At 44.5% G+C, this 60,257-nt stretch overlaps 1 protein-coding gene across 2 annotated transcripts; it reads right to left on the minus strand.

The window, feature by feature from the left end:
• Positions 1-10,572: 10,572 nt before the first annotated feature.
• Positions 10,573-57,106, minus strand: LOC138307123 (uncharacterized). 2 transcript variants are annotated; one of them, XM_069247757.1, is made up of 6 exons: positions 56,944-57,106; positions 45,825-45,875; positions 28,900-28,978; positions 12,537-12,709; positions 12,193-12,328; positions 10,573-11,955 (listed from the first exon to the last, which is right to left on the minus strand). In XM_069247757.1, exons 2-6 carry the CDS (start codon positions 45,853-45,855, stop codon positions 10,959-10,961), a joined length of 1,416 nt encoding a protein of 471 aa, XP_069103858.1. In that variant the 5' UTR covers positions 45,856-45,875; positions 56,944-57,106; the 3' UTR covers positions 10,573-10,958. The 2 variants fall into 2 exon arrangements, with proteins under 2 accessions (XP_069103858.1, XP_069103865.1); XM_069247764.1 differs by lacking the exon at positions 28,900-28,978.
• Between the last annotated feature and the right edge of the window lie 3,151 nt (positions 57,107-60,257).

Consider the following 60,257-nt stretch of genomic DNA (forward strand, 5'->3'; position numbering starts at 1 on the left):
CTTGATAGGTTTCTGGGTAAATGAATGGTTTTATGGGTTACTGATTTGTTCTGGGTAAATGATTGGTTCTGGGTACCTGATGGGGGGGTTCTGGGTACTGATAGGTTCTGGTACTGAATTGGTTCTGGTAATGATTGGTTCTGGGTAATGAATTGGTTCTGAAATAATGATTGGTTTTGAATACTGGAGTAGGTTCTGGGTAATGATTGTTTCTGGAATACTGATTGGTTCTGTCTGGGTTTGGATGGTTAGTGTTCTGGATACTGATGGGTTCTCTGGGTGAATGATTGGTTCTGAATGGTTATTGGCTCTTGGATTCATGATTGGTTCTGGGTAACTGATTGGTTCTGGGTAATTGATTGGTGTTCTGGGTAATGATTGGTTCTGGTACTGATATGTTCTGGGTATGATTGGTTCAGGAATACAGATCCGCGCTCTGGGTAATGATTGGGTTCTGGGTAACAGATAGGATCTGGGTAATGATAGGTTCTGAATACTGATAGGTTGCTGGCTTGTATCCCCGGTTTAGTGTGCAGGTCTCAACAGACATTATATCCCCGGTAGTGTGCAGTCTCAACAAACATTATATCCCCGGTAGTGTGCAGTCTCAACAGACATTATATCCCCGGTAGTGATGCAGTCTCAACAGACATTATATCCCCGGTAGTGTGCAGTCTCAACAGACATTATATCCCCGGTAGTGTGCAGTCTCTCAACAGACATTATATCCCCGGTAGTGTGCAGTCTCAACAGACATTATATCCCCCGGTAGTAGTGTGCAGTCTCAACATACATTATATCCCCGGTGTGTGCAGTCTCAACAGACATTATATCCCCGGTAGTGTGTAGTCTCAACAGACATTATATCCCCGGTAGTGTGCAGTCTCAACAGACATTATATCCCCGGTAGTGTGCAGTCTCAACAGACATTATATCCCCGGTAGTGTGCAGTCCTCAACAGACATTATATCCCCGGTAGTGTGCAGTCTCAACAGACATTATATCCCCGGTAGTGTGCAGTCTCAACAGACATTATATCCCCGGTAGTGTGCAGTCTCAACAGACATTATATCCCCGGTAGTGTGCAGTCTCAACAGACATTATATCCCCGGTAGTGTGTGCAGTCTCAACAGACATTATATCCCGGTAGTGTGCAGTCTCAACAGACATTATATCCCCGGTAGTGTGCAGTCTCAACAGACATTATATCCCCGGTAGTGGGCAGTCTCAACAGACATTATATCCCCGGTAGTGGGCATGCGCAGTCTCAACAGACATTATATCCCCGGTAGTGTGCAGTCTCAACAGACATTATATCCCCGGTAGTGTGCAGTCTCAACAGACATTATATCCCCGGTAGTGTGCAGTCTCAACAGACATTATATCCCGGTAGTGTGCAGTCTCAACAGACATTATATCCCCGGTAGTGTGCAGTCTCAACAGACATTATATCCCCGGTAGTGTGCAGTCTCAACAGACATTATATCCCCGGTAGTGTGCAGTCTCAACAGACATTATATCCCCGGTAGTGTGCAGTCTCAACAGACATTATATCCCCGGTAGTGTGCAGTCTCAACAGACATTATATCCCCGGTAGTGTGCAGTCTCAACAGACATTATATCCCCGGTAGTGTGCAGTCTCAACAGACATTATATCCCCGGTAGTGCATGCAGTCTCAACAGACATTATATCCCCGGTAGTGTGCAGTCTCAACAGACATTATATCCCCGGTAGTGGGCAGTCTCAACAGACATTATATCCCCGGTAGTGGGCATGCGCAGTCTCAACAGACATTATATCCCCGGTAGTATGCAGTCTCAACAGACATTATATCCCCGGTAGTGTGCAGTCTCAACAGACATTATATCCCCGGTAGTGTGCAGTCTCAACAGACATTATATCCCCGGTAGTATGCAGTCTCAACAGACATTATATCCCCGGTAGTGTGCAGTCTCAACAGACATTATATCCCCGGTAGTGTGCAGTCTCAACAGACATTATATCCCCGGTAGTGTGCAGTCTCAACAGACATTATATCCCCGGTAGTGTGCAGTCTCAACAGACATTATATCCCCGGTAGTGTGCAGTCTCAACAGACATTATATCCCCGGTAGTGTGCAGTCTCAACAGACATTATATCCCCGGTAGTGTGCAGTCTCAACAGACATTATATCCCCGGTAGTGTGCAGTCTCAACAGACATTATATCCCCGGTAGTGTGCAGTCTCAACAGACATTATATCCCCGGTAGTGTGCAGTCTCAACAGACATTATATGGCAACATTTATATCCCCGGTAGTGTGCAGTCTCAACAGACATTATATCCCCGGTAGTGTGCAGTCTCAACAGACATTATATCCCCGGTAGTGTGCAGTCTCAACAGACATTATATCCCCGGTAGTGTGCAGTCTCAACAGACATTATATCCCCGGTAGTGTGCAGTCTCAACAAACATTATATCCCCGGTAGTGTGTAGTCTCAACAGACATTATATCCCCGGTAGTGTGCAGTCTCAACAGACATTATATCCCCGGTAGTGTGCAGTCTCAACAGACATTATATCCCCGGTAGTGTGCAGTCTCAACAGACATTATATCCCCGGTAGTGTGCAGTCTCAACAGACATTATATCCCCGGTAGTGTGCAGTCTCAACAGACATTATATCCCCGGTAGTTATATCCCCGGTAGTGTGCAGTCTCAACAGACATTATATCCCCGGTAGTGTGCAGTCTCAACAGACATTATATCCCCGGTAGTGTGCAGTCTCAACAGACATTATATCCCCGGTAGTGTGCAGTCTCAACAGACATTATATCCCCGGTAGTGTGCAGTCTCAACAGACATTATATCAACAGTCCTCAACAGACATTATATCCCCGGTAGTGTGCAGTCTCAACAGACATTATATCCCCGGTAGTGTGCAGTCTCAACAGACATTATATCCCCGGTAGTGTGCAGTCTCAACAGACATTATATCCCCGGTAGTGTGCAGTCTCAACAGACATTATATCCCCGGTAGTGTGCAGTCTCAACAGACATTATATCCCCGGTAGTGTGCAGTCTCAACAGACATTATATCCCCGGTAGTGTGCAGTCTCAACAGACATTATATCCCCGGTAGTGTGCAGTCTCAACAGACATTATATCCCCGGTAGTGTGCAGTCTCAACAGACATTATATCCCCGGTAGTGTGTAGTCTCAACAGACATTATATCCCCGGTAGTGTGCAGTCTCAACAGACATTATATCCCCGGTAGTGTGCAGTCTCAACAGACATTATATCCCCGGTAGTGTGCAGTCTCAACAGACATTATATCCCCGGTGTAGTGTGCAGTCTCAACAGACATTATATCCCCGGTAGTGTGCAGTCTCAACAGACATTATATCCCCGGTAGTGTGCAGTCTCAACAGACATTATATCCCCGGTAGTGTGCAGTCTCAACAGACATTATATCCCCGGTAGTGTGCAGTCTCAACAGACATTATATCCCCGGTAGTGTGCAGTCTCAACAGACATTATATCCCCGGTAGTGTGCAGTCTCAACAGACATTATATCCCCGGTAGTGTGCAGTCTCAACAGACATTATATCCCCGGTAGTGTGCAGTCTCAACAGACATTATATCCCCGGTAGTGTGCAGTCTCAACAGACATTATATCCCCGGTAGTGTGCAGTCTCAACAGACATTATATCCCCGGTAGTGTGCAGTCTCAACAGACATTATATCCCCGGTAGTGTGCAGTCAACAACAATCCCCGGTTGAGTCACAGACATTATATCCCCGGTAGTGTGCAGTCTCAACAGACATTATATCCCCGGTAGTGTGCAGTCTCAACAGACATTATATCCCCGGTAGTGTGCAGTCTCAACAGACATTATATCCCCGGTAGTGTGCAGTCTCAACAGACATTATATCCCCGGTAGTATGCAGTCTCAACAGACATTATATCCCCGGTAGTGTGCAGTCTCAACAGACATTATATCCCATTATATCCCCGGTAGTGTGCAGTCTCAACAGACATTATATCCCCGGTAGTGTGCAGTCTCAACAGACATTATATCCCCGGTAGTGTGCAGTCTCAACAGACATTATATCCCGGTAGTGTGTGCAGTCTCAACAGACATTATATCCCCGGTAGTGTGCAGTCTCAACAGACATTATATCCCCGGTAGTGTGCAGTCTCAACAGACATTATATCCCCGGTAGTGTGCAGTCTCAACAGACATTATATCCCCGGTAGTGTGCAGTCTCAACAGACATTATATCCCCGGTAGTGTGCAGTCTCAACAGACATTATATCCCCGGTAGTGTGCAGTCTCAACAGACATTATATCCCCGGTAGTGTGCAGTCTCAACAGACATTATATCCCCGGTAGTGTGCAGTCTCAACAGACATTATATCCCCGGTAGTGTGCAGTCTCAACAGACATTATATCCCCGGTAGTGTGCAGTCTCAACAGACATTATATCCCCGGTAGTGTGCAGTCTCAACAGACATTATATCCCCGGTAGTGTGCAGTCTCAACAGACATTATATCCCCGGTAGTGTGCAGTCTCAACAGACATTATATCCCCGGTAGTGTGCAGTCTCAACAGACATTATATCCCCGGTAGTGTGCAGTCTCAACAGACATTATATCCCCGGTAGTGTGCAGTCTCAACAGACATTATATCCCCGGTAGTGTGCAGTCTCAACAGACATTATATCCCCGGTAGTGTGCAGTCTCAACAGACATTATATCCCCGGTAGTGTGCAGTCTCAACAGACATTATATCCCCGGTAGTGTGCAGTCTCAACAGACATTATATCCCCGGTAGTGTGCAGTCTCAACAGACATTATATCCCCGGTAGTGTGTGCAGTCTCAACAGACATTATATCCCCGGTAGTGTGCAGTCTCAACAGACATTATATCCCCGGTAGTGTGCAGTCTCAACAGACATTATATCCCCGGTAGTGTGCAGTCTCAACAGACATTATATCCCCGGTAGTGTGCAGTCTCAACAGACATTATATCCCCGGTAGTGTGCAGTCTCAACAGACATTATATCCCCGGTAGTGTGCAGTCTCAACAGACATTATATCCCCGGTAGTGTGTAGTCTCAACAGACATTATATCCCCGGTAGTGTGCAGTCTCAACAGACATTATATCCCCGGTAGTGTGCAGTCTCAACAGACATTATATCCCCGGTAGTGTGCAGTCTCAACAGACATTATATCCCCGGTAGTGTGCAGTCTCAACAGACATTATATCCCCGGTAGTGTGGCAGTCTCAACAGACATTATATCCCCGGTAGTGTGCAGTCTCAACAGACATTATATCCCCGGTAGTGTGCAGTCTCAACAGACATTATATCCCCGGTAGTGTGCAGTCTCAACAGACATTATATCCCCGGTAGTGTGCAGTCTCAACAGACATTATATCCCCGGGTGTGTGCAGTCTCAACAGACATTATATCCCCGGTAGTGTGCAGTCTCAACAGACATTATATCCCCGGTAGTGTGCAGTCTAGTCTCAACAGACATTATATCCCCGGTAGTGTGCAGTCTCAACAGACATTATATCCCCGGTAGTGTGCAGTCTCAACAGACATTATATCCCCGGTAGTGTGCAGTCTCAACAGACATTATATCCCCGGTAGTGTGCAGTCTCAACAGACATTATATCCCCGGTAGTGTGCAGTCTCAACAGACATTATATCCCCGGTAGTGTGTGCAGTCTCAACAGACATTATATCCCCGGTAGTGTGCAGTCCTCAACAGACATTATATCCCCGGTAGTGTGCAGTCTCAACAGACATTATATCCCCGGTAGTGTGCAGTCTCAACAGACATTATATCCCCGGTAGTGTGCAGTCTCAACAGACATTATATCCCCGGTAGTGTGCAGTCTCAACAGACATTATATCCCCGGTAGTGTGCAGTCTCAACAGACATTATATCCCCGGTAGTGTGCAGTCTCAACAGACATTATATCCCCGGTAGTGTGCAGTCTCAACAGACACATTATATCCCCGGTAGTGTGCAGTCTCAACAGACATTATATCCCCGGTAGTGTGCAGTCTCAACAGACATTATATCCCGGTAGTGTGCAGTCTCAACAGACATTATATCCCCGGTAGTGTGCTAGTCTCAACAGACATTATATCCCCGGTAGTGAGCAGTCTCAACAGACATTATATCCCCGGTAGTGTGCAGTCTCAACAGACATTATATCCCCGGTAGTGGGCAGTCTCAACAGACATTATATCCCCGGTAGTGGGCATGCGCAGTCTCAACAGACATTATATCCCCGGTAGTATGCAGTCTCAACAGACATTATATCCCCGGTAGTGGGCATGCGCAGTCTCAACAGACATTATATCCCCGGTAGTGTGCAGTCTCAACAGACATTATATCCCCGGTAGTGTGCAGTCTCAACAGACATTATATCCCCGGTAGTGTGCAGTCTCAACAGACATTATATCCCCGGTAGTGTGCAGTCTCAACAGACATTATATCCCCGGTAGTGTGCAGTCTCAACAGACATTATATCCCCGGTAGTGTGCAGTCTCAACAGACATTATATCCCCGGTAGTGTGCAGTCTCAACAGACATTATATCCCCGGTAGTGTGCAGTCTCAACAGACATTATATCCCCGGTAGTGTGCAGTCTCAACAGACATTATATCCCCGGTAGTGTGTGCAGTCTCAACAGACATTATATCCCCGGTAGTGTGCAGTCTCAACAGACATTATATCCCCGGTAGTGTGCAGTCTCAACAGACATTATATCCCCGGTAGTGTGCAGTCTCAACAGACATTATATCCCCGGTAGTGTGCAGTCTCAACAGACATTATATCCCCGGTAGTGTGCAGTCTCAACAGACATTATATCCCCGGTAGAGTGTGCAGTCTCAACAGACATTATATCCCCGGTAGTGTGCAGTCTCAACAGACATTATATCCCCGGTAGTGTGCAGTCTCAACAGACATTATATCCCCGGTAGTGTGCAGTCTCAACAGACATTATATCCCCGGTAGTGTGCAGTCTCAACAGACATTATATCCCCGGTAGTGTGCAGTCTCAACAGACATTATATCCCCGGTAGTGTGCAGTCTCAACAGACATTATATCCCCGGTAGTGTGCAGTCTCAACAGACATTATATCCCCGGTAGTGTGCAGTCTCAACAGACATTATATCCCCGGTAGTGTGCAGTCTCAACAGACATTATATCCCCGGTAGTGTGCAGTCTCAACAGACATTATATCCCCGGTAGTGTGCAGTCTCAACAGACATTATATCCCCGGTAGTGTGCAGTCTCAACAGACATTATATCCCCGGTAGTGTGCAGTCTCAACAGACATTATATCCCCGGTAGTGTGCAGTCTCAACAGACATTATATCCCCGGTAGTGTGCAGTCTCAACAGACATTATATCCCCGGTAGTGTGCAGTCTCAACAGACATTATATCCCCGGTAGTGTGCAGTCTCAACAGACATTATATCCCCGGTAGTGTGCAGTCTCAACAGACATTATATCCCCGGTAGTGTGCAGTCTCAACAGACATTATATCCCCGGTAGTGTGCAGTCTCAACAGACATTATATCCCCGGTAGTGTGCAGTCTCAACAGACATTATATCCCCGGTAGTATATCCCCGGTAGTGTGCAGTCTCAACAGACATTATATCCCCGGTAGTGTGCAGTCTCAACAGACATTATATCCCCGGTAGTGTGCAGTCTCAACAGACATTATATCCCCGGTAGTGGGCAGTCTCAACAGACATTATATCCCCGGTAGTGGGCATGCGCAGTCTCAACAGACATTATATCCCCGGTAGTATGCAGTCTCAACAGACATTATATCCCCGGTAGTGTGCAGTCTCAACAAACATTATATCCCCGGTAGTGTGCAGTCTCAACAGACATTATATCCCCGGTAGTGTGCAGTCTCAACAGACATTATATCCCCGGTAGTGTGCAGTCTCAACAGACATTATATCCCCGGTAGTGTGCAGTCTCAACAGACATTATATCCCCGGTAGTGTGCAGTCTCAACAGACATTATATCCCCGGTAGTGTGCAGTCTCAACAGACATTATATCCCCGGTAGTGTGCAGTCTCAACAGACATTATATCCCCGGTAGTGTGCAGTCTCAACAGACATTATATCCCCGGTAGTGTGCAGTCTCAACAGACATTATATCCCCGGTAGTGTGCAGTCTCAACAGACATTATATCCCCGGTAGTGGGCAGTCTCAACAGACATTATATCCCCGGTAGTGGGCATGCGCAGTCTCAACAGACATTATATCCCCGGTAGTGTGCAGTCTCAACAGACATTATATCCCCGGTAGTGTGCAGTCTCAACAGACATTATATCCCGGTAGTGTGCAGTCTCAACAGACATTATATCCCCGGTAGTGTGTAGTCTCAACAGACATTATATCCCCGGTAGTGTGCAGTCAACAGTCAATTATATACCCGGTAGTGTGAAGTGTCTGTTTAGCAGTTTCATCATGTATTATATCCCCGGTAGTGTGCAGTCTCAACAGACATTATATCCCCGGTACTCATGTAGCAGTGTCTCAACAGACATTATATCCCCGGTAGTGTGCAGTCTCAACAGACATTATATCGCGGTAGTGTGCAGTCTCAACAGACATATATCCCCGGTAGTGTGCAGGTTCAAGGAAGAATTTATATCCCCGAGGAGTGTGCTATATAATATTTTGTCTCAACAGACAATTATATACCCGGTAGTGTCAGTCTCTTATTTTGTACGACTTCACAGACATTATATCCCCGGTAGTGTGACCATGTTCTATAATCTTATTTTGTACGACTTCACAGACGAACAATCTTATATCCCTAGGTAGTGTGTCCATGTTCTATATCTTATTTTGTACGACTTCACAGACGAACAATCTCTATACAAGGAGACCATGTTCTATATCTTATTTTGTACGACTTCACAGACGAACAATCTCCATACTAGGAGTCCATGTTCTATATCTTATTTTGTACGACTTCAGAGACGAACAATCTCCATACTAGGAGTCCATGTTCTATATCTTATTTTGTACGACTTCACAGACGAACAATCTCCATACTAGGAGTCCATGTTCTATATCTTATTTTGTACGACTTCACAGACGAACAATCTCCATACTAGGAGACCATGTTCTATATCTTATTTTGTACGACTTCACAGACGAACAATCTCTATACAAGGAGACCATGTTCTATATCTTATTTTGTACGACTTCACAGACGAACAATCTCTATACAAGGAGACCATGTTCTATATCTTATTTTGTACGACTTCACAGACGAACAATCTCTATACTAGTGATTTCATGTTCTATATCTTATTTTGTACGACTTCACAGACGAACAATCTCCATACTAGGAGTCCATGTTCTATATCTTATTTTGTACGACTTCACAGACGAACAATCTCTTTACTAGGAGACCATGTTCTATATCTTATTTTGTACGACTTCACAGACGAACAATCTCCATACTAGGAGTCCATGTTCTATATCTTATTTTGTACGACTTCACAGACGAACAATCTCTATACTAGGAGACCATGTTCTATATCTTATTTTGTACGACTTCACAGACGAACAATCTCTATACAAGGAGACCATGTTCTATATCTTATTTTGTACGACTTCACAGACGAACAATCTCCATACTAGGAGTCCATGTTCTATATCTTATTTTGTACGACTTCACAGACGAACAATCTCCATACTAGGAGTCCATGTTCTATATCTTATTTTGTACGACTTCACAGACGAACAATCTCCATACTAGGAGTCCATGTTCTATATCTTATTTTGTACGACTTCACAGACGAACAATCTCTATACAAGGAGACCATGTTCTATATCTTATTTTGTACGACTTCACAGACGAACAATCTCTATACTAGGAGTCCATGTTCTATATCTTATTTTGTACGACTTCACAGACGAACAATCTCTATACTAGGAGTCCATGTTCTATATCTTATTTTGTACGACTTCACAGACGAACAATCTCCATACTAGGAGTCCATGTTCTATATCTTATTTTGTACGACTTCACAGACGAACAATCTCTATACTAGGAGTCCATGTTCTATATCTTATTTTGTACGACTTCACAGACGAACAATCTCCATACTAGGAGTCCATGTTCTATATCTTATTTTGTACGACTTCACAGACGAACAATCTCTATACAAGGAGACCATGTTCTATATCTTATTTTGTACGACTTCACAGACGAACAATCTCCATACTAGGAGTCCATGTTCTATATCTTATTTTTACGACTTCACTGACGAACAATCTCTATACTAGGGGTCCATGTTCTATATCTTATTTTTACGACTTCACTGACGAACAATCTCTATACTAGGAGTCCATGTTCTATATCTTATTTTGTACGACTTCTCAGACGAACAATCTCTATACTAGGAGTCCATGTTCTATATCTTATTTTGTACGACTTCACAGACGAACAATCTCTATACTAGGAGTCCATGTTCTATATAATATTGTGTACGACTTCACAGACGAACAATCTATATACTAGGAGTCCATGATTTATAACTTATTTTTAAGCAACATCGCATGTGAGCAATACGAGGAGTCCATGTACTATACTCTATTTTGTACAACTTGATCCCGAGGAGTCCATGTTCTGTATCCTATTTTATATAATTGTCAGGTTGCACGTGATTGTTTTCCTGAATTGTTCTCATGTTTTGTAAATTGACTTTATCGACACGAGATCTACATTATTGTTTTAAAATATGAAAGATTATGTTTTGTGTCATGATTTCACTCTGAACAGCAGTCACAATGTCTCAGTAATCCACAAAAGGCCCGATAGTAACCACTAGAAGTCATCGGCTAGATTCAGCCTGCTGATAGCTGCCACACACGTAAAATGTGCCATTCTTTTCATGTGGGCAGTCAGCAATTGGAACTATATCCATCCAAAGGTGGATAGTTCGCGTAATCGGGATTCGTAGAACTTTCGCATCTGCGCGGAGATGGAACTTCCGTAATTGGCACTTTATGTGACGAGCTTTCACGTCTGCGCGGAAGTGTATAGTCATTGACCGGCACGTAGTCCTCCTGGTCGTCCTTCTTCAGGTGTGAACAGTTGTAATAACTCTTGTTTGTAGCAGTTCTCTTTGTCATTTTTAAATAATCTTCATCTTCTATGTATTCATACTCATTGTCGCTGGGCTCATCGCCGGTATCCTCACCTTTAAGGCTTTCCGTACATTGTTCAGTGGAGTCCGATGCCATCGAGAGTTGTGTGTCTACCACACTTGATGTTGTTTCAGCACATTCTACACTTGATTTCACTGAATCATGCCTTTGTTGTCGTGATAATAAATAAGAATAACTATCTTGATTTAATGGTATGTAATCATCCCGGTCTTCTGAAGAAACAATTTGATCACCAATTGGAATATAATCATCAGAATCTGCAATATTTGACATTGGTAGATAATCCTCACCGTTGTTACCATCCATTGGTACATAGTCTTCACTATTGGTATCTTGGTCACCCACAAGTGATTCCGCCATTGCATTAACGTTTTCACAAATGTCTACTTTTACATTTGCGTCATATGCAGTTTCAACGGGAGTTTGGATCTGTTCTCTATTGTTAACTGTCTTGCATGTGGCATCTGTAATCTCCTCTAAAGACATTGTCTCACACAACCCGTTTTTGTGAAGAAAACAGCGGACCTCCGGGGTAAGTCTAAGCGCCAGAACAAAGCTATCGTTTGCTACCTCGGTTTGGCGCGTATCAGAACGAGTCCAGCCACCCGTGTTTTGGTTCGTTATGGCAGCAGGCAGTACCTGCCACGTGCTGAACGCGGCCCTCACATGGCGTCTGTATGCTGAATAAGACAAAGAATCCGTAGGTTCTGACAACGTCACTGACGAGTTGCTACAGATAAACCAAAAACAAAATTACAAACAAACAAACAAAGATACTGCTTGTACAAACTCGAAATCCTATGAAGCAGTGAGATTGATGATGTCCAGTAGGAATGCCACTGTGATCGGTTAAATCATTGACTTTCCTCACAAAATCAGACAAAGTACATCGAATCTAAAGCAACATCGAATTCAAAAGACAAGTAGTAGCAGTTGTAAGATACAACAGGAAAGACTGAATAATTACCATGGCGACGGAAGAGTGTGCGCACTAATGATGTCACATTGGACAGCCTGTTCGAATTTGACCAGATATACGTAATCAGTATCCTCTTTTTCTTCGCCCGCCTGAATAGCAGCATCCTTTGTCTCTACAGGAATGTCTGTAAAAGGAGACAAACAGGATACGATTGCATGTGTAATTAACACAAGAAATAGCTTCACATATGAACCAACTTCGTTGCTAATAGAAAGATATTATTGTTTGAAGAAGCAAATTTGTTGAAGAAGTGGTGAGGAGGTGAAAAGAAATTCACTCGCCTTTCGCATACGGTGGTAATTATATTGCTGTACTAAATAAAAACTACTTACCAAACTTGGAGATTCTACAGTAGTCTCCACTCTTCCTATTACACATGCACGAGGTAGGCGTTGACTCGGATATATCCGGAGGTCTGGTGTTCAGGTTGTCCACTCTGTAGTGGTACTCTCGTGGACGAGGAACTGGAGGGGGTGGGGGACCGATCTCCGCGTCATTGGTATCACTGTTAAAAGTAAACATCGTAATCAGATCAGGAGGGGTGGGGGACCGATCTCCGCGTCATTGGTATCCTTGTAATAACTACTGGGACTGAGGAGACATGGAAACACAACAACAGAGACTGAGGAGACACTGAAACACAACAACAGAGACTGAGGAGACACTGAAACACAACAACAGAGACTGAGAAAACATGAAAACACAACAACAGGGACTGAAGAGACATGGAAACACAACAACAGAGACTGAGGAGACATGGAAACACCACAACAGGGACTGAAGAGACATGGACACACAACAACAGAGACTGAAGAGACATGGAAACACAACAACAGAGACTCAGGAGACATGGAAACACAACAACAGAGACAGAGGAGACATGAAAACACAACAACAGAGACTCAGGAGACATGGAAACACAACAACAGAGACAGAAGAGACATGGAAAAACAACAACAGCGACAGAGGAGACATGGAAACACAACAACAGAGACAGAAGAGACATGGAAAAACAACAACATAGACAGAGGAGACATGGAAACACAACAACAGAGACTGAGGAGACATGGAAACACAACAACAGAGACTGAGGAGACATGGACACACAACAACAGAGACTGAGGAGACATGGAAACACAACAACAGAGACTGAGGAGACATGGAAACACAACAACAGAGACTGAGGAGACATGGACACACAACAACAGAGACTGAGGAGACACGGAAACACAACAACAGAGACTGAGGAGACATGGAAACACAACAACAGAGACTGAAGAGACATGGACACACAACAACAGAGACTGAGGAGACATGGACACACAACAACAGAGACTGAGGAGACATGGAAACACAACAACAGAGACTGAAGAGACATGGAAACACAACAACAGAGACTGAGGAGACATGGACACACAACAACAGAGACTGAGGAGACATGGAAACACAACAACAGAGACTGAGGAGACATGGAAACACAACAACAGAGACTGAGGAGACATGGAAAACACAAACACAACAAGAGACATGAAAAAACAACGAGACTGAGGAGACATGGAAACACAACAACAGAGACTGAGGAGACATGGAAACACAACAACAGAGACTGAGGAGACATGGAAACACAACAACAGAGACTGAGGAGACATGGAAACACAACAACAGAGACTGAGGAGACATGGAAACACAACAACAGAGACTGAGGAGACATGGAAACACAACAACAGAGACTGAGGAGACATGGAAACACAACAACAGAGACTGAGGAGACATGGAAACACAACAACAGAGACTGAGGAGACATGGAAACACAACAACAGAGACTGAGGAGACATGGAAACACAACAACAGAGACTGAGGAGACATGGAAACACAACAACAGAGACTGAGGAGACATGGACACACAACAACAGAGACTGAGGAGACATGGACACACAACAACAGAGACTGAGGAGACATGGAAACACAACAAGACAGAGACTGAGGAGACATGGAAACACAACAACAGAGACTGAGGAGACATGGAAACACAACAACAGAGACTGAGGAGACATGGAAACACAACAACAGAGACTGAAGAGACATGGAAACACAACAACAGAGACTGAGGAGACATGGACACACAACAACAGAGACTGAGGAGACATGGAAACACAACAACAGAGACTGAAGAGACATGGAAACACAACAACAGAGACTGAGGAGACATGGAAACACAACAACAGAGACAGAGGAGACATGGAAACACAACAACAGAGACAGAGGAGACATGGAAACACAACAACAGAGACTGAGAGACATGGAAACACACAACAACAGAGACTGAGGAGACATGGAAACACAACAACAGAGACTGAGGAGACATGGAAACACAACAACAGAGACTGAGGAGACATGGAAACACAACAACAGAGACTGAGGAGACATGGAAACACAACAACAGAGACTGAAGAGACATGGAAACACAACAACAGAGACTGAGGAGACATGGAAACACAACAACAGAGACTGAGGAGACATGGAAACACAACAACAGAGACTGAGGAGACATGGAAACACAACAACAGAGACTGAGGAGACATGAACACACAACAACAGAGACTGAGAGACATGGAAACACAACAACAGAGACTGAGGAGACATGAACACACAACAACAGAGACTGAGGAGACATGGAAACACAACAACAGAGACTGAGGAGACATGGAAACACAACAACAGAGATGAGGAGACATGGAAACACAACAACAAGAGACGAGAGACATGGAAACACAACAACAGAGACTGAGGAGACATGGAAACACAACAACAGAGACTGAGGAGACATGGAAACACAACAACAGAGACTGAGGAGACATGGAAACACAACAACAGAGACTGAGGAGACATGGAAACACAACAACAGAGACTGAGGAGACATGGACACACAACAACAGAGACTGAGGAGACATGGAAACACAACAAGAGGGATGGACTGAGGAGACATGGAAACACAACAACAGAGACTGAGGAGACATGGAAACACAACAACAGAGACTGAGGAGACATGGACACACAACAACAGAGACTGAGGAGACATGGACACACAACAACAGAGACTGAGGAGACATGGAAACACAACAACAGAGACTGAGAGACGGATGAGAACACACAACAACAGAGACTGAGGAGACATGGAACACACAACAACAGAGACTGAGGAGACATGGAAACACAACAACAGAGACTGAGGAGACATGGAAACACAACAACAGAGACTGAGGAGACATGGAAACACAACAACAGAGACTGAGGAGACATGGAAACACAACAACAGAGACTGAGGAGACATGGAAACACAACAACAGAGACTGAGGAGACATGGAAACACAACAACAGAGACTGAGGAGACATGGAAACACAACAACAGAGACTGAGGAGACATGGAAACACAACAACAGAGACTGAGGAGACATGGAAACACAACAAGAGGGATGGACTGAGGAGACATGAGACATGGAAACACAACAACAGAGACTGAGGAGACATGGACACACAACAACAGAGACTGAGGAGACATGGAAACACAACAACAGAGACTGAGGAGACATGGAAACACAACAACAGAGACTGAGGAGACATGGAAACACAACAACAGAGACTGAGGAGACATGGACACACAACAACAGAGACTGAGGAGACACGGAAACACAACAAGAGGGATGGACTGAGGAGACATGGAAACACAACAAGAGGGATGGACTGAGGAGACATGGAAACACAACAACAGAGACTGAGGAGACATGGAAACACAACAACAGGGACTGAGGAAACACGGAAACACAACAAGAGGGATGGACTGAGGAGACATGAAAACACAACAACAGGGACTGAGGAGACATGGAAACAGGAATTGAGGAGACATGAGGAGACATGGACACACAACAACAGAGACTGAGGAGACACGGAAACACAACAAGAGGGATGGACTGAGGAGACATGCAAACACAACAACAGAGACAGAGGAGACATGGAAACACAACAACAGAGACTGAGGAGACATGGAAACACAACAACAGAGACTGAGGAGACATGGAAAACACAAACGACGAGGAGAGGACTGAGGAGACATGGAAACACAACAACAGAGACTGAGGAGACATGGAAACACAACAACAGGACTGAGGAGACATGGAAACACAACAACAGAGACTGAGGAGACATGGAAACACAACAACAGAGACTGAGGAGACATGGAAACACAACAACAGAGACTGAGGAGACATGGAAACACAACAACAGAGACTGAGGAGACATGGAAACACAACAACAGAGACTGAGGAGACATGGAAAACACAACAACAGAGACTGAGGAGACATGGAAACACAACAACAGAGACTGAGGAGACATGGAAACACAACAACAGAGACTGAGGAGACATGGAAACACAACAACAGAGACTGAGGAGACATGGAAACACAACAACAGAGACTGAGGAGACATGGAAACACAACAACAGAGACTGAGGAGACATGGAAACACAACAACAGAGACTGAGGAGACATGGAAACACAACAACAGAGACTGAGGAGACATGGAAACACAACAACAGAGACTGAGGAGACATGGAAACACAACAACAGAGACTGAGGAGACATGGAAACACAACAACAGAGACTGAGGAGACATGGAAACACAACAACAGAGATGGAGGAGGAGACATGGAAACACAACAACAGAGACTGAGGAGACATGGAAACACAACAACAGAGACTGAGGAGACATGGAAACACAACAACAGAGACTGAGGAGACATGGAAACACAACAACAGAGACTGAGGAGACATGGAAACACAACAACAGAGACTGAGGAGACATGGAAACACAACAACAACAGAGACTGAGGAGACATGGAAACACAACAACAGAGACTGAGGAGACATGGAAAACACAACAACAGAGACTGAGGAGACATGGAAACACAACAACAGAGACTGAGGAGACATGGAAACACAACAACAGAGACTGAGGAGACATGGAAACACAACAACAGAGACTGAGGAGACATGGAAACACAACAACAGAGACTGAGGAGACATGGAAACACAACAACAGAGACTGAGGAGACATGGAACACAACAACAGAGACTGAGGAGACATGGAAACACAACAACAGAGACTGAGGAGACATGGAAACACAACAACAGAGACTGAGGAGACATGGAAACACAACAACAGAGACTGAGGAGACATGGAAACACAACAACAGAGACTGAGGAGACATGGAAACACAACAACAGAGACTGAGGAGACATGGAAACACAACAACAGAGACTGAGGAGACATGGAAACACAACAACGAGAGACTGAGGAGACATGGAAACACAACAACAGAGACTGAGAGACATGGAAACACAACAACAGGACTGAGGAGACATGGAAACACAACAACAGAGACTGAGGAGACATGGAAACACAACAACAGAGACTGAGGAGACATGGAAACACAACAACAGAGACTGAGAGACATGGAAACACAACAACAGAGACTGAGGAGACATGGAAACACAACAACAGAGACTGAGGAGACATGGAAACACAACAACAGAGACTGAGGAGACATGGACACACAACAACACAGAGACTGAGGAGACATGGAAACACAACAACAGAGACTGAGGAGACATGGAAACACAACAACAGAGACTGAGGAGACATGGAAACACACAACAACAGAGACTGAGGAGACATGGAAACACAACAACAGACAGAGACTGAGGAGACATGGAAACACAACAACAGAGACTGAGGAGACATGGAAACACAACAACAGAGACTGAGGAGACATGGAAACACAACAACAGAGACTGAGGAGACATGGAAACACAACAACAGAGACTGAGGAGACATGGAAACACAACAACAGAGACTGAGAGACATGGAAACACAACAACAGAGACTGAGGAGACATGGAAACACAACAACAGAGACTGAGGAGACATGGAAACACAACAACAGAGACTGAGGAGACATGAAAACACAACAACAGAGACTGAGGAGACATGGAAACACAACAACAGAGACTGAGGAGACATGGAAACACAACAACAGAGACTGAGGAGACATGGAAACACAACAACAGAGACTGAGGAGACATGGAAACACAACAACAGAGACTGAGGAGACATGGAAACACAACAACAGAGACTGAGGAGACATGGAAACACAACAACAGAGACTGAGGAGACATGGAAACACAACAACAGAGACTGAGGAGACATGGAAACACAACAACAGAGACTGAGGAGACATGGAAACACAACAACAGAGACTGAGGAGACATGGAAACACAACAACAGAGACTGAGGAGACATGGAAACACAACAACAGAGACTGAGGAGACATGGAAACACAACAACAGAGACTGAGGAGACATGGAAACACAACAACAGAGACTGAGGAGACATGGAAACACAACAACAGAGACTGAGGAGACATGGAAACACAACAACAGAGACTGAGGAGACATGGAAACACAACAACAGAGACTGAGGAGACATGGAAACACAACAACAGAGACTGAGGAGACATGGAAACACAACAACAGAGACTGAGGAGACATGGAAACACAACAACAGAGACTGAGGAGACATGGAAACACACAACAACAGAGACTGAGGAGACATGGAAACACAACAACAGAGACTGAGGAGACATGGAAAACACAACAACAGAGACTGAGGAGACATGGAAACACAACAACAGAGACTGAGGAGACATGGAAACACAACAACAGAGACTGAGGAGACATGGAAACACAACAACAGAGACTGAGGAGACATGGAAACACAACAACAGAGATGAGGAGACATGGAAACACAACAACAGAGACTGAGGAGACATGGAAACACAACAACAGAGACTGAGGAGACATGGAAACACAACAACAGAGACTGAGGAGACATGGAAACACAACAACAGAGACTGAGGAGACATGGAAACACAACAACAGAGACTGAGGAGACATGGAAACACAACAACAGAGACTGAGGAGACATGGAAACACAACAACAGAGACTGAGGAGACATGGAAACACAACAACAGAGACTGAGGAGACATGGAAACACAACAACAGAGACTGAGGAGACATGGAAACACAACAACAGAGACTGAGGAGACATGGAAACACAACAACAGAGACTGAGGAGACATGGAAACACAACAACAGAGACTGAGGAGACATGGAAACACACAACAACAGAGACTGAGGAGACATGGAAACACACAACAACAGAGACTGAGGAGACATGGAAACACAACAACAGAGACTGAGGAGACATGGAAAACACAACAACAGAGACTGAGGAGACATGGAAACACAACAACAGAGACTGAGGAGACATGGAAACACAACAACAGAGACTGAGGAGACATGGAAACACAACAACAGAGACTGAGGAGACATGGAAACACAACAACAGAGACTGAGGAGACATGAAAACACAACAACAGAGACTGAGGAGACATGGAAACACAACAACAGAGACTGAGGAGACATGGAAACACAACAACAGAGACTGAGGAGACATGGAAACACAACAACAGAGACTGAGGAGACATGGAAACACAACAACAGAGACTGAGGAGACATGGAAACACAACAACAGAGACTGAGGAGACATGGAAAACACAACAACAGAGACTGAGGAGACATGGAAACACAACAACAGAGACTGAGGAGACATGGAAACACAACAACAGAGACTGAGGAGACATGGAAACACAACAACAGAGACTGAGGAGACATGGAAACACAACAACAGAGACTGAGGAGACATGGAAACACAACAACAGAGACTGAGGAGACATGGAAACACAACAACAGAGACTGAGGAGACATGGAAACACAACAACAGAGACTGAGGAGACATGGAAACACAACAACAGAGACTGAGGAGACATGGAAACACAACAACAACAGAGACTGAGGAGACATGGAAACACAACAACAGAGACTGAGGAGACATGGAAACACAACAACAGAGACTGAGGAGACATGGAAACACAACAACAGAGGACTGAGGAGACATGGAAACACAACAACAGAGACTGAGGAGACATGGAAACACAACAACAGAGACTGAGGAGACATGGAAACACAACAACAGAGACTGAGGAGACATGAAACACAACAACAGAGACTGAGGAGACATGGAAACACAACAACAGAGACTGAGGAGACATGGAAACACAACAACAGAGACTGAGGAGACATGGAAACACAACAACAGAGACTGAGGAGACATGGAAACACAACAACAGAGACTGAGGAGACATGAAACACACAACAACAGAGACTGAGGAGACATGGAAACACAACAACAGAGACTGAGGAGACATGGAAACACAACAACAGAGACTGAGGAGACATGGAAACACAACAACAGAGACTGAGGAGACATGGAAACACAACAACAGAGACTGAGGAGACATGGAAACACAACAACAGAGACTGAGGAGACATGGAAACACACAACACAGAGACTGAGGAGACATGGAAACACAACAACAGAGACTGAGGAGACATGGAAACACAACAACAGAGACTGAGGAGACATGGAAACACAACAACAGAGACTGAGGAGACATGGAAACACAACAACAGAGACTGAGGAGACATGGAAACACACAACAACAGAGACTGAGGAGACATGGAAACACAACAACAGAGACTGAGGAGACATGGAAACACAACAACAGAGACTGAGGAGACATGGAAACACAACAACAGAGACAGAGGAGACATGGAAACACAACAACAGAGACTGAGGAGACATGGAAACACAACAACAGAGACTGAGGAGACATGGAAACACAACAACAGAGACTGAGGAGACATGGAAACACAACAACAGGGACTGAGGAGACATGGAAACACAACAACAGAGACTGAGGAGACATGGAAACACAACAACAGAGACAAAGGAGACATGGAAACACAACAACAGAGACTGAGGAGACATGGAAACACAACAACAGGGACTGAGGAGACATGGAAACACAACAACAGAGACTGAGGAGACATGGAAACACAACAACAGAGACTGAGGAGACATGGAAACACAACAACAGAACTGAGGAGACATGGAAACACAACAACAGAGACTGAGGAGACATGGAAACACAACAACAGAGACTGAGGAGACATGGAAACACAACAACAGAGACTGAGGAGACATGGAAACACAACAACAGAGACTGAGGAGACATGGAAACACAACAACAGAGACTGAGGAGACATGGAAACACAACAACAGAGACTGAGGAGACATGGAAACACAACAACAGAGACTGAGGAGACATGGAAACACAACAACAGAGACTGAGGAGACACGGAAACACAACAAGAGGGATGGACTGAGGAGACATGGAAACACAACAACAGAGACTGAGGAGACATGGAAACACAACAACAGAGACTGAGGAGACATGGAAACACAACAACAGAGACTGAGGAGACACGGAAACACAACAAGAGGGATGGACTGAGGAGACATGGAAACACAACAACAGAGACTGAGGAGACATGGAAACACAACAACAAAGAGACTGAGGAGACATGGAAACACAACAACAGAGACTGAGGAGACATGGAAACACAACAACAGAGACTGAGGAGACATGGAAACACAACAACAGAGACTGAGGAGACATGGAAACACACAACAACAGAGACTGAGGAGACATGGAAACACAACAACAGAGACTGAGGAGACATGGAAACACAACAACAGAGACTGAGGAGACATGGAAACACAACAACAGAGACTGAGGAGACATGGAAACACAACAACAGAGACTGAGGAGACATGGAAACACAACAACAGAGACTGAGGAGACATGGAAACACAACAACAGAGACTGAGGAGACATGGAAACACAACAACAGAGACTGAGGAGACATGGAAACACAACAACAGAGACTGAGGAGACATGGAAACACAACAACAGAGACTGAGGAGACATGGAAACACAACAACAGAGACTGAGGAGACATGGAAACACAACAACAGACAGAGGAGACATGGAAACACAACAACAGAGACTGAGGAGACATGGAAACACAACAACAAGAGACAGAGGAGACATGGAAACACAACAACAGAGACTGAGGAGACATGGAAACACAACAACAGAGACTGAGGAGACATGGAAACACACACAACAACAGAGACTGAGGAGACATGGAAACACAACAACAGAGACTGAGGAGACATGGAAACACAACAACAGAGACTGAGGAGACATGGAAACACAACAACAGAGACTGAGGAGACATGGAAACACAACAACAGAGACTGAGGAGACATGGAAACACAACAACAGAGACTGAGGAGACATGGAAACACAACAACAGAGACTGAGGAGACATGGAAACACAACAACAGAGACTGAGGAGACATGGACACACAACAACAGAGACTGAGGAGACATGGAAACACAACAACAGAGACTGAGGAGACATGGAAACACAACAACAGAGACTGAGGAGACATGAAAACACAACAACAGAGACTGAGGAGACATGGAAACACAACAACAGAGACTGAGGAGACATGGACACACAACAACAGAGACTGAGGAGACATGGAAACACAACAACAGAGACTGAGGAGACATGGAAACACAACAACAGAGACTGAGGAGACATGGAAACACAACAACAGAGACTGAGGAGACATGGAAACACAACAACAGAGACTGAGGAGACATGGAAACACAACAACAGAGACTGAGGAGACATGGGAAACACAACAACAGAGACTGAGGAGACATGGAAACACAACAACAGAGACTGAGGAGACATGGAAACACAACAACAGAGACTGAGGAGACATGGAAACACAACAACAGAGACTGAGGAGACATGGAAACACAACAACAGAGACAGAGGAGACATGGACACACAACAACAGAGACTGAGGAGACACGAAAACACAACAACAGAGACTGAGGAGACATGGAAACACAACAACAGAGACTGAGGAGACATGGAAACACAACAACAGAGACTGAGGAGACATGGAAACACAACAACAGAGACTGAGGAGACATGGAAACACAACAACAGAGACTGAGGAGACATGGAAACACAACAACAGAGACTGAGGAGACATGGAAAACACAACAACAGAGACTGAGGAGACATGGAAACACAACAACAGAGACTGAGGAGACATGGAAACACAACAACAGAGACTGAGGAGACATGGAAACACAACAACAGAGACTGAGGAGACATGAAACACAACAACAGAGACTGAGGAGACATGAAAACACAACAACAGAGACTGAGGAGACATGGAAACACAACAACAGAGACTGAGGAGACATGGAAACACAACAACAGAGACTGAGGAGACATGGAAACACAACAACAGGGACTGAGGAGACATGGAAACACAACAACAGAGACTGAGGAGACATGGAAACACAACAACAGAGACTGAGGAGACATGGAAACACAACAACAGAGACTGAGGAGACATGAAAACACAACAACAGAGACTGAGGAGACATGAAAACACAACAACAGAGACTGAGGAGACATGGAAAAACACAACAACAGAGACTGAGGAGACATGGAAACACAACAACAGAGACTGAGGAGACATGGAAAACACAACAACAGAGACTGAGGAGACATGGAAACACAACAACAGAGACTGAGGAGACATGGAAACACAACAACAGAGACTGAGGAGACATGGACACACAACAACAGAGACTGAGGAGACATGGAAACACAACAACAGAGACTGAGGAGACATGGAAACACAACAACAGAGACTGAGGAGACATGGAAACACAACAACAGAGACTGAGGAGACATGGAAACACAACAACAGAGACTGAGGAGACATGCACAACAAATGAGAGACAGAACACAACAACAGAGACTGAGGAGACATGGAAACACAACAACAGGGATTGAGGAGACGTGAAAATACAACAACAGAGACTGAGGAGACATGGAAACACAACAACAGAGACTGAGGAGACATGGAAACACAACAACAGAGACTGAGGAGACATGGAAACACAACAACAGAGACTGAGGAGACATGGAAACACAACAACAGAGACTGAGGAGACATGGAAACACAACAACAGAGACTGAGGAGACATGGAAACACAACAACAGAGACTGAGGAGACATGGAAACACAACAACAGAGACTGAGGAGACATGGAAACACAACAACAGAGACTGAGGAGACATGAAAACACAACAACAGAGACTGAGGAGACATGGAAACACAACAACAGAGACTGAGGAGACATGGAAACACAACAACAGAGACTGAGGAGACATGGAAACACAACAACAGAGACTGAGGAGACATGGAAACACAACAACAGAGACTGAAGAGACATGGAAACACAACAACAGAGACTGAGGAGACATGGAAACACAACAACAGAGACTGAGGAGACATGGAAACACAACAACAGAGACTGAGGAGACATGGAAACACAACAACAGAGACTGAGGAGACATGGAAACACAACAACAGAGACTGAGGAGACATGGACACACAACAACAGAGACTGAGGAGACATGGAAAACACAACAACAGAGACTGAGGAGACATGGAAACACAACAACAGAGACTGAGGAGACATGGAAACACAACAACAGAGACTGAGGAGACATGAACACACAACAACAGAGACTGAGGAGACATGGACACACAACAACAGAGACAGAGGAGACATGGAAACACAACAACAGAGACTGAGGAGACATGGAAACACAACAACAGAGACTGAGGAGACATGGACACACAACAACAGAGACTGAGGAGACATGGAAACACAACAACAGAGACTGAGGAGACATGGAAACACAACAACAGAGACTGAGGAGACATGGAAACACAACAACAGAGACTGAGGAGACATGGAAACACAACAACAGAGACTGAGGAGACATGAAAACACAACAACAGAGACTGAGGAGACATGGAAACACAACAACAGAGACTGAGGAGACATGGAAACACAACAACAGAGACTGAGGAGACATGGAAACACAACAACAGAGACTGAGGAGACATGGAAACACAACAACAGAGACTGAGGAGACATGGAAACACAACAACAGAGACTGAGGAGACATGGAAACACAACAACAACAGAGACTGAGGAGACATGGAAAACACAACAACAGAGACTGAGGAGACATGGAAACACAACAACAGAGACTGAGGAGACATGGAAACACAACAACAGAGACTGAGGAGACATGGAAACACAACAACAGAGACTGAGGAGACATGGAAAACACAACAAGAGGGATGGACTGAGGAGACATGGAAACACAACAACAGAGACTGAGGAGACATGGAAACACAACAACAGAGACTGAGGAGACATGGAAACACAACAACAGAGACTGAGGAGACATGGAAACACAACAACAGAGACTGAGAGACATGGAGGAGACAGAGACAAACACAACAACAGAGACTGAGGAGACATGGAAACACAACAACAGAGACTGAGGAGACATGGAAACACAACAACAGAGACTGAGGAGACATGGAAACACAACAACAGAGACTGAGGAGACATGGAAACACAACAACAGAGACTGAGGAGACATGGAAACACAACAACAGAGACTGAGGAGACATGGAAACACAACAACAGAGACTGAGGAGACATGGAAACACAACAACAGAGACTGAGGAGACATGGAAACACAACAACAGAGACTGAGGAGACACGGAAACACAACAAGAGGGATGGACTGAGGAGACATGGAAACACAACAACAGAGACTGAGGAGACATGGAAACACAACAACAGAGACTGAGGAGACATGGAAACACAACAACAGAGACTGAGGAGACATGGAAACACAACAACAGAGACTGAGGAGACATGGAAACACAACAACAGAGACAGAGGAGACATGGAAACACAACAACAGAGACTGAGGAGACATGGACACACAACAACAGAGACTGAGGAGACATGGAAACACAACAACAGAGACTGAGGAGACATGGAAACACAACAACAGAGACTGAGGAGACATGGAAACACAACAACAGAGACTGAGGAGACACGGAAACACAACAAGAGGGATGGACTGAGGAGACATGGAAACACAACAACAGAGACTGAGGAGACATGGAAACACAACAACAGAGACTGAGGAGACATGGAAACACAACAACAGAGACTGAGGAGACATGAAAACACAACAACAGAGACTGAGGAGACATGGAAACACAACAACAGAGACTGAGGAGACATGGAAACACAACAACAGAGACTGAGGAGACATGGAAACACAACAACAGAGACTGAAGAGACATGGACACACATCAACAGAGACTGAGGAGACATGGAAACACAACAACAGAGACTGAGGAGACATGGAAACACAACAACAGAGACTGAGGAGACATGGAAACACAACAACAGAGACTGAGGAGACATGGAAACACAACAACAGAGACTGAGGAGACATGGAAACACAACAACAGAGACTGAGGAGACATGGAAACACAACAACAGAGACTGAGGAGACATGGAAACACAACAACAGAGACTGAGGAGACATGGAAACACAACAACAGAGACTGAGGAGACATGGAAACACACAACAACGAGGAGACATGAAGACAGACATGGACAACACACAACAACAGAGACTGAGGAGACATGGAAACACAACAACAGAGACTGAGGAGACATGGAAACACAACAACAGAGACTGAGAGACATGGAAACACAACAACAGAGACTGAGGAGACATGGAAACACAACAACAGAGACTGAGGAGACATGGAAACACAACAACAGAGACTGAGGAGACATGGAAACACAACAACAGAGACTGAGGAGACATGGACACACAACAACAGAGACTGAGGAGACATGGAACACACAACAACAGAGACTGAGAGACATGGAAACACAACAACAGAGACTGAGGAGACATGGAAACACAACAACAGAGACTGAGGAGACATGGAAACACAACAACAGAGACTGAGGAGACATGGAAACACAACAACAGAGACTGAGGAGACATGGAAAACACAACAACAGAGACTGAGGAGACATGGAAACACAACAACAGAGACTGAGGAGACATGGAAAACACAACAACAGAGACTGAGGAGACATGGAAACACAACAACAGAGACTGAGGAGACATGGAAACACAACAACAGAGACTGAGGAGACATGGAAACACAACAACAGAGACTGAGGAGACATGGAAACACAACAACAGAGACTGAGGAGACATGGAAACACAACAACAGAGACTGAGGAGACATGGAAACACAACAACAGAGACTGAAGAGACATGGAAACACAACAACAGAGACTGAGGAGACATGGAAACACAACAACAGAGACTGAGGAGACATGGACACACAACAACAGAGACTGAGGAGACATGGACACACAACAACAGAGACTGAGGAGACATGGACACACAACAACAGAGACTGAGGAGACATGGAAACACAACAACAGGGACTGAGGAGACGTGAAAACACAACAACACAGACTGAGGAGACATGGAAACACAACAACAGAGACCGAGGAGACATGGAAACACAACAACAGAGACTGAGGAGACATGGAAACACAACAACAGAGACTGAGGAGACATGGAAACACAACAACAGAGACTGAGGAGACATGGAAACACAACAACAGAGACTGAGGAGACATGGAAACACAACAACAGAGACAGAAGGAGACATGGACACACAACAACAGAGACAGAGGAGACATGGAAACACAACAACAGAGACTGAGGAGACATGGAAACACAACAACAGAGACTGAGGAGACATGGAAACACAACAACAGAGACTGAGGAGACATGGAAACACAACAACAGAGACTGAGGAGACATGGAAACACAACAACAGAGACTGAAGGAGACATGGAAACACAACAACAGAGACTGAGGAGACATGGACACACAACAACAGAGAAGAGACTGACAGAGACAGAGACAAACACAACAACAGAGACTGAGGAGACATGGAAACACAACAACAGAGACTGAGGAGACATGGAAACACAACAACAGAGACTGAGGAGACATGGAAACACAACAACAGAGACTGAGGAGACATGGACACACAACAACAGAGACTGAGGAGACATGAAACACAACAACAGAGACTGAGAGACATGGAAACACAACAACAGAGACTTGAGGAGACATGGAAACACAACAACAGAGACTGAGGAGACATGGAAACACAACAACAGAGACTGAGGAGACATGGAAACACAACAACAGAGACTGAGGAGACATGGAAACACAACAACAGAGACTGAGGAGACATGGAAACACAACAACAGAGACTGAGGAGACATGGAAACACAACAACAGGGACTGAGAGAACAGACATGGAACATGGTCACACAACAACAGAGACAGAGGAGACATGGAAACACAACAACAGGGACTGAGGAGACATGTTCACACAGCAACAGAGACCGTTGAGACATGGAAACACAACAAAAGGGACTAATGAGACATGGAAAAACAACAACAGAGACTGAGGAGACATGGAAACAAAGAAGGAAATTAAAGGTGACATAAAAATAAGGAGACACCAAAACAAGAATGATGGAAGGAATGCATATAAAGGTCATTTACATACCTTTGTGTGCGACAACTTTTGTAAACAAACATGATGAGAAGTCCGGAAATAAGGCCCATGACACCTGCCCCCGTGGAACCTGAAATGTACGTCTTTTAATGTTCAGTGAAAGACTCCAAACCGAAATAAAACGTACATGATACTTCCTACTTCACACCTATTTAATCTCTTCTTCATTTAAGGTGGTAGTCTCACATTCCCCAAAATTTTTCTGTAGTTCAACATTTTTCATATTTGATTTATGAAGTAAATATGTTGTAATGCATCTTCTGTCAAAGTTTCAAAGAAATTGAACCATCTATTTTTTCTAAATAAATATTCAAATTTGCCATTTTTGAGTAGATTCTGCACATGAAAAAACAGCATTAGTCTGTACTAAATCCGCCCTGTAAATGAAAATAATTAACAAAATGTTCTACAATATATATATTGTTTAATTCACGTGATATATATCAATCCTTTTTTTTTTAAAAAAATGCTTTACTTCTCATTATAATTAATTTCTAGTGATCATTTTTGGAGGAAATTAGGTAAAAAAGACGCAAGTAAATTACCTAAAACATTCTCACCAAAATGAAAATAAATCAAAATTGTGAAGTTCAATTCTTATAGAAAATTAACAGACTAAAAAGTGACAAAGTTGCTTTTAATCAGTCAATTTTCAAGAAAATTGAACCACAATTTGTCAAGATAGAGCATTTTTAGCACCAAAAAACCTTCATTTTTCATTGAAAAAGACGGGATTCACAATAGAGTTATCTCCCCTATTATATATACTTTTTATACATTCACTGCAGAATTTTCTGCTACAATATAGCCTAGATGTCAATAGTTTTAGTTTTAAAATAATTAACAATGTTTAATCAATACATATTTACCATAAAATAGGAATTTAAGATTGATAGGATTATTTGTGTTGTTATTTTTAAAACTAATAAAATAATTTATTCATAAATTCAAACTTCAGAAAAGGGGGTGTTAATCAAATCGCGGTCATTCAAGTGCTTGAAGAGCTTGGGTCACTGTCATAACTCAAGCGTCTGTATGAAAAAATCATGACCTGTCTCCCTTAGCATGAGACTACATTCTTAAATCCAGCTTGATTTAGGTTTATTCTGTATTTCAAAACAAGAGATCCCAGAGGGATCCTGGCGCCCACCAAAGAATGATCTATATCTGACAAAGGAAAGATGGATCTTTTCTCTACTTTTTAAACTTTTTCAAACATACTACATACAAAATTTAAGACAGATCCCTTCAGTACCTTTTGAGAAATAGCGGTAACAAACTTCAACTATCAAAATCCAAGATGACTCCTTGGCGGCCATCTTGTTGATCAATCGGTCCCAAATCACAATATGCACAACTAGGGCCCTCGGGGAACCTACATGTGAAATTTGAGAAAGATCCATTCAATACTTTCTGAGAAATAGCGATAACAAACTTTGAATATAAAAATCCAAGATGGCTGCCTGGCAGCAATTTTGTTGACCGATCGGTCCCAAATCACAATATGCACAACTAGGGCCCTAGGGGAACCTACATATGAATTTTGAGACAGATCCCTTTAGTACTTTCTGAGAAATAGCGATAACAAACTTTGAATAACAAAATCCAAGATGGCTGCTTGGCGGCCATCTTGTTAACCGGTCGGTCCCAAAATGCAATATGCACAACTAGGTCCCTAAGGGAACCTACAGATAAAATTTGAGACAGATCCCTTCAGTACTATCTGAGAAATAGCCATAACAAACTTTAACTATCAAAATCCAAGATGGCGGCCTGGCGGCCATCTTGTTCACCGATTGGTCCAAAAATGCAATTAGCACAACAAGGGCCCTAGGGGAACCTACATATTAAATTTGAGAAAGATCCCTTCAGCACTTTTTGAGAAATGGGGATATCAAACCTTAACTATCAAAATCCAAGATGGCCGCCTGGCGGCCATCTTGTTTTTCCTATCAGACTCAAAATCTGTATGGCACAACTAGGGACCAAGGGTAACCTCCATGTGAAGTAAATCCCTTCAGTAGTTCTCAAGAAATATCGATAACAAACTTCAACTGCCAAAATGAAAGATGGCTGCCTGGCGGCCATCTTGTTTTTCCGATCAGCCTCAAAATCTGTATGGCACAACTAGGGACCAAGGGTAACCTCCATGTGAAGTTTGAACAAAATCCCTTCAGTAGTTCTCAAGAAATATCGATAACAAACTTCAACTGCCAAAATCAAAGATGGCTGCCTGGCGGCCATCTTGTTTTTCCGATCAGCCCCAAAAATTGTATGGCACAAATATGGACCAAGGGGACCCTCCATGTGAAGTTTGAACAAAATCCCTGCAGCAGTTTTTAAGAAATAGTGATAACAAGCATTGTTTACGGACGGACGACGGACGGCGGACCACGGACGCAGGGCGATTTGAATAGCCCACCATCTGATGATGTTGGGCTAAAAATACAACACATAGCATCCCTTCTCTTGTGGCGCGATGATAAAGTAAAATTGGCGCCTGTTGAGTCCAAAAATCTAAAGCTATATACCGGGAAATTGGTGCGGTACCACCTAACCCCGTGATAGTAAAGCTAAATACTAGGTGGTTGGTTCGATACCGCCTTCACTCCGTTATAGTAAAGCTATATTCCGAGCAGTTGGTGTGGTACCACCTCACCCTGTGAAAGTAATGCTATATACCAGGTGATTGGTGCTGAACTGCCTTCATTCCGTGATAGTAAAGCTATATACTGGGTGGTTGGTTCGATACCCCCTTCACTCCGTGATAATAAAGCGATATACCGAGTGATTGGTGCGGTACTGCCTTCATCCTGTGATAGTAAAGCTATATACCGGGTGATTGGTGTGGTACTACCTTCACACTGTGATAGTAAAGCTATATACTGGGTGATTGGTGGATACCACCTCACCCTGTGATAGTAAAGCTAGATACCGGGTGATCGGTGTGGTACCACCTCACCCTGTGATAGTAAAGCTATATACAGGGTGGTTGGTGGGGTACAGCCTTCACACCGTGATAGTAAAGCTATATACCGGGTGATTGGTGGATACCGCCTCACCCTGTGATAGTAAAGCTATATACCAGGTGAATGGTGTAGTACCACCTCACCCTGTGATAGTAAAGCTATATACCGGGTGATTGATGTAGTACCACCTCACCCTGTGGTAGTAAAGCTATATACCGGGTGATTGGTGTGGTACTACCTTCACACCGTGATAGTAAAGCTAGATACCGGGTGATCGGTGTGGTACCACCTCACCCTGTGATAGTAAAGCTATATACAGGGTGGTTGGTGGGGTACCAACTTCACACCGTGATAGTAAAGCTATATACAGGGTGGTTGGTGGGGTACTGCCTTCACACCGTGATAGTAAAGCTATATACCGGGTGATTGGTGCAATACTGCCTTCACACCGTGATAGTCAAGCTATATACCGGGTGATTGGTGGATACCACCTCACCCTGTGATAGTAAAGCTATGTACTGGGTGATTGGTGCAATACTGCCTTCACACCGTGATAGTAAAGCTATATACTAGGTGATGGGTGCGGTACCACCTCACCTTGTGATAGTAAAGCTATATACTGGGTGATTGGTGCAATACCGCCTTCACACCCTGATAGTTAAGCTATATACTGGGTGATGGGTGCGGTACCACCTCACCTTGTGATAGTAAAGCTATATACCGGGTGATAGTAAAGCTATATACCATGTGAAGTTTGAACAAAATCCCTGCAGCAGTTTTTAAGAAATAGTGATAACAAGCATTGTTTACGGACGGACGACGGACGGCGGACCACGGACGCAGGGCGATTTGAATAGCCCACCATCTGATGATGTTGGGCTAAAAATACAACACATAGCATCCCTTCTCTTGTGGCGCGATGATAAAGTAAAATTGGCGCCTGTTGAGTCCAAAAATCTAAAGCTATATACCGGGAAATTGGTGCGGTACCACCTAACCCCGTGATAGTAAAGCTAAATACTAGGTGGTTGGTTCGATACCGCCTTCACTCCGTTATAGTAAAGCTATATTCCGAGCAGTTGGTGTGGTACCACCTCACCCTGTGAAAGTAATGCTATATACCAGGTGATTGGTGCTGAACTGCCTTCATTCCGTGATAGTAAAGCTATATACTGGGTGGTTGGTTCGATACCCTCTTCACTCCGTGATAATAAAGCGATATACCGAGTGATTGGTGCGGTACTGCCTTCATCCTGTGATAGTAAAGCTAGATACCGGGTGATCGGTGTGGTACCACCTCACCCTGTGATAGTAAAGCTATATACAGGGTGGTTGGTGGGGTACCAACTTCACACCGTGATAGTAAAGCTATATACAGGGTGGTTGGTGGGGTACTGCCTTCACACCGTGATAGTAAAGCTATATACCGGGTGATTGGTGCAATACTGCCTTCACACCGTGATAGTCAAGCTATATACCGGGTGATTGGTGGATACCACCTCACCCTGTGATAGTAAAGCTATGTACTGGGTGATTGGTGCAATACTGCCTTCACACCGTGATAGTAAAGCTATATACTAGGTGATGGGTGCGGTACCACCTCACCTTGTGATAGTAAAGCTATATACTGGGTGATTGGTGCAATACCGCCTTCACACCCTGATAGTTAAGCTATATACTGGGTGATGGGTGCGGTACCATCTCACCTTGTGATAGTAAAGCTATATACCGGGTGATTGGTGTGGTACCACCTCACCCTGTGATAGTAAAGCTATATACAGGGTGGTTGGTGTGGTATCGCCTCACCCGGTGATAGTCAAGCTATATACCGGGTGATTGGTGTGGTGCCACCTCACCCTGTGATAGTAAAGCTATATACTGGGTGGTTGGTGCAATACTGCCTTCACACCGTGATAGTAAAGCTATATACATGTACTGGGTGATGGGTGCGGTACCACCTCACCTTGTGATAGTAAAGCTATATAATGGGTGATTGGTGCAATATCGCCTTGACACCGTGATAGTAAAGCTATATACTGGGTGATTGGTGCAATACTGCCTTCACACCGTGATAGTAAAGCTATATACCGGGTGGTTGGTGAGGTACTACCTTCAACCCATGATAGTAAAGCTATATACCGGGTGATTGGTCCGGTACCACCTCACCTTGTGATAGTAAAGCTATATACCGGGTGATTGGTGTGGTACCACCTCACCCAGTGATAGTAAAGCTATATACCGGGTGATTGATGTAGTACCACCTCACCCTGTGGTAGTAAAGTTATATACCGGGTGATTGATGTAGTACCACCTCACCCAGTGATAGTAAAGCTATTTACTGGGCGATTGGTGCAATACTGCCTTCACACAGTGATAGTAAAGCTATATACTGAGTGATTGGTGTGGTACCACCTCACCCTGTGAAAGTTAAGCTTTATATCGAGTGATTGGTGCAATACTGCCATCAAACCGTGATAGTAAAGCTATATACCGGGTGATTGATGTAGTACCACCTCACCCTGTGATAGTAAAGCTATATACCGGGTGATTGGTGTGGTACCACCTCACCCAGTGATAGTAAAGCTATTTACTGAGCGATTGGTGCAATACTGCCTTCACACCGTGATAGTAAAGCTATATACCGGGTGATTGATGTAGTACCACCTCACCCTGTGATAGTAAAGCTATATACTGGGTGATTGGTGGATACCACCTCATCATGTGATAGTTAAGCTATATACTGGGTAATTGGTGCAATACTGCCTTCACACCGTGATATCAAAGCTATATACAGGGTGATTGATGTAGTACCACCTCACCCTGTGATAGTAAAGCTATATACCGGGTGGTTGGTGAGGTACTACCTTCAACCCATGATAGTAAAGCTATATACCGGGTGATTGGTCCGGTACCAACTCACCTTGTGATAGTAAAGCTATATACCTGGTGATTGGTGTGGTACCGCCTCACCCAGCGATAGTAAAGCTATATACTGGGTGATTGGTGCAATACTGCTTTCACACCGTGATAGTAAAACTATATACCGGGTGATTGGTGTGTTACCGCCTCACCCTGTGATAGTTAAGCTATATACTGGGTGATTGGTGGATACCGCCTCACCCTGTGATAGTTAAGCTATATACTGGGTGATTGGTGGAATACTGCTTTCACACCGTGATAGTAAAGCTATATATACCGGGTGATTGGTGCGGTACTACCTTCACACCGTGATAGTAAAGCTATATATACCGGGTGATTGGTGCGGTACCACCTTCACACCGTGATAATAAAGCTATACACCGGGTGGTTTGTGTGTTACCACCTTCACAGAGTGATAGTAAAGCTTAACCAAAAACAGGATATAATAGAACATCTCAATAAACACTTTGTCAATATATCCTATGGTGTCGCAAAAACTCCCCTAAATGAACAAGATCATACATTACTTGAAAACCATGTACTAAACATGGTACCTATAATCATGCTGAATTTTCTCTTCCGTTAAATTTCTGTTCAAGGCGTCTTTGATCTCGTGAATAATCTAAATACTTCAAAGGCCACTGGGATTGATGGTGTTGGACCCAAAATTATCAAGCTGTGTGTTCAACAGCTAGCTCCACACATAGCGTACATAATCAATTTAAGTTTGCAATCTGGTATCTTCCCCGCTAGACTAAAAGAGGCCAGAGTAACTCCTTTATTTAAAGGAGGTAATGTTGATGAAGCTGGAAACTATAGACCAATTTCTGTACTACCGACACTTGCTAAAATAATTGAAAGACATGTTACGGATCACTTAAACAGATACCTCCTTAAATATGAACTTCTCCACTCTGCACAATCAGGATTTAGAGAAAATCACTCTTGTCAAACAGCTCTAGTTAAATTAATAGATCAGTGGAGAATTAACATTGATAATAATGATTTAGTCGGTAGCATTTTCTTAGATCTTAAAAAAGCATTGACTTAGTAGACCATAGAGTTCTATTGCATAAATTGAAATTAATGAAAATATCAGCACATAGTTTACTTTGGTTTGAATCATATCTTAACCAAAGAAAACAATCGGTTAAAATTGAGAACATTAAATCTACCTCCCAACAAGTTATATCAGGTGTTCCTCATGGATCAATACTTGGTCCTCTGCTGTTTATTTTGTATATAAATGACTTACAATTATACACTAAACATTCAAATATCGACATGTATGCTGATGACTCTACCATTCATATCAACGGCACGACTCTTGATGTAATTCAATCAAATCTCCAAATTGACCTAAATCATATAAAGCAGTGGTGTACAAATAACAATATGGCTTTTAATAAAGAAAAAACAACATGTATGCTCCTTGGCAAACCTAGAGCATTACATACTGCTGGAGTTTTAGAGCTAGAATTAAACAATTACATATTAAACTCAGTTACTACACAAAAGTGCTAGGGATACACATCGATCACACCCTTGGATGGAATGAACAAGTTAATAAGGTTTACTCTAAATTGGCAACTAGATTAGCCCTCCTCAGAAAATTAAATACCTATTTGTCAAAAGACGCGAAACTGTTGTATTATCATGCTTATATCTCACCAATTCTTGACTATGCGTCTATTGTCTGGGGAAATTGTACTAAAGAACAGATAAAACAATTAACAAAAATTCAAAAGCAGGCATTGAGAATAATTTTTAATAAACCACCTCTCACACCTTCTAAGAAAATGTTTAATGAACTCAAAATACTACCCTTTGAGTATAGAATCAAATACCACATGTGTGTGTTAATATATAAATCAATTCACGGACTGGCCCCTGAATACATATCAACATTATTTACACCAGTTTCATCCAGCTGTTCGTATGGTCTAAGGTCAGCCTCAAAAGATGCTTTTGTGCTCCCAAAGCCTCGTACAGAACTAATGAAAAAGTCATTTAGCTACTATGGAGTGATTATCTGGAATGTGCGCCACTTGCAAATTTTAAATACCGATTAAAAATGCATTTATTGCAAATGTATATTGAAATTGATTAAATGTTGTAAACAACACAATCGAGATCCTGTCCTTGAATAGTATGTGGTGATGAATCTATTTTTACTTTGATTCATTTAACTTGTAGTCGTAGTTGATATACATATAAATGTAAATGTTTTCGTATGTTATTTTTTTATTAATTACCTTAGTTTAGTTGATTTACTTCTATCTATACATGTATAATTTGTCATATTATTGCATGCTTTTGTGTCGACCCCATGGGAGATGAGCCATTGGCTCAATGGGTCATCGACGTTTAAATAAAGTTATTATTATTATTATTATTATTATTACAAGCTAACCGATATTTACATAATATATAATTCATTTTTCGTAATTTTCAGTCATGTGGACATGACGTACATGTACATAGGAATTATTTTACATGATGAATAATTTGCGTGCCCCTGTGCTTGGGCTGAGGTGACCAATATTACATTTCTTGTACACACGTTCCTTCCGCATATTCATAATTCTAAATATAACTATCGAAGACAGATATATCTGGATCAAATTATCGATGAAAAGTTACATAATACATATGTATAAGACCACGATCGAGTGTATTGTGGGTAGCGATAGGCCTAGGACGTCTCCTTGCAGGCGGTATATGGAATTTTCAAATTATTATTTGCCTAGATGAATAAATGATTTGTTTTAATGTCCAGGAAACAGGAGTCATCTCGTCTTTCCGTGTCAACAACAAAATAAAACTAACAGGCCTATTCAAGGACACGTCCTTAACCTAGCTACTGTAAGATACTGACCGTGTATATATCCGATGAAAATCCTCAGATATATAATTATTCATTCTGTAGTAATAAAGCTACATGTACATTTAGCCCTTGCCAGATATTGTGAATAGTTTGAATAGGCATGTTTGCATGATATATTAAAAAAAATGCCGCCGGTGGTGAGAATCGAAAGATCAGAAGATCTGCACGTTAACACTAAGCCAGATTTCTGGTTTTTTTATATACAGTGGGTTTTTTTTATAAGAAGCAGATAACATTGTTATTTTTATGATGATGTATAATTGAGTATTTCCTAATAGGAAAAATAAAAATTTGTAAATGTAATGTGCATGCAGCATGAAGAAAAGTGAAAAAATGATAATAACACATTGGTCACAAATCACAAAGTTTTTTGTTGTTCTTTAATATACCTGGTATACGATAATCTTTGTTTGTTATTTTATTGATTTTTTTTTCTGATATGCTCGAACGTCGGTGAAGACACCCCCTGATAGGAATGAGTTCCTAGATTTCTCCGGAGACGAAGCACAGGCTCGTGTTACGTTGATACGGAGAAAACGACAGTTTTCATTTTATACCATGGAATATCAAAGTTATATGCAATGAGAAATTGTACAAAACAATCTTGTTTAGATTATATCTTTCTACTGCGTATGCATCATAAAATTCTACTAAGTTGCATGAAAAATCACGATAACTGCAGGTACAGGTAGGCCTAACGTTATACAATGCACAGTCGATGTCGGGAACAGATCCGATTTGATGCATTCAACTCAAATATATATATATATAAAATGAATGCTATTGCCGAGACCTTTTGGACTAGAGATAGTCTGAAGTCAAGTCTTCAAAGATCGCTTTTTTAATGAATAGGAAAAAAAACACCAAAAAATCACGATAGCTGCTCGCAACCCAGTGGTACCGCGGTTTCATCGGTTTTCGACGGCGAAAGACCAAAATAGATTTTTTACACACAATGTCAAACATATTCAATTCAAATCATTAATTATATGTTTCAGAAGCATGTTAATGATGTTTTTGTGCAATATTTCTTGAATTTCATCTACTAAACGAAACATTGTATCCACAAACGCTGTAAGATTTACATTGTAGCCTACGTAGGCCTACTGTTTCTTTTTGTCAAAGTGACGTTTAAATAATGAAATGTTTCAAGATAAAGTAACACTATTATTTTAAACTATGTTAAGCTGTATATGAGTGCACATTGTCACCATAATACCACAAATGAATGCTTATTCAATCCTTCAAAACCTCAGCTTGCAAGGTCGAATCACCCGGGCTCATAAAGGGCTAAAAAGTGACGTCATTGGAATGTTCGGGATCAAATCGTCAAATTTAGAAATGGCAATCAGAATAAAGAAATTAATAACTTATTTACTCACATCGCAATATTTTCATATCGCAACTGTTACAGGAAATTTTTATTACCTGGTATCGAGTTCTATGCCTGATTAATCTCGATATTAGTACTGAAAATATCTGGTTTATTGATATTGTTCCGCTACTTTTGTTGAGTTTGAATTCGCAAATTCGAAGGGCGTCAGAACGCTTGTTTTCAACCGGAATCAACACCGTAGAGATAAAGACCTTCCAAGAGAATTTTTGCATCGGGGGAACAGGGACATAACAAGTTGATTTTCTCAAAAAGTGAGAAAAATAAAATACATTAATTTTGCTGGAACACTATAAAAATCATTCTGATTTCGGAACAGTTGGAAGCATGAAGATACCTCTAACAGTATTTTTATTATTATTAGTATATATTATGTAAGTTAATTATTATTATTACACCGTGATAGTAAAGCTTTATACCGGGTGATTGGTGCAATACTGCCTTCACACCGTGATAGTAAAGCTATATACAGGGTGGTTGGTGGGGTACCGCCTTCACACCGTGATAGTAAAACTATATACGGGGTGATTGGTGGATACCGTCTCACCCTGTGATAGTAAAGCTATGTACCGGGTGATTGGTGTGGTACCTCCTCACCCTGTGATAGTAAATCTATTTACTGGGTGATTGGTGCAATACTGCCTTCACATCGTGATAGTAAAGCTATATACCGGGTGATTGGTGGATACCGCCTTCACACCGTGATAGTAAATCTATATACCGGGTGATTGGTGGATACCGCCTTCACACCGTGATAGTAAAGCTATATACCGGATGATTGGTGCAATACAGCCTTCACACCGTGATAGTAAAGCTATATACCGGGTGATTGGTGCAATACAGCCTTCACATCGTGATAGTAAAGCTATATACCGGGTGATTGGTGTGGTACCTCCTCACCCTGTGATAGTAAAGCTATATACCGGGTGATTGGTGTGATACCGCCTCACCCTGTGATAGTAAATCTATTTACTGGGTGATTGGTGCAATACAGCCTTCACATCGTGATAGTAAAGCTATATACCGGGTGATTGGTGGATACCGCCTTCACACCGTGATAGTAAAGCTATATACCGGATGATTGGTGCAATACAGCCTTCACATCGTGATAGTAAAGCTATATACCGGGTGATTGGTGTGGTACCTCCTCACCCTGTGATAGTAAATCTATATACTGGGTGATTGGTGCAATACAGCCTTCACATCGTGATAGTAAAGCTATATACCGGGTGATTGGTGTGGTACCTCCTCACCCTGTGATAGTAAATCTATTTACTGGGTGATTGGTGCAATACTGCCTTCACACCGTGATAGTAAAGCTATATATACCGGGTGATTGGTGCGGTACTACCTTCACACCGTGATAGTAAAGCTATATACTGGGTGATTGGTGTGATAACGCCTCACCCTGTGATAGTAAATCTATATACTGGGTGATTGGTGTGATAACGCCTCACCCTGTGATAGTAAATCTATTTACTGGGTGATTGGTGGATACCACCTCAACCTGTGTTAGTAAAGCTATATACCGGGTGATTGGTAGATACCACCTCACCCTGTGATAGTAAAGCTATATACCGGATGATTGGTGCAATACTGCCTTCACATCGTGATAGTAAAGCTATATACTGGGTGATTGGTGTGATAACGCCTCACCCTGTGATAGTAAATCTATTTACTGGGTGATTGGTGTGGTACCGCCTTCACACCGTGATAGTAAAGCTATATACCGGGTGATTGGTGCAATACTGCCTTCACACCGTGATAGTAAAGCTATATACTGGGTGATTGGTGTGATAACGCCTCACCCTGTGATAGTAAATCTATATACTGGGTGATTGGTGTGATAACGCCTCACCCTGTGATAGTAAATCTATATACTGGGTGATTGGTGTGATAACGCCTCACCCTGTGATAGTAAATCTATTTACTGGGTGATTGGTGTGATAACGCCTCACCCTGTGATAGTAAATCTATTTACTGGGTGATTGGTGTGATAACGCCTCACCCTGTGATAGTAAATCTATTTACTGGGTGATTGGTGTGATAACGCCTCACCCTGTGATAGTAAAGCTATATACTGGGTGATTGGTGTGGTACCGCCTCACCCTGTGATAGTAAAGCTATTTACTGGGTGATTGGTGTGATAACGCCTCACCCTGTGATAGTAAAGCTATTTACTGGGTGATTGGTGTGGTACCGCCTCACCCTGTGATAGTAAAGCTATATACCGGGTGATTGGTGTGGTACCGCCTCACCCTGTGATAGTAAAGCTATTTACTGGGTGATTGGTGTGGTACCTCCTCACCCTGTGATAGTAAAGCTATATACTGGGTGATTGGTGTGGTACCGCCTCACCCTGTGATAGTAAAGCTATATACCGGGTGATTGGTGTGGTACCGCCTCACCCCTATACCCACCTGTGATAGTGTATACGGTGATTGGTGTGGTACCTCCTCACCCTGTGATAGTAAAGCTATATACTGGGTGATTGGTGTGGTACCGCCTCACCCTGTGATAGTAAAGCTATATACTGGGTGATTGGTGTGATAACGCCTCACCCTGTGATAGTAAAGCTATATACTGGGTGATTGGTGTGGTACCGCCTCACCCTGTGATAGTAAAAGCTATATACTGGGTGATTGGTGTGTACCCTCACCCTGTGATAGTAAAGCTATATACTGGGTGATTGGTGTGGTACCGCCTCACCCTGTGATAGTAAAGCTATTTACTGGGTGATTGTGTAACGCCCTACTGGGAACGCCTCACCCTGTGATAGTAAAGCTATATACCGGGTGATTGGTGTGGTACCGCCTCACCCTGTGATAGTAAAGCTATTTACTGGGTGATTGGTGTGATAACGCCTCACCCTGTGATAGTAAAGCTATTTACTGGGTGATTGGTGTGATAACGCCTCACCCTGTGATAGTAAATCTATTTACTGGGTATTTTGGTGTTGGTGTGATAACGCCTCACCCTGTGATAGTAAAGCTATATACCGGGTGATTGGTGTGGTACCGCCTCACCCTGTGATAGTAAAGCTATATACTGGGTGATTGGTGTGATAACGCCTCACCCTGTGATAGTAAATCTATTTACTGGGTGATTGGTGTGATAACGCCTCACCCTGTGATAGTAAATCTATTTACTGGGTGATTGGTGTGATAACGCCTCACCCTGTGATAGTAAAACTATATACTGGGTGATTGGTGTGATAACGCCTCACCCTGTGATAGTAAATCTATATACTGGGTGATTGGTGTGATAACGCCTCACCCTGTGATAGTAAATCTATTTACTGGGTGATTGGTGTGATAACGCCTCACCCTGTGATAGTAAATCTATTTACTGGGTGATTGGTGTGATACCGCCTTCACACCGTGATAGTAAATCTATATACCGGGTGATTGGTGTGATACCGCCTCACCCTGTGATAGTAAAGCTATATACCGGGTGATTGGTGTGGTACCGCCTCACCCTGTGATAGTAAATCTATTTACTGGGTGATTGGTGTGATAACGCCTCACCCTGTGATAGTAAAGCTATATACCGGGTGATTGGTGCAGTACTGCCTTCACACCGTGATAGTAAAGCTATATACCGGGTGATTGGTGCAATACTGCCTTCACACCGTGATAGTAAAACTATATACTGGGTGATTGGTGTGATAACGCCTCACCCTGTGATAGTAAATCTATTTACTGGGTGATTGGTGCAGTACCGCCTTCACACCGTGATAGTAAAGCTATATACCGGGTGATTGGTGTGATAACGCCTCACCCTGTGATAGTAAAGCTATATACTGGGTGATTGGTGTGATAACGCCTCACCCTGTGATAGTAAATCTATTTACTGGGTGATTGGTGCAATACTGCCTTCACACCGTGATAGTAAAACTATATACCGGGTGATTGGTGTGATAACGCCTCACCCTGTGATAGTCAAGCTATATACTGGGTGATTGGTGTGATAACGCCTCACCCTGTGATAGTAAATCTATTTACTGGGTGATTGGTGCAGTACTGCCTTCACACCGTGATAGTAAAGCTATATACCGGGTGATTGGTGTGATAACGCCTCACCCTGTGATAGTAAAGCTATATACCGGGTGATTGGTGTGATAACGCCTCACCCTGTGATAGTAAAGCTATATACCGGGTGATTGGTGTGATAACGCCTCACCCTGTGATAGTAAATCTATATACTGGGTGATTGGTGTGATAACGCCTCACCCTGTGATAGTAAATCTATTTACTGGGTGATTGGTGGATACCACCTCACCCTGTGATAGTAAAGCTATATACCGGGTGATTGGTAGATACCACCTCACCCTGTGATAGTAAAGCTATATACCGGATGATTGGTGCAATACTGCCTTCACATCGTGATAGTAAAGCTATATACTGGGTGATTGGTGTGATAACGCCTCACCCTGTGATAGTAAATCTATTTACTGGGTGATTGGTGTGGTACCGCCTTCACACCGTGATAGTAAAGCTATATACCGGGTGATTGGTGCAATACTGCCTTCACACCGTGATAGTAAAGCTATATACTGGGTGATTGGTGTGATAACGCCTCACCCTGTGATAGTAAATCTATATACTGGGTGATTGGTGTGATAACGCCTCACCCTGTGATAGTAAATCTATATACTGGGTGATTGGTGTGATAACGCCTCACCCTGTGATAGTAAATCTATTTACTGGGTGATTGGTGTGATAACGCCTCACCCTGTGATAGTAAATCTATTTACTGGGTGATTGGTGTGATAACGCCTCACCCTGTGATAGTAAATCTATTTACTGGGTGATTGGTGTGATAACGCCTCACCCTGTGATAGTAAATCTATTTACTGGGTGATTGGTGTGGTACCGCCTCACCCTGTGATAGTAAAGCTATTTACTGGGTGATTGGTGTGGTACCGCCTCACCCTGTGATAGTAAAGCTATATACTGGGTGATTGGTGTGGTACCTCCTCACCCTGTGATAGTAAAGCTATATACTGGGTGATTGGTGTGATAACGCCTCACCCTGTGATAGTAAAGCTATATACTGTGTGATTGGTGTGGTACCGCCTCACCCTGTGATAGTAAAACTATATACTGGGTGATTGGTGTGATAACGCCTCACCCTGTGATAGTAAAGCTATATACCGGGTGATTGGTGTGGTGGTCTGTGGTAACTCCTCACCCTGTGATAGTAAAGCTATTTACTGGGTGATTGGTGTGGTACCGCCTCACCCTGTGATAGTAAAGCTATTTACTGGGTGATTGGTGTGATAACGCCTCACCCTGTGATAGTAAAGCTATATACCGGGTGATTGGTGTGGTACCGCCTCACCCTGTGATAGTAAAGCTATTTACTGGGTGATTGGTGTGATAACGCCTCACCCTGTGATAGTAAAGCTATTTACTGGGTGATTGGTGTGATAACGCCTCACCCTGTGATAGTAAATCTATTTACTGGGTGATTGGTGTGATAACGCCTCACCCTGTGATAGTAAAGCTATATACCGGGTGATTGGTGTGGTACCGCCTCACCCTGTGATAGTAAAGCTATATACTGGGTGATTGGTGTGATAACGCCTCACCCTGTGATAGTAAATCTATTTACTGGGTGATTGGTGTGATAACGCCTCACCCTGTGATAGTAAATCTATTTACTGGGTGATTGGTGTGATAACGCCTCACCCTGTGATAGTAAAACTATATACCGGGTGATTGGTGTGATAACGCCTCACCCTGTGATAGTAAAGCTATATACCGGGTGATTGGTGTGATAACGCCTCACCCTGTGATAGTAAATCTATTTACTGGGTGATTGGTGTGATAACGCCTCACCCTGTGATAGTAAATCTATTTACTGGGTGATTGGTGTGATAACGCCTCACACCGTGATAGTAAATCTATATACCGGGTGATTGGTGTGATAACGCCTCACCCTGTGATAGTAAAGCTATATACTGGGTGATTGGTGTGGTACCGCCTCACCCTGTGATAGTAAATCTATTTACTGGGTGATTGGTGTGATAACGCCTCACCCTGTGATAGTAAAGCTATATACCGGGTGATTGGTGCATACTGCCTCACCCTGTGATAGTAAAGCTATATACCGGGTGATTGGTGCAATACTGCCTTCACACCGTGATAGTAAAACTATATACTGGGTGATTGGTGTGATAACGCCTCACCCTGTGATAGTAAATCTATTTACTGGGTGATTGGTGCAGTACTGCCTTCACACCGTGATAGTAAAGCTATATACCGGGTGATTGGTGTGATAACGCCTCACCCTGTGATAGTAAAGCTATATACTGGGTGATTGGTGTGATAACGCCTCACCCTGTGATAGTAAATCTATTTACTGGGTGATTGGTGCAATACTGCCTTCACACCGTGATAGTAAAACTATATACCGGGTGATTGGTGTGATAACGCCTCACCCTGTGATAGTAAAGCTATATACTGGGTGATTGGTGTGATAACGCCTCACCCTGTGATAGTAAATCTATTTACTGGGTGATTGGTGCAGTACTGCCTTCACACCGTGATAGTAAAGCTATATACCGGGTGATTGGTGTGATAACGCCTCACCCTGTGATAGTAAAGCTATATACCGGGTGATTGGTGTGATAACGCCTCACCCTGTGATAGTAAAGCTATATACCGGGTGATTGGTGTGATAACGCCTCACCCTGTGATAGTAAAGCTATAACGAGGTGAATGCTACTTTGGGTATTACTCACATAAAGCTACAATCACTGCGTTTGCTGACATTGTTGTAGATCCCTTTGTACCTGCAAGTGAACAAAAATAACAGGATGAGAAAATGGCTTTGTCCCATAATTTCTGCGATGGTCGTTTTTTGTTTGTTTCAATAACCGTCCATTTCGAAGTCTGTTATGGTCCATAAAGACATCTATGGTCAGTGATTGTCAGTGAGGAGGTCAGTGATGGCCAGTGAGGACGTTTGTGGCGGTCAGTGAGGAAGTCTGTGGTGATCAGTGAGGATGTCTGGTGGTCAGTAAGGTGGTCTGTGGTGGTCAGTAAGGTGGTCTGTGGTTATCATTGATGACGTCTGTGGTGGTCATTGAGGAGGTCTGTGGTGGTCATTGAGAAGGTCTGTTGTGGTCAGTGAGGAGGTCTGTGGTGGTCAGTGAGGACGTTTGTGATGGTCAGTGAGGAAGTCTGTGGTGATCAGTGAGGATGTCTGTTGGTCAGTGAGGAGGTCTGTGGTGGTCAGTGAGGACGTTTGTGATGGTCAGTGAGGAAGTCTGTGGTGATCAGTGAGGATGTCTGTTGGTCAGTAAGGTGGTCTGTGGTGGTCAGTGAGGAGGTATGTGGTGGTCATTGAGGTGGTCTGTGGTGGTCAGTGAGGAGTTCAGTGATGGTCAGTGAGGAGGTCAGTGATGGTCAGTGAGGTGGTCAGTGATGGACATTGAGGAGGTCTGTGGTGGTCAGTGAGGAGGTCTGTGGTGGTCATTGAGGAGGTCTGTGGTGGTCAGTGAGGACGTCTGTGGTGGTCATTGAGGACGTCTGTGGTGGTGAGTGAGGACGTCTGTGGTGGTCAGTGAGATGGTCTGTGGTGGTCAATGAGGAGTTCAGTGATGGTCAGTGAGGAGGTCAGTGATGTTCAGTGAGGATGTCTGTGGTGGTCATTGAGGAGGTCTGTGGTAGACAGTGAGGACATCTGTGGTGGACAGTGAGGACAGGACGTCTTTGGTGGTCATTGAGGAGGTCTGTGGTAGACAGTGAGGACATCTGTGGTGGTCAGTGAGGACGTCTGTGGTTGTCAGTGAGGTCAGTGATAGTCAGTGAGGATGTCTGTAGTGGTCAGTGAGGAGGTCTGTGGTGGTCAGGGAGGACGTCTGTGGTGGTCAGTGAGATGGTCTGTGGTGGTCAGTGAGGAGTTCAGTGATGGTCAGTGAGGAGGTCAGTGATGTTCAGTAAGGAGGTCTGTGGTGGTCATTGAGGAAGTCTATGGTAGACAGTGAGGACATCTGTGGTATACAGTGAGGACAGGACGTCTTTGGTGGTCATTGAGGAGGTCTGTGGTAGACAGTGAGGACATCTGTGGTGGACAGTGAGGACGTCTTTGGTCGTCAGTGAGGACGTTTGTGGTGGTCACTTAGGATGTCTGTGGTAGTCAGTGTGGAGGTCTGTAGTGGTCAGTGAGGAGGTCTGTGGTGGTCAGTGAGGACGTTTGTGGTGGTCATTGAGGACGTCTGTGGTGGTCAGTGAGGACGTTTGTGGTTGTCACTGAGGATGTCTGTGGTGGTGAGTGAGTAGGTCTGTGCTGGTGAGTGAGGACGTCTGTGATGGTGAGTGATTACGTCTGTGGTGGTCAGTGAGGAGGTCAGTGATGGTCTGTGAGGAGGTCAGTGATGGTCAGTGAGGAGGTCTGTGGTGGTCAGTGAAGAGATCTGTGGTGGTCAGTGAGGAGGTCTGTGGTGGCCAGTGAGTAGGTCTGTGGTGGTCATTGAGGAGGTCTGTGGTGGTCAGTGAGGAGTTCAGTGATGGTCAGTGAGGAGGTCATTTTTGAGGTCTGTGGTGGTCAGTGAGGAGGTCTGAGGTGGTTATTGAGGAGGTCTGTGGTGGTCATTGAGGAGGTCTGTGGTGGTCATTTTGGAGGTCTGTGGTGGTCAGTGAGGAGTTCAGTGATGGTCAGTGAGAAGGTGAGTGATGGTCAGTGAGGTGGTCAGTGATGGACAGTGAGGAGGTCTGTGGTGGTCCGTGTGGAGATCTGTTGTAGTGAGTGAGGACGTCTGTGTTGGTCATTGAGGTGGTCTGTGGTGGTCAGTGAGGACGTCTGTGGTGGTCAGTGAGGACGTCTGTGGTGGTCAGTGAGGAGGTCTGTGGTGGTCAGTGAGGACGTCTGTGGTGGTCATTGAGGAGGTCTGTAGTGGACAGTGAGGACATCTGTGATGGTCAGTGAGGAGTTCAGTGATGGTCAGTGAGGAGGTCAGTGATGTTCAGTGAGGACGTCTGTGGTGGTCAGTGAGGAGGTCAGTGATGGTCTGTGAGGAGGTCAGTGATGGTCAGTGAGGAGGTCAGTGATGTTCAGTGAGGAGGTCTGTGGTGGTCATTGAGGAGGTCTATGGTAGACAGTGAGGACATCTGTGGTATACAGTGAGGACAGGACGTCTTTGGTGGTAATTGAGGAGGTCTGTGGTAGACAGTGAGGACATCTGTGGTGGACATTGAGGACGTCTTTGGTGGTCAGTGAGGACGTTTGTGGTGGTCACTTAGGATGTCTGTGGTAGTCAGTGTGGAGGTCTGTAGTGGTCAGTGAGGAGGTCTGTGGTGGTCAGTGAGGACGTTTGTGGTGGTCATTGAGGACGTCTGTGGTGGTCAGTGGGGACGTTCGTGGTTCTCACTGAGGATGTCTGTGGTGGTGAGTGAGTAGGTCTGTGCTGGTGAGTGAGGACGTCTATGGTGGTGAGTGATGACGTCTGTGGTGGTCAGTGAGGAGGTCAGTGATGGTCTGTGAGGAGGTCAGTGATGGTCAGTGAGGAGGTCTGTGGTGGTCAGTGAGGAGATCTGTGGTGGTCAGTGAGAAGGTCTGTGGTGGCCAGTGAGTAGGTCTGTGGTGGTCATTGAGGAGGTCTGTGGTGGTCAGTGAGGAGTTCAGTGATGGTCAGTGAAGACGTCTGTGGTGGTCAGTGAGGACGTCTGTGGTGGTCAGTGAGGAGGTCTGAGGTGGTTATTGAGGAGGTCTGTGGTGGTCATTGAGGAGGTCTGTGGTGGTCATTTTGGAGGTCTGTGGTGGTCAGTGAGGAGTTCAGTGATGGTCAGTGAGAAGGTGAGTGACTGAGTGATGGTCAGTGAGGTGGTCAGTGATGGACAGTGAGGAGGTCTGTGGTGGTCCGTGTGGAGATCTGTTGTAGTGAGTGAGGACGTCTGTGTTGGTCATTGAGGTGGTCTGTGGTGGTCAGTGAGGACGTCTGTGGTGGTCAGTGAGGAGGTCTGTGATGGTCATTGAGGAGGTCTGTGGTGGTCAGTGAGGAGGTCTGTGGTGGTCATTGAGGTCTGTGGTGGTGAGTGAGTACATCTGTGGTGGACAGTGAGGACGTCTGTGGTGGTCAGTGATGAGTTCAGTGATGGTCAGTGAGGAGGTCAGTGATGTTCAGTGAGGAGGTCTGTGGTGGTCATTGATGACGTCTGTGGTGGTCAGTGAGGAGGTCAGTGATGGTCTGTGAGGAGGTCTGTGGTGGTGAGTGAGGACGTCTGTGGTGGTCAGTGATGACGTCTGTGGTGGTCAGTGAGGAGTTCAGTGATTGTCTGTGAGGAGGTCAGTGATGGTCAGTGAGGAGATCTGTGGTGGTGAGTGAGGACGTCTATGGTGGTTAGTGAGGACGTCTGTGGTGGTCATTGAGGAGGTCTTTGGTGGTCAGTTAGGAGGTCAGTGATGGTCAGTGAGGAGGTCTGTGGTGGTCAGTGAGGACGTCTGTGGTGGTCAGTGAGAAGGTCTGTGGTGGTCAGTGAGATGGTCAGTGATGGTCAGTGAGGACGTCTGTGGTGGTCAGTGAGAACTTCTGTGGTTGTCAGTAAGGACCTCTGTGGTGGTCAGTGAGGACGTCTGTGGTAGTCAGTGAGGAGGTCTGTAGTGGTCAGTGAGGACGTCTGTGGTGGTCAGTGAGGACGTCTTTGGTAGTCAGTGAGGACGTCTGTAGTGGTCAGTGAGGACGTCTGTGGTGGCCATGGAGGACGTCTGTGGTGGTCAGTAGGGTGGTCTGTGGTGGTCATGGAAGACGTCTGTGGTGGTCAGTGAGGACGTTTGTGGTGGTCAGTGAGGACGTATGTGGTGGTCAGTGAGGACGTTTGTGGTGGACAGGTAGGACGTTTGTAGTGGTCAGTATTATGGTCTGTGGTGGTACGTCTGTGGTGGCCATGGAGGACGTCTGTTGTGGTCAGTGAGGACGTCTTTGGTAGTCAGTGAGGACGTCTGTGGTGGTCAGTGAGGACGTCTGTGGTGGTCAGTGAGGACGTCTGTGGTGGTCAGTAAAGTGGTCTGTGGTGGTCATGGAAGACGTCTGTGGTGGTCAGTGAGGACGTTTGTGGTGGACAGTGAGGACGTATGTGGTGGTCAGTGAGGACGTCTATGGTGGTCATTAAGGTGGTCTGTGGTGGTCAGGGAGGACGTCTGTAGTGGTCAGTGAGGACGTTTGTGGCGGTCAGTGAGGACGTCTGTGGTGGACAGGGAGGACGTTTGTGGTGGTCAGGGAGGACGTCAGTAGTGGTCATTGAGGACGTCTGTGGTTGTCAGTGAGGACGTCTGTGGTTGTCAGTGAGGACGTTCGTGGTTGTCAGTGAGGACGTCTGTGGTGGTCAGCGAGGACGTCTGTGGTTGTCAGTGAGGACGTTCGTGGTTGTCAGTGAGGACGTCTGTGGTGGTCAGTGAGGACGTTTGTGGTGGTCAGCGAGGACGTTTGTGGTTGTCAGTGAGGACGTCTGTGGTGGTCAGCGAGGACGTCTGTGGTTGTCAGTGAGGACGTCTGTGGTTGTCAGTGAGGACGTTCGTGGTGGTCAGCGAGGACGTTCGTGGTTGTCAGTGAGGACGTCTGTGGTGGTCAGCGAGGACGTCTGTGGTTGTCAGTGAGGACGTTCGTGGTTGTCAGTGAGGACGTTCATGGTTGTCAGTGAGGACGTTCGTGGTTGTCAGTGAGGACGTCTGTGGTTGTCATTGAAGACGTTCGTGGTTGTCAGTGAGGACGTTCGTGGTTGTCAGTGAGGACGTTCGTGGTAGACAGTGAGGACATCTGTGGTGGACATTGAGGACGTCTTTGGTGGTCAGTGAGGACGTTTGTGGTGGTCACTTAGGACGTCTGTGGTAGTCAGTGTGGAGGTCTGTAGTGGTCAGTGAGGAGGTCTGTGGTGGTCAGTGAGGACGTTTGTGGTGGTCATTGAGGACGTCTGTGGTGGTCAGTGAGGACGTTCGTGGTTGTCACTGAGGATGTCTGTGGTGGTGAGTGAGTAGGTCTGTGCTGGTGAGTGAGGACGTCTGTGGTGGTGAGTGATGACGTCTGTGGTGGTCAGTGAGGAGGTCAGTGATGGTCTGTGAGGAGGTCAGTGATGGTCAGTGAGGAGGTCTGTGGTGGTCAGTGAGGAGATCTGTGGTGGTCAGTGAGGAGGTCTGTGGTGGCCAGTGAGTAGGTCTGTGGTGGTCATTGAGGAGGTCTGTGGTGGTCAGTGAGGAGTTCAGTGATGGTCAGTGAAGACGTCTCTGGTGGTCAGTGAGGACGTCTGTGGTGGTCAGTGAGGAGGTCTGAGGTGGTTATTGAGGAGGTCTGTGGTGGTCATTGAGGAGGTCTATGGTGGTCATTTTGGAGGTCTGTGGTGGTCATTTTGGAGGTCTGTGGTGGTCAGTGAGGAGTTCAGTGATGGTCAGTGAGAAGGTGAGTGACTGAGTGATGGTCAGTGAGGTGGTCAGTGATGGACAGTGAGGAGGTCTGTGGTGGTCCGTGTGGAGATCTGTTGTAGTGAGTGAGGACGTCTGTGTTGGTCATTGAGGTGGTCTGTGGTGGTCAGTGAGGACGTCTGTGGTGGTCAGTGAGGAGGTCTGTGATGGTCATTGAGGAGGTCTGTGGTGGTCAGTGAGGACGTCTGTGGTGGTCATTGAGGTCTGTGGTGGTGAGTGAGTACATCTGTGGTGGACAGTGAGGACGTCTGTGGTGGTCAGTGATGAGTTCAGTGATGGTCAGTGAGGAGGTCAGTGATGTTCAGTGAGGAGGTCTGTGGTGGTCATTGATGACGTCTGTGGTGGTCAGTGAGGAGGTCAGTGATGGTCTGTGAGGAGGTCTGTGGTGGTGAGTGAGGACGTCTATGGTGGTTAGTGAGGACGTCTGTGGTGGTCATTGAAGAGGTCTTTGGTGGTCAGTTAGGAGGTCAGTGATGGTCAGTGAGGAGGTCTGTGGTGGTCAGTGAGGACGTCTGTGGTGGTCAGTGAGAAGGTCTGTGGTGGTCAGTGAGGTGGTCAGTGATGGTCAGTGAGGACGTCTGTGGTGGTCAGTGAGAACTTCTGTGGTTGTCAGTAAGGACCTCTGTGGTGGTCAGTGAGGACGTCTGTGGTAGTCAGTGAGGAGGTCTGTAGTGGTCAGTGAGGACGTCTGTGGTGGTCAGTGAGGACGTCTTTGGTAGTCAGTGAGGACGTCTGTAGTGGTCAGTGAGGACGTCTGTGGTGGCCATGGAGGACGTCTGTGGTGGTCAGTAGGGTGGTCTGTGGTGGTCATGGAAGACGTCTGTGGTGGTCAGTGAGGACGTTTGTGGTGGTCAGTGAGGACGTATGTGGTGGTCAGTGAGGACGTTTGTGGTGGACAGGTAGGACGTTTGTAGTGGTCAGTATTGTGGTCTGTGGTGGTACGTCTGTGGTGGCCATGGAGGACGTCTGTTGTGGTCAGTGAGGACGTCTTTGGTAGTCAGTGAGGACGTCTGTGGTGGTCAGTGAGGACGTCTGTGGTGGCCATGGAGGACGTCTGTGGTGGTCAGTAAGGTGGTCTGTGGTGGTCATGGAAGACGTCTGTGGTGGTCAGTGAGGACGTTTGTGGTGGTCAGTGAGGACGTATGTGGTGGTCAGTGAGGACGTCTATGGTGGTCATTAAGGTGGTCTGTGGTGGTCAGGGAGGACGTCTGTAGTGGTCAGTGAGGACGTTTGTGGCGGTCAGTGAGGACGTCTGTGGTGGACAGGGAGGACGTTTGTGGTGGTCAGGGAGGACGTCAGTAGTGGTCATTGAGGACGTCTGTGGTTGTCAGTGAGGACGTCTGTGGTTGTCAGTGAGGACGTTCGTGGTTGTCAGTTAGGACGTCTGTGGTGGTCAGCGAGGACGTCTGTGGTTGTCAGTGAGGACGTTCGTGGTTGTCAGTGAGGACGTCTGTGGTGGTCAGTGAGGACGTTCGTGGTGGTCAGCGAGGACGTTTGTGGTTGTCAGTGAGGACGTCTGTGGTGGTCAGCGAGGACGTCTGTGGTTGTCAGTGAGGACGTCTGTGGTTGTCAGTGAGGACGTTCGTGGTGGTCAGCGAGGACGTTCGTGGTTGTCAGTGAGGACGTCTGTGGTGGTCAGCGAGGACGTCTGTGGTTGTCAGTGAGGACGTCTGTGGTTGTCAGTGAGGACGTTCGTGGTTGTCAGTGAGGACGTTCGTGGTTGTCAGTGAGGACGTCTGTGGTTGTCATTGAGGACGTTCGTGGTTGTCAGTGAGGACGTTCGTGGTTGTCAGTGAGGACGTTCGTGGTTGTCAGTGAGGACGTCTGTGGTTGTCATTGAGGACGTTCGTGGTTTTCAGTGAGGACGTTCGTGGTTGTCAGTGAGGACGTCTGTGGTGGTCAGTGAGGACGTTTGTGGTTGTCAGTGAGGACGTTCGTGGTTGTCAGTGAGGACGTTCGTGGTTGTCAGTGAGGACGTCTGTGGTTGTCATTGAGGACGTCTTTGGTTGTCATTGAGGACGTCTGTGGTTGTCAGTGAGGACGTTCGTGGTTGTCAGTGAGGACGTTCGTGGTTGTCAGTGAGGACGTTCGTAGTTGTCAGTGAGGACGTTCGTGGTTGTCAGTGAGGACGTCTGTGGTGGTCAGTGAGGACGTTTGTGGTTGTCAGTGAGGACGTCTGTGGTGGTCAGTGAGGACGTTTGTGGTTGTCAGTGAGGACGTCTGTGGTTGTCAGTGAGAACGTCTGTGGTTGTCATTGAGGACGTCTTTGGTTGTCAGTGAGGACGTCTGTGGTTGTCAGTGAGGACGTTCGTGGTTGTCAGTGAGGACGTTCGTGGTTGTCAGTGAGGACGTCTGTGGTGGTCAGTGAGGACGTTTGTGGTTGTCAGTGAGAACGTCTGTGGTTGTCAGTGAGGACGTCTGTGGTGGTCAGTGAGGACGTCTGTGGTTGTCAGTGAGGACGTTTGTGGTGGTCAGTGAGGACGTTTGTGGTTGTCAGTGTGGACGTTTGTGGTGATCAGTGAGGACGTTTGTGGTGGTCAGTGAGGACGTATGTGGTGGTCAGTGAGGACGTCTGTGGTTGTCAGTATAGGCGTTTGGAGTAGTCATTATGGACGCCTTGAGATTACTTTAAGGATATTGTCGTTAGCAGCTCTGATCGAGATTGTGTGATGTAACGATTTTAAATAAAGCTGAAAAGGATGATGGTAATGTATGTCGATACATTGTGCTCAATGACGACCCGGACAATAAACTGTTACCGGATATTATACATTAGCATCCGTGTTTATAATTATAGTTTACTAGAAATCTAGAGGATGCTTCTAAGTGGCCATCCTAAGTGGCGATGTTAGGTGAACTGATGTCTGTGTATGTCCTATCCGACTTTACAGTTTCAACGTATGCAATTGATACGAACGTTTTTATAGAGGCACAAAAGTGAATTGAATTTCGTACTTAAATGTATATACAAAGCTGTTTGTTTAACATGTATATGCCGTGTACACTACACTTCTTACGGCAAACATACCATGTACACTACACTACTGACGGCAAATAACCGTGTACACTACACTACTGAGGGCAAATATACCGTGTACAATTCACTCCTTACGACAATTATACCGTGTACACTACACTTCTAACGGCAAACATACTGTTAACACTACACTACTGACGGCAAAACTGCCGTGTACGCTACACTACTGAGGGCAAATATACCGTGTACACTACAGTACTGACGGCAAATATACTGTGTACACTTCACTACTGACGGCAAATATACTGTGTACACTTCACTACTGACGGCAAATATGCCGTGTACTCTTCAATTCATAGGGCAAATATGCCGTGTCCACTACACTACTGACAATATACATAACTATATTGTTATCGAAAAGACGGCGTCAATCACTGTCCATACAAAACGAAGGGGCGTCAATCTCTGCCCATACAAAACAAGGGGGCGTCAATCACTGCCCAAACAAAAGAAGGCGGCGACAAGAACTACCCATACAAAACAAGACGGCGTCAAGAACTACTCATACAAAACAAGACGGCGTCAAGAACTACTCATACAAAACAAGATGTCGTCAATCACTGTCCATACAAAACAAGGGGGCGTCAATCACTGCCCATACAAAACAAGATGGCGACAAGAACTACTCATACAAAAAAAGACGGCGTCAAGAACTACTCATACAAAACAAGACGGCGTCAAGAACTACAAATACAAAACAAGATGTCGTCAATCACTGTCCATACAAAACAAGGGTGCGTCAATCACTGCCCATACAAAACAAGACGGCGACAAGAACTACCCATACAAAACAAGACGGGGACAATAACTACTCATACAAAACAAGACGGCGTCAAGAACTGCCCATACAAAACAAGACGGCGACAAGAACTGCCCATACAAAACAAGACGGCGACAAGAACTACTCATACAAAACAAGACGGCGACAAGAACTACCCATACAAAACAAGACGGCGACAAGAACTACCCATACAAAACAAGACGGCGACAAGAACTACCCATACAAAACAAGACGGCGACAAGAACTGCCCCTACAGAACAAGACGGCGACAAGAACTACCCATACAAAACAAGACGGCAACAAGAACTGCCCCTACAGAACAAGACGGCGACAAGAACTACCCATACAAAACAAGACGGCGACAAGAACTACCCATACAAAACAAGACGACGACAAGAACTGCCCATACAAAACAAGACGGCGACAAGAACTACCCATACAAAACAAGACGGCGTCAAGAACTGCCCATGCAAGAGGGCGTCAATCACTGTCCATATCAAGCATGAGGGCGTCAATCACTGTCCATATCAAGCAAGAGGGCGTCAATCACTGTCCATACAAGACAAGAATCAAATGGGACGTCATTAACTGCCTCATTGGCATGAATACCAGTACAATAAATCAAATCAAATAATCATAAATGCAATGAATCAAATCAAATGATACAAGTTCACTAAGAATTTAATACAAGAGGTTTTTTTTTACTTATGCAAATACATTGTAGGTTTGCTGATCAAGGAGTAACCAATGATCAACGAATGTAACACCAAAAATTCACTCCTGCCCCCAGGTGATGAGGGGGTGTATGGTACTTGAGTACCAGTGGTAAAGAGCCTATCAGTGTTTTGGTAATTGGCTTGCAAGCTATATGGATTGAACATGTTTTTGTCTAATCGCCAAAGACAATTACTCCAATTAATTAGTTTAATTAATTCATTATTAGTATCAATTTTCGGATTTAACCATATTTCAATTAACAGTAATGAGTGATACATATAGCAATAAAAAGTAGTAAGACGGGAAAGAAAGGGTCGCAAGGGCCTTTAGTCAAATAACATGTTGGATACTTCGGCCGAGTCCTGCATTATGTGTCGAGATGAGTGTGGTTCCCACAGTGGCGGACTGGGGAGGGGGAGAGCGGGGTGATGCAGACACTAGGAATGTCTGACATCTATAAGGCGGAAATTGTAAGTGTACGTACTGCAGAATGACACCAAATAAACAGATATTGGCGGATCAGTCAGTGTCACAATAATACTGGTATAGTGGTTAGTGTCTATTAGGTATACATACCATTGTACTAAGCAGTAACGTCAAAAGTGTCAATAATTAGATTTAAACCGAAAATCATTTTCTCTCAGATATACCAGTTTCTACAATAGTTTAGCACTTATATTTAAAGTTCTACAATAGTTCGGCCATGAAATTGTCAATATTTTACAATTTTATTTCGATTTGATTACTTTCTACAAACAACATACAATATAATCTAATTATGAATGAGTAATAACGTTTAAATTTAATAGTAAGGCTGCTTCGTGTGTACGTATGTCATAATTTTAAAAAGTCAATGTAAAATAAGAAATTACTTATATTATTAGTTATAGTGTAACTTGACCGTCTACTTACCTTCAATATACCTGTGTTGTAAAGATTCTTTGAGCTGCTAATAGTGCCATTAATGAGACAAGGATGTGTGGCTGAGGAAGTTGTGTCTGTGGAAGCACGCGTTCTCCAGCCGTATGTATAGATTGTTTTTATAATGATCAGGAAGTGTAGTCCGCATCTTATATACTACACATTACGCACACAGAATGTATCGTCAAAACAATACATCTGGTATACATATAGTAGGCAACGAATGACGCGGATGTTACTTTATAAAAACGCATTAAAATTGATTATATTTTTAATGTGATTTGTTCATTTTGGTATCATAAGAACCAGTAGATTTATAGGAAAAAACAACAACAACAACAACAAAAAAACAAAAAAAACTCGGCATGTGATAAAACAATTTAATGGTTACCATGGTCTTTATCACAAATCAATACCACTATTTCAGCCCTGCAGGTAGGGCGTTAGAATTGTACTTGCTGCCCCTAATGCATGTTCGAAAAAGAAGATAAAATTAAGGATCTTATCTTTTCTCTTTTTTTCCCTAACTTACAATGTACTTTCTTCTTTAAAACGCCTTCCTTGACACCACCTCGCGTTTGGCTTTCTGTTGAGCGCTCGCCTTATGAGGTAGGCTCTAGGTTCTGCTCGTGCTTAGCGCTCAGCATACCGGGAGTCGGGCGACTGGTTCATTCGTTGTCAGTATAATGTGACCAGGTGAGGTGTGTTGCTTTGTGTCTTCAGTGATATAGCACAAAAAAGCTCAGTTTTCACCTGGGGTTCATTTTCAACGTTACACCGGCTGCACATCGCATACATGGGATGCCATCCTTACTCGACCCTGGGTGTTAATATGACTTAAATGTAATAGATTAACTGTTTCAGAATTTAAGCAGTCATCGCGTCCTTAGTAAAATAAGCAATTTACCGCGTCCTTAATCAGATATACCATTTACCGCGTCCCTAGTCAAATATACCAGTTACCACGACCTTAGTCAGATATACCATTTACCGCGTCCTTAGTCAGATATACAAGTTACCACGTCCTTAGTCAGATATACCTGTTATCGCGTCAGAAATACCCGTTACCGCGTCCTTAGTCAGATATACCAGTTACCGCGTCAGAAATACCATTTACCGCGTCCTTAGTCAGATATACCAGTTACCGCGTCCTTAGTCAGATATACCAGTTACCGCGTCAGAAATACCAGTTACCGCGTCCTTAGTCAGATATACCAGTTACCGCGTCAGAATATACCATTTACCGCGTCCTTAGTCAGATATACCAGTTACCGCGTCCTTAGTCAGATATACCAGTTACCGCGTCTTTAGTCAGATATACCAGTTACCGCGTCCTTAATCAGATATACCATTTACCGCGTCCTTAGTCAGATATACCAGTTACCACGTCCTTAGGCAGATATACCAGTTACCGCGTCAGAAATACCAGTTACCGCGTCCTTAGTCAGATATATCAGTTACCGCGTCCTTAGTTAGATATACCAGTAACCGTGTCCTTAGTATTCAGTTAAAGTATGGGGTTGAGGGATACAGCAAGTTCCTGGCTTCCCGAGACTTATCTATTTTCCGAGGCGGAGCCGAGAGAAATACTAGACAAGTTCGAGGGAAACCGGAAACTTGATATATCACTCAATCCCATACTATAACTGTTTTAATATACCGATACATACAAAAGCTTTGATTAGACTAAAAATATATTTCTTTCATACGCTAACATTATCTTTTCCTGTCGCGTACGGCAATGACCATTGGAGATTGAGATAATTTTACATTGTAATCGATCTACGTAATCTTATCTTCAAACATACAAATTATTCCGAGATGATAACTTTGATTCCATGTCCGTTTTGTTTTGCTTCTATTCAAACCGCAGATTAAAATTTGATTCCGCTATGATCTCTCGATATTTCAACATTTATACCACTAGGCATAATACTAAATTTATATAGTCTATAAATATTGTTGAAATTCCGAGACAGGTAGCCTAAATATATACATAACAACTGTACGTACATGTAAAATGTAGGCCTGTTATCCTCTGACCCAATTACATTTTTTCACAAGCCTCTCACTTACAAGATAAACATGACGACGTGTTCGGTAACAGTTTCCGATCGATACTAACGTCGTCTGAGTACGTCAACGGAGTTGGCGTGATCGGAAACTAGCTCCGTCCAATTGTTACGTCACCTAGCAACTGATGGCGTGAACGGAAACAAGTCCCGCCCACCTCAAATCTGATTGGTTGAACGGAAATATTCGAGTGCAAGGGTGTGCTAGCTTCTAGGGGTGTGCTAGTTCGATGACTAACACACAAGTACAGCAGAGAGAGGTTTTTGGAAAAAGCAGGGAGCTAGTAGATTTAACAAAGTATATTTTATAATGTAAATAAAGTAGAGGTATATTAATCAGATATACCAGTTACCGCGTCCTTAGTCAGTTATACCTGTTACCGCGATCTTAGTCAATTATACCAGTTAACGCGTCATTAGTCAGATATACCAGTTACCGCGTCCTTAGTCAGATATACCAGTAACCGCGTCCCTTGTCAGATATACCAGTTACCACGACCTTAGTCAGATATACCAGTTACTGCGTCCTTAGTCAGATACCAGTTACCGCGACCTTAGTCAGATATACCTGTTACCACGACCTTAGTCAGATATACCAGTCACCGCGTCCTTAGTCAGATATACCTGTTATCGCGTCTTTAGTCAGATATACCAGTTACCGCGTCCCAGTAGTCAGATATACCAGTTACCGCGTCCTTAGTCAGATATACCTGTTACCACGACCTTAGTCAGATATACCAGTTACCGCGTCCTTAGTCAGATATACCAGTTACCGCGTCCTTAGTCAGATATACCAGTTACCGCGTCCTTAGTCATATATACCTGTTACCGCGACCTTAGTCAGATATACCAGCTACCGCGTCCCTAGTCAGATATACCAGTTACCGCGTCCTTAGTCATATACACCTGTTACCACGACCTTAGTCAGATATACCATTTACCGCGTCCTAAGTCGGATATACCAGTTATCGCGACCTTAGTCAGATATACCAGTTACCGCGTCCTTAGTCAGATATACCAGTTACCGCGTCCTTAGTCATATATACCTGTTACCGCGACCTTAGTCAGATATACCAGTTACCGCGTCCTTAGTCAGATATACCAGTTACCGCGTCCTTAGTCAGATATACCAGTTACCGCGTCCTTAGTCAGATATACCTGTTACCGCGACCTTAGTCAGATATACCAGTTACCGCGTCCCTAGTCAGATATACCAGTTACCGCGTCCTTAGT

This window comes from Argopecten irradians, chromosome 1 (genome assembly GCF_041381155.1).
Source record: "Argopecten irradians isolate NY chromosome 1, Ai_NY, whole genome shotgun sequence".
In the NCBI taxonomy this organism is placed as follows: domain Eukaryota; kingdom Metazoa; phylum Mollusca; class Bivalvia; order Pectinida; family Pectinidae; genus Argopecten; species Argopecten irradians.

Coding starts and splice junctions, on each gene's coding strand:
- LOC138307123 (XM_069247757.1), bottom strand. CDS start 45,855: ATGTCAGCAAACGCAGTGATTGTAGCTTTAT. Junction 12,710..28,899: donor AAAAGTTGTCGCACACAAAG/GTATGTAAATGA, acceptor TACTTTTAACAG/TGATACCAATGACGCGGAGA. Junction 11,956..12,192: donor CACACTCTTCCGTCGCCATG/GTAATTATTCAG, acceptor GTTTATCTGTAG/CAACTCGTCAGTGACGTTGT.